The sequence below is a fragment of the Lethenteron reissneri genome, chromosome 16 (assembly GCF_015708825.2).
Source record: "Lethenteron reissneri isolate LAM-NWPU_2019-01 chromosome 16, ASM1570882v1, whole genome shotgun sequence".
Taxonomy (NCBI): domain Eukaryota; kingdom Metazoa; phylum Chordata; class Hyperoartia; order Petromyzontiformes; family Petromyzontidae; genus Lethenteron; species Lethenteron reissneri.
Window position 1 is genome coordinate 6052676 of NC_083794.1, and position 71228 is coordinate 6123903.

General features: G+C 49.6%; 1 protein-coding gene across 2 annotated transcripts; it reads right to left on the bottom strand.

Annotated features, from left to right (window-relative positions):
* Positions 1-5683: 5683 nt before the first annotated feature.
* Positions 5684-57363, bottom strand: LOC133342883 (homeobox protein CDX-1-like). Of its 2 annotated transcripts, none has more exons than XM_061552245.1 (3): positions 56072-57363; positions 7876-8021; positions 5684-7069 (listed from the first exon to the last, which is right to left on the bottom strand). In XM_061552245.1, the coding sequence occupies exons 1-3, from the start codon at positions 56604-56606 to the stop codon at positions 6854-6856; spliced, it is 897 nt and encodes a 298-aa protein (XP_061408229.1). In that variant the 5' UTR covers positions 56607-57363; the 3' UTR covers positions 5684-6853. The 2 variants fall into 2 exon arrangements, with proteins under 2 accessions (XP_061408229.1, XP_061408230.1); XM_061552246.1 differs by having other exon boundaries at positions 6890-7112.
* Positions 57364-71228: the final 13865 nt, after the last annotated feature.

Here is a 71228-nt window from a genome sequence, read left to right on the forward strand (position 1 = left end):
ACACACAGCCCACACACAGCACACACACACAGCACACACACAACACACACAGCCCACACACAGCACACACACACAGCACACACACACAGCACACACGCAGCACACACCACACACACACACAGCACACACACAGCACACACACACAGCACACACACACATCACACACGCACACACACACAGCACACACACACAGCACACACACAGCACACCACACAGCACACACGCAGCACACACACACAGCACACACACACATCACACACGCAGCACACACACACAGCACACACACACAGCACACACACACACACACACAGCACACACACAGCACACACACACACACACACGCAGCACACACACACACCACACCACAGCACACACACACAGCCCACCACAGCATACACACACAGCACACACAGCACACACACACACACACACACACACACACAGCCCACACACAACACACACAGCACACACACAGCACACACACAGCACACACAGCCCCACAGCACACACACACGCACACACACACACACACAGCCCACACACAGCACACACACACAGCACACACACACGCAGCACACACACAGCACACACACACAGCACACACACACACAGCACACACACGCAGCACACACACACACACACACCACACACACCCACACACACATCACACACGCAGCACCACACACACACACCACACACACAGCACACCACACACACACAGCACACACGCACACACACACAGCACACACACACATCACACACCAGCACACACACAGCACATACACACAGCACACACACACACACACACACCACACACACACACACACAGCACACACACACAGCACACACACACAGCACACACACACAGCACACACGCAGCACACACACAGCACACACACACAGCACACACACAGCACAGATTGCGTGTCGCCCTCGTGGCGGGCCAACTTCGTGCACACCGCGGAGTTTTGCGGGAGTCATGAAATGTATCAGCGAGGTAGCAACACGTGCGCTCGAGTTGACGAAGCTCTAATTGGGCGGGGGGGGTGATACATATGAGTTGTATCAGCGAGGATGGAATTAAACGTTTGAAATGAAACGTTTGATGCTGATTGTGTTTTTTTAAGTGTAAGGAGACCCCCCACCACCCAGTGTCAGCTGTCCCTACGCAGCACGGGGGTGTACCTGCCCACGTACGTACGCAGACCGGGCCCTGTCATTGGGCATCTGCCGTCAAGTCGACCCGAAGACTCAGCGTCTCTCCAAATGCCGTGATTATAATATAAATTGGATGTCCCCCCCCCCCCCCAAATATTCAAATGTGCTCAAATATCACCCCCCCCCCACACACACACACAATATATTGCTATAAAATAAATTTCTGTTTATATGATTGTGGTTATGGTTGTACTTTATTAATGCCTAATCTCTGCTATTACATACAATGAAACAAGAAAAGGTAAAAAAGAAAATAACAGCTGTGTAATACCATACACTATTAGACATTATTGCAAAAAATAAAATAAAAGTCAAGCCTATGTGTTAATGAATTATTTTTATATTTTAGGCAGGAAATTCGTTTTCAAATTTTGATTTTTTTTTCTGGGGCGGGGGGGGGAGACCCCCAGACCCCCGTGGAAGATTTGGTCCCCCCCAATGTCAACTCCATTGCTTACTGCCTTGCCACGCACACAGATGACACATGAAGACCTACACACACTCATAGCGATACACGGAGACGCATTGGAGACACGTTAAGATTTTTTTCTAGGGGGGGGGGGGACCACGGACGGACGGACCTCCAGACCCCGTGGAAGATTTGGTCCCCCCCCCAATGTTGACTCCATGGCTAGGGCCTTGCCGTGCGGTGTTGCATCGGACCACTTGGAAGCAGATTCGTGTGTAGCGAGAGGCGAGACACGCGGTCGGGGAACGATGCAATTGTGAACGAAAAAAAATCCCCGCGACGCAATTGTGCATCCTGCACGCGATTCGGTGACACGCGTTCATTTAATTTGTGTCTCGCGAAAGCAACGGCACCACCCACCCAAACCCATGTACGTCTGTATTATGTATAAGACTTGTGTCAGAATACACGCACGCACAATTGCATTGTACACGTTCTAATTCACGATCAAAATTGACGTCCGGATAATTGTCGCGTAAATTATAGACCCAAAGATACACGCACACGCACACGAACGCACCCATACGTACACTCACGTACACGTGAGCATGCATACAAAAAAACCGCAAGTTTGCACATACACAAACAAAGACAAAGATCCTTCGTGTAGCCTTCGCAGACGATTGGGGCAAGTGCTGTTAGCGATCACCTAGGGGGTGGGTGGCCAGCACCACGCCCGGCCGCCTTTGTCTCCCCAGTGGCGATGTTTACACACCGCACCAGGTACTCATTTGAGGCTGATTCGACCTGACCACACGCTCACATACCCCTAAAAAAAAGACGCACATGCACATACGCACACATACATATACAAAACACACACACATGAACATGCATATTAGCCGACCCACAAACACAGTACACAAAAGACACACACACACGCACGCACAATCACATTTACACACATACACGGGCACACACACACACACACAATCACATTTACACACATACACGGACACACACACACGCACAATCACATGTACACACATACACGGGAACACACAGACACACGCACAATCACATTTACACATACACGGACACACACACACACAATCACATTTACACACATACACGGGCACACACACACAATCACATGTACACATACACGGACACACACACACAATCACATGTACACACATACACGGACACACACACACGCACAATCACATTTACACACATACACGGTCACACACACAGATACAATCACATGTACACACATACACGGACACACACACACGCACAATCACATTTACACACATACACACACACACGCACAATCACATGTACACACATACACGGACACACACGCACAATCACATTTACACACATACACGGGCACACACACACAATCACATTTACACACATACACGGACACACACACACACGCACAATCACATGTACACACATACACGGTCACACACACAGACACAATCACATGTACACACATACACGGACACACACACACACACGCACAATCACATTTACACACATACACACACACACGCACAATCACATGTACACACATACATGGACACACACGCACAATCACATGTACACACATACACGGACACACACACACACGCACAATCACATTTACACACATACCACACACACACGCACAATCACATGTACACACATACACGGACACACACGCACAATCACATGTACACACATACACGGGCACACACACACGACACGAAGATCCTTAGCATGGCCTCATAAGTGGTGTAAAGCGTTGTTAGCGAGCACCTATTAGGCCAGAAATATCGCACGGCAGGTGGTGTTGCCAGAACCACGACCGGCCCTCTTTGTCTTCCCGAGGTTGAGTTGAAACGCTGACTAATATCGCTTCAGATACCACTCGGCCGGGAACCGTTCTCTGCGTAATGCGCTAACCGCTGCGCCACCGCTCCCAACACGCACGAAGACAAAGATCCCCCGTGTAGCTTTAACAGACTGTTGGGGCAAGTGCCGTTAGCGAGTAGCACCTGTGAAGGCTACACGTACGAGCACACACACACACACGTAGCTTGCACACCAATTGTGAGTGAAAAGCGATAACATCTGTACGGGAAAATCTATATATATACACAGATATATTCTCTCTGTCATTTGGTGAAATGCGTACACCTACACAAGTAACACATTCGCTAGGGGGTTTTCACATAAGTTAGAGACCAATTCAGCCACCACACCTGCCACCATCATCACAACCACCATCATCACAACCACCATCATCACAACCACAACCACCACAACAACCCATGAACAATGTATACATCGCAAACTAACTCCCATATTTCGTACTTTTTTTTTAGCAAATCTCGACTTGCTGAGCAAACGCCCTAAAGATCCAAAAACTTCAAGCGGTCAGTAACAATCAGCACCGTTGGATTTCTAAGATAGAAGACTTCATATCTCACGAGAGTGCAATACAAGTTCAGCAAGCTCACCTGGTCAGCTCTACCGGAATTAAATTTTGACAATGCAAGGTGAATTTAACGATTCTAAATGAATCACGCAATGTGGAACACGCGAGCCAATGCACAACTGATTAGGTAACATAATTAATGAAGATAACTGTACACAAAATAAAGATAACACATTAGACAATACACAATTAATTCTAGATTTGAAGATTTCGTGACTGCAAGGATTCATACTCTTTGTTTTTTTCGGTAAAGTCACGTAGGTAAAAAAAAATGAAAACAACTCAATTAAATCACGACGTTTCGGGCGCAACAGAAGCGTCCGTCATCAGTTGGGAAAGCATGTTCTGCTGCTGATGCAGACTGTTTAAAACTAAAAAGTATAACACACAATCAATAAAGACAACACGTTACACACACATACTTAATAAAGACAACACGTTACACAAGACACAATGAATAAATAACACGTTAAATAACACACAATCGATAAAGATAACATGTTACACAATACACAAGTAATACAGACAACACGTTACACAACACATAATTAATTCAAGTAAACACGTTACACAATACACAAAGCGGTCGGGCGTGGTGCTGGCCACCCACCCCCTCGTGTACCATTCCGGCCTTCATAGGTGCTATTCGCTAACAGCACTTGCCCCAACAGTCCGTTACAGGCTACACGGGGATCTTTGTCTTTGTATCTACTCAAAGTGTACGAAGCACGCCGAAGCTAAGGGGGCGAAGTTGGGGGGGGGTTCTGAAGACACGCGGTCTCCTTCTCCTCTGGCTGATGTAGAAGATGCAGAGTAGCGCCTGGCCTGGACACACCAGCATCGCCACACAAAGACAAAGATCACCCCCCCCTCGTGTAGCCTGGACAGACTGTTGGGGCAAGTGCTGTTAGCGAGTAGCACCTATGAAGGCCGGCACGGCACATGAGGGGGTGGGTGCCCAGTGGCGATGTTAACTATACATCGCACCGGGTACTTATTTGAGGCCGAGTCGACCTAGGGGAGGCCCAAGACTAGTTCAGATAATCGTCACCGGTGTTGGCCGTGGGCGGGAATCGAACCCGTGTCGTTGGGTTCGTAGCGCAGCGTAGCGCTAACCGCTACACTACCGCTCCCCACTCTGTACACACACAGACACACACAGAGACACACACACAGAGACACACACACAGAGGACACACTCACCAGACACACACAGAGACACACTAACACACACACCCAGACACCACACACACACAGACACACACACACAGATACACACACAGATACACACACACAGACACACCACACACAGAGGACACACACACAGACACACACAGAGACACACACACAGAGACACACACCAGACACACACCAGACGAGTTGGTATCCCCAGTGTTTATGTTTATGCCAGCTCGTAGCAGCAGCAGCAGGTATTAATTTAAGGCCGAGTCGACCTAGAGGAGCCCCAGGGACGAGTTCTGATACCGCTTGCCTCTGTGTACGATGCTATTTGGTTATTTCGGTGAAGTCACGTAAGGTAGAAAAATAATAATAAATCAGGACGTTTCGATCGCCGCACAAGCAAACATCTTCAGGTGGGAAAACGGTGTCTTGTGTGGCCATCGAAACGTCGTGATCGATTCATTCCTGCAGTCACGAAAGCTTCACATCTGTGTACGATGTTAAGGGGGGGATTCAACACAACAACAACAACAACCGCCATTCGCCACTAAGTGGCGGTGACGTCACCACGACGCTCGTGCCAGGCCATGTGCACCTTGAGGCCACGTGAAGTGTCGAACACCCGCTGGCAGGAGGTCACGGGGCAGACCCAGCAGGTGCCACGGATCGACTGACTGAGAAGACCGAGATGACTGGCTGATGCACCACCTGTGCCCCCCTACTGTGTAAACTTGCTGTGCTTTAGCCACCCGGCACACACATATGCACACTGACAAATACATAGCAAGCAAGCATACACCACCACCAGCATAGACATTTACACACGTGGACATGCCCGCGTACACACGATTCCAAAGACAAAGATCCCCCGTTGACTGTAGGGGCAAGTGCTGTTAGCGAGTAGCACCTACGAAGGCTGGCACGGTACACGAGCGGGTGGGGTGGCCAGCTCCACGCTCAGCCGCCTTTGTCTCCCCACTGTCGATGCTCACCACACCGCACCAGATACACATTTGAGGCTGAGTCGACCTAGGGGAGATCCAAGACCAACTCGGGTGGCCGGGTTCGTAGCGCAACGCGGTAACCGCTCTCCCCCCCCCCCACCACCACGCGCACAAACGCGCACGCAGCTCTAACAACAACATCAACAACATCAACAACAACAACAACCGACTTGCAAGCAACGGCAACGTCACCCGCAGCTCCGGTGCCAGGCTAGGTACTGGTAGGAGATCACGGGAAACACAACCCCCCCCCCCCCAGGTGGTTTAAGATCGACTAACCACGCGCACGAAACAACAGCAACAGCAACAAAGACAATCTTGATTTGACACACACACACAGACGCATTGCCGCCCAACTTATACATTACTATTTTTAATATATCACAAAACGCACGACGTAGACGCCACTCACACGTTCACACGCGGACCGCAATGTACACCCCACGCGCACCTAACGGGTGTGGACCAGCGTCGCGCCAACGTTGGCGGGCCAACGTCGCGCCAACGTTGGCGGGCCGACGTTGCGTGTGGGTTGCCCCCCGATGGCTCTCACTGCAGGGAAACCCCTCCCGAGATGAGGCTGCTGCTGCTCACGACGTTTGCGCCGCTGCTATGAGTCGGCATGCCCGACGAGATCTCTGGGGAGGCTGACGATACGCGCGGTTGCTGCTGCTGCTGTTGTTGTTGCTGCTGCTGCTGCTGCTGCTGCATCTTCTTATTCACTTTCCGTTCCTTCGCTCGTCGGTTCTGGAACCAGATCTTCACCTGCGTCGGCACAGCACGCAGACGCGCAGGTGTGCGCGTTAGCCTGTGTGTGTGTGCATACAGAACGCGCGCGTGTGTGCGTGGTGCGTTAGCCTCTGTGTGTGTGCGTGCGCATGCAGAGTGCGCGTGTGCGTGTGTGCGCGTTAGGCTTTGTGTGTGTCACAGCTACGACGGCGCACGGGTGGCACAGTCGGGTTCTTTACAATCGGGTTTCATTGTCTTTTATATTAAACCCGATCATCTGAGATTGGGAGAAATCCGGGTTAATTGGTTCTAATTGCGGCATCCGAGCGGAACTTCTCAACGTTAGTGTACGGTGGGTTTTTTTCTGGAATTTTTTGCTGTTTTTTCCCCCCTAGATTTTCAGTTTGCACATAGTCACATAGTAACTTTAAGATTTTTCTTGTTCGTGTGTTTGTTTGTTGCGGTTGCACCCGATTCAAGAGCCGAATGGCTCACAGTGCTATACCTACTAAATGAACTTAATGGGCTTCATCCATTCCAAGCTAAGGAACTCACTGGCGCCCACGATTGTGGAGGAGAAGCTCGTGTTCATCAAGACCAACCTGCCTGCCGCATTCTACAACTACCTCGTGCCCGATGGCCCCGAGTACGATAGCAGCACCGACGAGGGAAGCAGCCTATGCCTTGGATCAGAGTTTCGCATTCATTAAACCAGGTTTCAATCCCCCGAAATCGGGTTTAATTGTATTAAAGAAAAAACCCGATGCCTGCCGCTGTAAAAAAAAATCGGGTTTGTGTCCACCCTTGTGACATCGATCGAGTTCCTGGCTGGAGGCCCTGACCTGTCTCTCGGAGAGGCCCAGGTGCGATGCGAGCTCGGACTTGCGCCTGATGGTGATGAATCGGTTCGCCTGGAACTCCTTCTCCAGCTCCAGCCGCTGATAGTCCGAGTACACCACGCGGTACTTATCCTTGGTACGCGTTTTGCCTGCGGGGAAGAACGGAGAGTTGTTGTTGTTGTGGTGGTGGTGGAGGGGGTGGGGGTGGGTGGGGAGGTGATGAATTGAAATCAGGGAATTTTTTTGTCGGGGAAATTTTTACAGGATGACGTCACCCTGCTGCTGCTCTATATAAGAACGGGAGACACAGCAGAGCCTCACCATTCTGGCGAATTGCCCGATGATGCTGGATGCAATTACCAGCGAAACGTCGTACTCAAATTGTAAATGTTGTGGTTTCGCGCTTCAACACACCGGTGGGCTAAAGCACTGAACTAATTGTCTTTTGTCAACGTGACACTTTTTTACTGATTGGCCGTGTCGGGTGGTGGAGGGTTACGACACATTTATAAATAACGCGATCTAAACCCAAAAACGTTGATTATGAATAATATTGGTCGCGAAAGCCTGCTACGTGTTAAACTGAGGGTTTTCTGCGTCCTCCCAAACCCCCACCCCCCTGGGCTCCCCTCCCCCCCGCCCCCTTCCCTGCCCCCAATTGGGGGGGGGGGGGGGCACGGAAATATATTCCGGAGCTCAGCCATGGGCAGCTCCAGCTGAAATGAAGGACCGATTTATATATATATTTATATATTTATTTATTTCAAACACCAAATCAAAACTAAATGTACTTGTTAAAGTTACGACGTATATCCGATGAGTGTTCCGGTTGTGTCGCGTGTTGTTCGGCGACATGTCCGACGTTTCGCTTCACCTCCCCGGGCGAGGCCTTGAACGCCGTGCCAAACCATCGCGCGCGTCGCCCCGAACGAATGCACAACAGCAGCATGGGCAGAGGCGTGCAATGAATACGTGAATAACGGTAACAAGTTCTGATTCTGCACAAGCCGCGACTAACCCAACTCAGGAGTGGCGTTACGCTGTTACGCTGGAGCTAATCACGTCTGCACCGAGGCTCTCACAGTAATTCTAGATTTGAAGCTTTCGTGGCTGCAAGGATTCATATTCTTAGGTTTTTTTTTCTCGGTAAATTTACGTAGGTAAAAAAATGAAATTAATAAAAGAAAAAGAAAAGAAAAATCACGACGTTTCGGAGGCAACACAAGCTTCCGTCTTCAGGTGGAACCGTCACAGCACGATAGCTGTATCAAGTAAATGAGAGAAATTCCAAGAAACAGTATTTCTATATATATACTGGTTGAAGGTGGGAGGAGCCAAGGTAGGCACGTGGATATTATTATTGTGAGGTTCGGTGCGGCTGAAGCACGCTGTTAGGAATGAGCCTTTGTTGTGTAAACTAGGTGCGGATGATGTAAAGGTGCGTGTAAAAGGGACTGAGCCTTTTTGTTATGTAGAGATGATGCGGCTGAAATCACTGCGGTCCGAATCCGCGGCCACGTATGGGACAAGTTTTTCGAGGCTGCATGGAGGCGCGTAATGCGAATGCGCACGAGAACAAGGGAGACAAACGCCGTCGACAGAGATCATCACGCAGATGGACAATTGACTGTGTGTGTGGGGGGGGGAGGGTGTCAGTCAGATCGATCGCGTCGTAAACCCTCCGCCACCTGACGCAGGCAGATTATTACTTTCGCCACGTGATGAAACACACGTGGCCTAATTATAGAGGCGGGTTTTGGAGGGGGTGTTAGATGGCGTCAATATATAAATGTGTCGTTAAACCCGCCACCACCCGACACAGCCAATTAGTGAGGGTTGTCACGTAAACAGACACATACCATCTTCTTGGTTCTTTCGGTAAAGTCACGTAGAAGGGAAGTAATAAAATAATAAAAATAAAACATAATAAAATTTCAATTTTATTAATTTTAATTTTATTTTAATTTTATTATGTTTCATTTTTATTATTTTATTACTTCCCTTCTACGTGACTTACCGAAAGAACCAAAAAGATGAATCCCTGCAGTCACGAAAGCTTTAAATCAAGACACATGCCAATCAGTGACTTACTTCAGCACCACAAGGTGCGTTGGAGAGTCAAGCCACAAACAGCACCCACAATTCGAGTGCACGATTTCACGAACCTCGCGAATTTTCACTGCCGGGTGAAGGTGGGTTTTAACGACACATTTACGCGATCTAACACTACACTATACAATCCTATACATTGCACTACTATACATTAGTATACACTACACTATACACTACTATAGACTACTATACACTACACTATACACTACACTATACACTACTATACATTAGTATACACTACACTATACACTACTAGACACAACTATACATTACTATACACTACACTATACACTACACTATACACTACACTATACACTACACTATACACTATACTATACACTACTAGACACAACTATACATTAGTATACACTACACTATACACTACAATACACTATACACTACTATACACTGGACTACTATACATTAGTATACACTACACTATACACTACTATACACTACTATACACTACACTATACACTACACTATACACTACTACATTAGTATTCACTACACTATACGCTACTAGACACAACTATACATTACTATAAACTACACTATACACTACACTATACACTACACTATACACTATACTATACACTACTAGACACAACTATACATTAGTATACACTACACTATACACTACAATACACTATACACTACTATACACTGCACTACTATACATTAGTATACACTGCACTATACACTACTAGACATAACTATACATTACTATACACAACACTATACACTACTATACACTACACTATACACTACACTATACACTACACTATACACTACTAGACACAAATATACATTACTATACACTACACTATACACTACTATACACTACAATATACACTACACTATACACTACTATACACTACACTATACACTACACTATACACTACTATACACTACTATACACTACACTACTATACATTACTATACACTACACTATACCCTACTATACACTACACTATACACTACACTATACACCACTATACATTAGTAGACACTACACTATACACTACTAGACACAACTATACATTACTATACACTACACTATACACTACTATACACTACACTATACACTACACTATACACTACACTACTATGCACTACACTATACACTACTATACATTACTATACACTACACTATACACTACACTATACACTACTATACATTACTATACACTACACTATACACTACTATACACTACACTATACACTACTATACACTACTATACACTACACTATACACTCCTTTACACTACTATACACTACACTATACACTACTCCACTATACACTATTATACACTACTAGACACAACTATACATTACTATACACTACACTATACACTACTATATACTATACACTACACTATACACTACACTATACACTACACTATACACTATACTATACACTACAATACACTATACACTACTATACACTACACTACTATACATTACTATACACTACACTATACACTACTATACACTATACACTACTAAACATTACTATACACTACACAATACACTACTATACACTATACACTATTATACACTACTAGACACAACTATACATTACTATATACTACACTATACACTACTATATACTATACACTACACTATACACTACACTATACACTACACTATACACTACTATACATTACTATACACTACACTATACACTACTATACACTATACACTACAATACACTATACACTACTATACACTATACACTACTATACACTATACACTACTATACACTATACACTACTAAACATTACTATACACTACACTATACACTGCTATATACTATACACCACTATACACTATACACTACTAAACATTACTATACACTATACACTACTATACACTATACACTACTATACACTATACACTACTATACACTACTATACACTATACACTACTATATACTATACACTACTATATACTATACACTACTATATACTATACACTACTATACACTAAACACTACTATACACTATACACTACTATACACTATACACTACAATACACAGACTGTAGCTCTTCCCTGGGACTGCGTGAACAGTTACCGTGACTGTGCTCCCCGCCATGCGTACTCGACTAACGAGTCTATAACACAGATAACAACCCCTGAAGGGGCCATACATTTAGTGCGTACTGTACGCATGGAGGGGGAAGGAGGAGGGGTTAACCCAAATGCGTTCACTTGCGTATGGGGGCGTCTACTGACAATGGGGTGGGTGGTGAAGCCTCGATAATAATTTGTCTACATCAACTGAGTTCGATAGTCCGGCGGTGTGGACTATCTGATTTGCTTCAACACGTGAATATTATTCATAATCCTTGATCATTTCTGCGTGGATTAAATATCGGCCGTTCTATAGGATTCGGGGGTGGTGGTGGTTTTGTAAAAAGTCCGCGTGCGTACAGAGAGGGGTCACGCTTTTGACAGATTGTGTTTGCGTGCGCACTCGATGGACGGCCCCAAACCATTCGCCACGATCCTGTCGCAAATCATTTGATGAAATGACGACGTATCTGCGAAACCACGTGAAACGGGGAAAGGCGTAAATCATCTGGAGGGGAACCCGCTGTGCACGAACATCAGCCCCGCAAGCAGCGAGCGGGTCTGCTGGCGGTGTTAGCGAGCACCGCTTCAGGTCGGCACGAATCACGCCGCGTGACGGAGCGAGGTTGGGCAACATCCGTGCACACACACACACACGTGCGTGTGTTTGTGGCAGAGGTCGCAAACGGGTTTTGATTCCTTACCCGTACCCGGCTGCACCAGTGGTCGCAAATGGATACCCGTACCCGTACCCTACCCGTACCCGGCCGGGTATCGGGTAGGGTACGGGTATCGGGTACCTGATTGCGACCTCTGGGATGAAGCCATGTTGCAGGCGCGGGTGGGTTGATTCTAGGAACTTGAATTGTGAGAAGAGACAAGACGTTGGGGAATGAGTGACAAACAGTTACTCACCAGTGACTCACGGCCTACCCGTACCCGTACCCGGCCGCACCAAGGTCGCAAACGGCTACCCGTACCCGTACCCGGCCGGGTACGGGTAGCCGGGTATCGGGTAGGGTACGGGTATCGGGTACCCGGTTGCGACCTCTGGTGTGTGGGGAGCGGTGGCGGAGTGGTTAGCGCACTGCGAGTTCGATTCCCGCTCAAGGCCGCGAACACCCGGTGGTGATTTTTATGAACCGGTCCTTGGCCTCCACCTAGGTCGACTCAGCCTTAAATGATTAGCTGGTGCCGTGTGCGGTAAACGTCGGGCGAGGCGCTGTCAACCCACCTCCTCGTTTATCGTGCCGTTCGTCATCGGTGCTGCTCGCCGACACGATCGCCTAAGTAGTCGTGTAAGCTGGTTGTGTTGCACAAACTGAACTTTAAAAAAAAATCTCGTGACTGGAAAACATCTTCCACTGGTGATGTTTACAATTTAATTTAGATTTAATTTTTCAATTTTATTCAAATTAAAGGTTTTTTGGGGTTAGTATCAACGTGACACATTCGTTCGCGAATGCCTGCGTACTTTGAAATCGAGGCCTCCCTCCCTTGAGATGTCACTGATGTTAGCCGTGACTGGGTGATCGGTGACACCATAACGAAGCTCCCTCGTGTACGAACCCCAAGCTCTCACTGTGAACCCCTCTCGACGACGACGGAGAACCATTGTCCAAGTCTTCCTCATTGCATACATACAAAGCAACAGACATACATAGCACGGTTGGCTACTACGTACGGTGCGAAAGAAGTTCAACATGCAACTTACACACAAACTGACATTATTATTATTGTGCCGCACAGGGGCAGCTGCCCTTCGTCGAGTCCCCCCCCTATGCCAGGAAGGACCCCGTCTACTGCAGCCGTGCATGGGAATAATTCGGATGAGGTCCGATGTTGAGTCCCTTTCAGAATACGTTCCGAGCATTAAGGCCCCAGAAACAAAACGCAAACGGTGACACCGCCCACACCCCCCCCCCCCCCCCCCATCATCATCATCGTGGCGCTGTCAAACCCAACAATGGTTTCAAATGTGTGGCAGGGCCTGACACTGCTGATGAGGCCTTATCGGCGAAAGTGGCAGGCCCCCTGCTCCTCTGAAAATGAGTGAAGGACGCTGCCTTTGTGCATCAAGGGCTTTAATGCATCAGCAGATTCTGTTGTTTAAAATTTTATATTGTAACCATTTCTTGATTTGTTTACTCACTTTTATTTTCTGAAGTTTTAATTCGCTGAATACTGTAGTCGTAATAGTTAGAATAATTGCTATGAATCGATCTCAGCCATGAATGTGATTGTAAATTAACTATATGGCGTTGTGAGATGCAATAAAGAATGCATTTAAAAAAAACCCGTAAATTATTATGCTCGTCTTGAATGCCACTGCCAATGAGACACATCACTCTTGATCTCGGCCGAGCGATGATGACACAGCCACCGCGAACACTCGAACCCTGAGTCCAACCAAGACAAAGTCTCCGCAGATAGACTCCAACAGACTGTTGGGGCAAGTGCTGCTAGCGAGCAGCGCCTATCAAGGCCGGCCCGGTGCACGAGGGGTGGATGGCCAGCACCACGCCCGGCCGCCTTTGTCTCCCCAGTGACGATGTTTACACACCGCACCTAGGAGAGACCCAGGACCCGTTCAGAAAATCGTCACTGGTGTTGGCCGTGAGCGGGCATCGAACTCGGGTCGCCGGGTTCGTAGCGCGGCGCGCTAACCACAACACTAAAACTCAACTATTTTGTTTAATCTTCTTGGTTCTTTCGGTAAAGTCACGTAGAAGGGAAATAATAAAATAATAAAAATAAAACATAATAAAATAATTCTCACGACGTTTCGGCCACAACGCAAGCAGCCGTCCTCAGGTGAAGAACAGGTCTGTCGGGAAGACAGCGTCATTGTGACTTTAACGAAAGAACCAAGAAGATGAATCCCTGCAGTCACGAAAGCTTTAAATCGAAATTTATTTTGTTTAATGTTACCAGGCTAGGCACACTGCGCTATATAGCTGCTTTTCAGAAGCGACCCCGGGTCACAAAGGATAGCCCGACGAATTGGCTCGACACGTGGAGATGTACAGCGGCCAAATCCTCTAAACGTTGATTCTGAAATGTGGAGGGGGGGGCCGGGAGGACACGGCGAGAAACATCCACGCGACCACGTGGAGAGAGCAGTTATGAGCTACCCGTCGGAGGCCGTCGGACTGCGAGAAGGGCTGCGTGCAGAACGAGAGAGAGCGAGAGAGTGAGCGAGAGAGTGACCGAGAGAGTGAGCGAGAGAGTGAGCGAGATAGTGACCGAGAGAGTGAGCGAGGGAGTGAGCGAGAGAGTGACCGAGTGAGTGAGCGAGAGAGTGACCGCGAGAGTGAGCGAGAGAGTGAGCGAGAGAGTGAGCGAGAGAGTGAGCGAGAGAGTGACCGAGTGAGTGAGCGAGAGAGTGAGCGAGAGAGCGACCGAGAGAGTAAGCGAGAGACTGACCGAGAGAGTGACCGAGAGAGTGAGCGAGTGAGTGAGCGAGAGAGTGACCGAGAGAGTGAGCGAGAGAGTGAGCGAGAGAGTGAGTGAGCGAGAGAGTGAGCGAGAGAGTGACCGCGAGAGTGAGCGAGAGAGTGAGCGAGAGAGTGACCGAGAGAGTGAGCGAGAGAGTGACCGAGAGAGTGAGCGAGAGAGTGACCGAGAGAGTGAGCGAGAGAGTGACCGAGAGAGTGAGCGAGTGAGTGAGCGAGAGAGTGAGTGAGCGAGTGAGTGAGCGAGAGAGTGGGCGAGAGGTGGGGGTTTACATAAAGCAAAGTAAAAAAAAACGAAATGATGAACGAAGCAAAGTGCCGACTACACCGAGCATCTTCTTGTCTCCACTGATCGTAAAACAAAAGAGGGAGAGACGTGAGAGAGACACACACCGCCGACCAAGCGAGGTCGTTAACACCCAGCCAGCAGTGATGCCACAACACTGCCGAGTGACCGCGGTGACCGCGCGCGATTGTGCGATTGTGCAACAGGCGAGGCGGCAGACGGACCACGCGGGAAGACACGGGGGGGGGTGGGTGAAACAGATCCACGGGGGTGAGACAGATCCACGGGGGGGGGGGGGAGAGACACGGCCGGCTGTACGCGTCGTGGGTTTGGGGGGGGGGCGGGAACATAAAACGTCGCTGGCCCCCGCGGTCGTATCAAAGCCGCACGATTTCGCGGGGTTAATCATTCGCCGCTTATAGCGCGCGGGCTCGCGCGGTGCCGTTTACGAGCTCCGGAGGATGAGAGACGCGAGAAGGGCTGCGTGCAGAACGAGAGAGAGCGAGAGAGTGAGCGAGAGAGTGAGCGAGAGAGTGAGCGAGAGAGTGAGCGGGAGAGTGAGTGAGAGAGTGAGCGAGAGAGTGAGCGAGAGAGTGAGCGAGAGAGTGAGCGAGAGAGTGACCGAGAGAGTGAGCGAGAGAGCGAGAGGTGGGGGTTTACATAAAGCAAAGTTGAAAAAAAAATTGACGAAATGATGAACGAAGCAAAGTGCCGACTACACCGAGCATCTTCTTGTTTCCACTGATCGTAAAACAAAAGAGAGACGTCGAAAGACGAATGCGGCGCTCTTTATTTGTTTATTTTTTCGACACGGAGAGGCCCGGGCGACTCCCCTTGTCGCTGCTGGTCATCGGCAGGAGACCGGAGCCGCGGTGTTTGCATAACGCGGGCGGTTGGAGAGACGGGGGGTGCGGTCGTGCTACGATGAAACGACTGCTCGTCCCTGGGAACGTGGAATTTCCACTACCACTACTGACTTCGGAGTCGCCAGCGCGGATGAGAGACGCCACACGCGCACTCCCTCGCCCTCTCGCCCTCTCTCTCGCGCTCGTCACCGTGGCGTGCGCGATGAACACCACCACCACCACCACGTGGCTTTTATTTCGTGTTGTGCGCGGTGCATTTAGCGCCACGGCGCGTGGATTTGTAGCGTTCGTTTTCATTTGTGTTGCTGGTGATTTTGTGCGTTTCGTATCGGAATCGCCTCCAGTGCTGTTGCTGCTGGCGGCAATAAAAGTTGTTTAGAAGTCAAACGTCTCTCTCGTGTTAGGCTTTGATCAAACTTCGCGCCTCCCCACCCCCCTATTTATCTGTCCACCTACCAACCAACTTATCTACAAACCTACTTCGTGCCTTACCGACCCACCTACCTTCTCATATACACAAAGATACCCCCTATAGCCTCAACAGACCGAAGGGGCAAGTGCTGTTAGCGAGCAGCACCTATAACGTCCGGCACGACACACGAGGGGCTGGGTGACCAGGAACCACGCCCGCTCGCCTTTGTCTCCCCAGTGGCGATGTTTACACACCGCACTGGGTACTCATTCGAGGCTGAGTCGACCTAGGGGAGGCCCAGGACCGGTGTCAGATAATCGTCACTGAGTGTTACTGTTGGCCGTGAGCGGGAATCGAACTCGGGTGGCCGGGTTCGTAGCGCAGCGTGGCGCTCACCACTCCCCGTTCACACACACACGCACATGCCTGGCTACCCGACCTACCAACACACATGAGCACTCCCCTATCTACCTCGAGACCAACCGACCTACCTCTGTCTTCTCGACAGACCTGTTCTTCACCTGAGGACGGCTGCTTGCGTGTGGCCGAAACGTCGTGAGAATTATTATTTATTTTTTATTTCCATTCTACGTGGCTTTACCGAAAGAACCAAGAAAACGACTTCCCTCCGTAACAACCTACCCATCTGACGACCCGGCTGCCACATCGTTTATTCAACCAGGCGAAACAACCCCCCCCCCCCCCTTTGAGATGGATGACGAACACATATCGATAGTTTCGATTTAAAGCTTTCGTGACTGCAGGGATTCATCTTCTTGGTTCTTTCGGTAAAATCACGTAGAATGGAAATAATAAAATGATAAAATAAAACATGATAATATAATAAACTAATATAATATAATAATTATGTTTAATTTTTATTATTTTATTATTTCCATTCTACGTGACTTTACCGAAAGAACCAAGAACACACATCGATAGCTGGAGTAACAACTCCAGAAACCCGTAGACGTTAATACTATTCGACGGCGATATACGTGGAAAGTGTACTAGTCCCCGTCATGTGAATGTGGAATTGACAACTGTTGACTCGGGACACCAAACGGGGGGTGACCTCCGTCTCAATGTTCCGTTGGAGGCAGGAAAAAAATCCATTCGGGAGAAAGAGAGAGAGAGAGAGAAAGTGGATTGAACCGAATTTTCAGAGCTCGCTAATTGAATTGCCTCTTTATTGGGCAATAACAGATAACCGCTATTGTTTGCGAGCACCTATTAAGCGGAACGCGTGTAGCGGCTAAACCAAAACAACGACAACAAAAACCCTTTACTAACTTAATTCTAGATTTGAAGCTTTCGTGACTGCAATGATTCATACTCTTAGGTTTTTTAGGTAAAGTCACGTAGGTAAAAAATAAAATTAAAATCAATAAAAGTAAAATAAAAAATCACGACGTTTCGGAGGCAACACAAGCTTCCGTCTGCTTGTGTTGCCTCCGAAACGTCGTGATTTTCTCTTTTACTTTGATTAATTTTTATTTTATTTTTTACCTACGTGACTTTACCGGAAAAACCTAAGAGTATGAACCATTTACCAACGATTGCAACGCGTGGCCGTCTTTGTCTCACCCCCCGTAGCTTCGCGCGTGACGTGGTCTCGATGAATCGATGCAATTCATTGTTGTTAGCGCATCAACGAACGCGCATCGGATTGTGCACGTGACGGATAGATGATGCGAGCTGCCAACGATATCCTGATGATGATGCACTCATGTCCCCTTACGATTCACTCCACAGCGACACGGCCGATGCACGTGAGCCGTGAACCAGCTGCGCCGCACCAGCTACCCGTTTAAGGCCGAGTGGAGCTAGGGGATGGCCACGCCACAGCTCGGATACACACTTGCCATTGGTGGTGACGATGTGCATCGCGGGTAGGACTCGAACCCAGGTCGCCTGGTTCGCCGCGCGGTGCGCAAACTCTAAATCGGCAGAGGACATCCAATTGTCAGCGCGTTGCACGTACGCGCCAATATTAATCACAGAGTCGCTATGCTACTACGAATAATAACAAGCTATAGTTTAGAAAGGGGCCTTTTCATATTGAAGCATCTCAAAGCGCTGTACGTAAAAATTAAACTACACCCACAAGTAGAAATACAATCTCGGAAAAATAGCGAGCTGATAAAAACACATTCCTCCTGCGGAGGGAGCTGGTAGGAACGTTGGGTTGCTCGGTCAATGGCCAGGGTCAACGGCGGCGTGGTGTATTCCGCAAATATGCCCGACTGTGAGGGCGGGCACAAGCCGGCGTGAGTCGGTTAAACGTTGAGTTTTATAAGGGCACCACGGGGTGACCAGCCCCTCCCCACCCAGCCCCACCCTGCCCACCCAGCCCCTCCCTCCCCACCCAGCCCCACCCCACCCACCCCCCACCCACCCCCACCCTCTCCACCCAGCCCCTCCCCACCCTCCCCACCCAGCCCCTCCCCACCCTCCCCTCTCCACCCAGCCCGACCCCTCCCATTTTTGGATGCACGACGGACGGACGGACACAACAATCCCCTGTGGGCTGGTGTAACCAGGAGGTTCCTACCAGAAACAACATCAGTGACTGCTCTCAAAATTCCAATGAAATGAAGGAACTGTGATGACGGCGAAAATAATAATAATTGCAGAGTCACGCAATCAGACAGTAACATTGTAATCATCGTCTTGAGCTACAGGAAAAGCGCTGTTGAAGAAATGCGTGAGTTTTAAGACGGTGATTTTCAAAGTGAGTAAGTCTCCGACATCACCCGACACTGCAATCCCGGGCGCGATGATTTTGTTTGCCCACGTGGGCGGTTTGTTTGATTTTTTTTACCAAATTCGATAAAAAATATATATTTGCCCAATCGTTTTACGCCGCCACGCGGTTAGCCACGTACGGTGCGAAAGAAGTTCGGTTCGGTTCCACACGTGGCCTACTCTACGGGGATCTTGAGCGCCCAACGTGCGAAGCAAACGGCGCGCGGCGTTTATGGCAACAACAACAACAACAGCAGCAACAACAACAAAATACACCAGCGGTATTAACCGGAGCGGCCGCCGGCTGTCGAACCGCGAACTTGGAGGTGCACGCTCTACCCCCCCCCCCCCCCCCAGCCTCTAGGGGTGCGAGATGCCCTGTACTGAGCACCGAAGGCTGCGGTAGGGGGTGAAGAACCACTGCTCACAACGCATCCTACAAATACTCCAAACTCCAGCTCCGTACGCGCTCCGTCTTTCCGCGTTCGCCCATTCGCGCCTCGACATTCAATCAAAAATTAACCCGATCCCGCGCCCGATGATTGTTAAACACGTTCCACGTGACGCGCTCGGCGGTCAACGGTGTCTGGGTCACGTGGGTACACACGCACACGTACACACGCACACGTACACACACACGTGGGAACACACGTACACGCACACACACACGGAACACACGTACACGCACACACACACGTGGGAACACACACACACGTACACACACACACACGTGGGAACACACACACACACACGTACACACACACACGTTGGAACACACACACACGTGGGAACACACACACATACACACGTGGGAACACACACACATACACACACATACACACACACACGTGGGCACACATGTACACACACACGTACACGCACACACACGTGGGAACACACGTGCACACACACGTACACTCACACGTACACACACACGTGGGAACACACGTACACGCACACACGTAACACACGTACGCGTACACACGTGCGAAATTTGACATACAAAAAGCGCAATGATTAGAATTACGATGTAGTTGTTCTCCCTGTGTGTGTATGTGCGTGCACGCGCTAAGCGTAGCGGTGTACGCGCTGCGCTACGAATCCGGCGACCCCGGTTCGATTCCCGCTCACGGCCAACACCAGTGACGATTATCTGAATCGGTCCTGGGCCTCCCATAGGTCGACTCAGCCTCAAATGAGTACCTGGTGCGATGGGTAAGCATCGCCACTGGGGAGACAAAGGCGGCCGGGCATGGTGCTGGCCACCCCACCCCCTCGTGTGCCGTGCCGGCCTTCATTGGTGCCACTCGTTAACAGCACTTGCCCCAACAGTCTGTTAAGGCTACACGAGGCATCTTTGCCTTTGCACGCATGCATTTTTGTGTGTCTCTCGCATGTAGATCGACTCACCCTGAAATTAATACCTGGCTCGGTAAGCAAACATTGGCACCGGGGAGACAAAGGCGGCCGGGCGTGCTTCTTGGCCACACCACATGCCGCCTCAGCCTTCATATTCTTAAGACCCTTAACAGGTTCAACATACACGCACGTCAATAAAACCATTCGAGTAACATAAAACAATTCAATACGAAGATAAAATACCGTGTGTAAAGTCTCTCAATGCACAAGCGTGTTATGTATATATGTACACAAATACACGTGCGGCACTTGCAAGCAAAGATCAAAGATCAAAGATCCCCCGTATAGCCTTAACATAGTGTTGGGGCAAGTGCTGTTAGCGAGCACCTATGAAGGCCGGAACGGTACACGAGGGGGTGGGTGGCCAGCACCACGCCCGACCGCCTTTGTCTCCCCGGTGGCGATGTTTACACACCGCACCTGCTCCTTATTTAAGGCTGAGTCGACCTAGGGGAGGCCCAGGACCGGTTCAGATAATCGACACTGGTGTTAGCCGTGAGCGGAAATCGAACCCGGGTCGCCGGGTTCATAGCGCAGCGCGCTAACCGCTACACTACCGCTCCCCACACTTGCAAGCACAAAGACAAAGATCCCCCGTATAGCCTGAACAGACTGTAGGGGCAAGTGCTGTTAGCGAGCACACACACACATGCACACACGTGCACACGTGTGCGCACGTAACAACACTGCACATGGCACGCAAGCGATGGGTGCACGTTAGTCGAGGACGCTCCACGCGACGCGGCGGAGATTCGTTTGAGCCGCTCGGATTCACTTTTTTTGGGTCGCTTTTTATCGGCTTCGGCGTCGCACTCCGCGGGCCTCGGAATCACCCGTGGCACCGATTCGACGAAAGTTCCCGCAGGAGGAATCGATGCGCTGTGCCCGGATCTCTCCCCGTTCACCAGCGCCGAGCAAGTGGGGTGGGCAAATCATTGTCCGCGTTCCTCTGACGAGGGCGAGTCCATCCGCGGGAGAACGGATGTCGACTTGGTCAATATGCATAATCAACGTTTTTGGGTTTAGATCGCGTTATTTATAAATTTGTCGTAACCCTCCACCACCCGACACGGCCAATCAGTAAAAAAGTGTCACGTTGACAAAAGACAAATAGTTCACTGCTTTAGCCCACCGGTGTGTTGAAGCCACAACATTTACAATTTGAGTACGACGTTTCGCTGGTAATTGCATCCAGCATCATCGGGCAATTCTGGCGAATTGCCCGATGATGCTGGAAACGTCGTACTCAAATTGTAAATGTTGTGGCTTCAACACACCGGTGGGCTAAAGCAGTGAACTATTTGTCTTTTGTCAACGTGACACTTTTTTACTGATTGGCCGTGTCGGGTGGTGGAGGGTTACGACACATTTATAAATAACGCGATCTAAACCCAAAAACGTTGATTATGAATAACATTGGTCGCGAAAGCCTACGTGTTAAATTGGTCAATATGGTAAAACATTAAAATTAATAATAACAGCTGTCGTGGCTGTGACGGTTACAGCTGAAGACGGAAGCTTGTGTTGCCTCCGAAACGTCGTGATTTTTATTTTATTTTACTTTTATTAATTTTAATGTTTTACTTACGTGACTTACCGAAAAAAACTAAGAATATGAATCCTTGCAGTCACGAAAGCTTCAAATCGAGAATTGGTCAATATGGTTTCTTGCGGAAGTGCAGAGTTGGCCTGATAACTTTAATCTAAATTGTCTTGTGGTTGTGATTTTAAGCTTTCGCGATGATGTTGCAGTCGAAACGTGGTGAGAATTGTATTATTTAAAATTTTTGTTCTTTTATTTTTCCCTTCTACGTGACTTTACCGAAAGAACCAAGAATAAGAATGCGTCTTATGGTTGTTATTGTTTGACTTGCATCACACTGGGATTTTGAAAACACAGCCTTGTAATACGGGTGGGGTTTGTTTGCTTTTCTGGAAGATTCGCTGGTTTATCCCAGGATGTTTCTGTTGCGCCTCGTCGCTTGTTAAGATGTTTATCCGTTTATGTGTTTTGTCAAGAGCCGCATGGCTTATACAGAACTACATCTAATAAATGAAAATTTAAAACTTGAACTTGACTTTCCCGCAAAGCGGCACTCGTTGTTTGTGTGTTTGTACCTCTGCCGAGCCGTGGGGCGTTTTGCAGTGGAGATTGACAAGAGGTCACGTGGCCTCAAACGTGCACCTAGCCTGGCACAAAGCGCCGCGTGGCGACACGTCCACTGCCACTTGAGAATCGGCATTTTTATTTCGCCCGGAGGAATCCGATGGGCAGTGAAGCTCTTTTATCAGTTTCATTCATTAGGTACGAGGGGGTGGGTGACAGCACCACGCCCGGCCGCCTTTGTCTCCCCACAGCAGTTACTCGTTTGAGGCCGAGTCGACCTAGGGGATGCCCAGGAGCGGTTGAAATAATCGTCACCGGTGGTGGCCGTGAGCGCGAATCGAACTCGGGTCGCCGGGTTCGTAGCGCAGCGCGCTACCCGCTACACTACAATGCGTTACACTTCCACGTGCGCGGGTCACGTGACAGATGTGACGTCACAGCTCACTTGCCGTGCAAAAAACATATGCATTATTGAGCTCCCCCCCCTTAAAAAATACCTAAGTCTATTTTTATCATTTTTGCATGGTGTACATTCTGGAAAGTACCCACATGGCAAATTTCAAGTTTGTTGCATGTCGGGAAGTATGCTAAACATTTTGAACAGACACACATTCACAACTTTGCCTTATATATATGGAGATAACCCTGTGAGCCATGCGGCTCTTGACTCGGGTGCAACCGCAACAAACAAAAACATGAACAAGAAAACATCTTAAAGTGACTGCACGCAACAGAAAAATCCAGGAAAAAAACAGCAACGTCTTCCAGGGAAAAAAACACCGTATTTTTAACTTAGTGGCGAATGGTGATTATTGTTGTTAATTCTAGACTTGAAGCTTTCGTGACTGCATGATTCATATTCTTAGGTTTTTTCGGTAAAGTCGCGTAGGTAAAAAAATTAAAATTAATAAAAGTAAAATAAAAATAAAAATCACGACGTTATTTATTTTTATTTTACTTTTATTAATTTTAATTTTTTTACCTACGTGACTTTACCGAAAAAACCTAAGAAAAATGTTGTTGTTGTTGTTGCAGTGTCGAACTTTACGCTGATCCGAAAGCTGTCATCAATCAACTTTTTAAGCCGTAATGTCTTGCGACCAATTGTAAGTCCACCAGTAATCGTACAGACGTGGAGATATCCCAGCCTTCAAGGAGGTCACTGCGTTCGACCCACGACCACCCTGTCTACCGAAACGAGGTGCACACTCAGTCTGACACGCGCTAGGGCCTTTGGGGACCAATATTCTTCACGATAAAAGTTTTTTTTTTCTTTTGTTTGTTTTGGGTCAAAACGCGTCAAGTATAATTGTGTCCATCTTCTTGGTTCTTTCGGTAAAGTCACGTAGAATGGAAATAATAAAATAATAAAAATAAAACATAATAAAATTATTCTCACGACGTTTCGGCCACAACGCAAGCAGCCGTCCTCAGGTGGAGAACAGGTCTGTCCTCAGGTGGAGAACAGGTCTGTCTTCTCGACAGACCTGTTCTCCACCTGAGGACGGAACCAAGAAGATGAATCCCTGCAGCCACAAAAGCTTTAAATCGAAATGTAATTGCGTCGTTAACCCGCCACCAACCGACACAGCCAACCAGTAAGGTGTGTCACCGTAAACGAAAAGGTGCCAATTCATGAGTTCCTACTACTCCAACCCAGCGGTGTGTTGGTGAGTGAGCCCCGCAACATTGAACACATTCCTCCTGCGGAGGGAGCTGGTAGGAACGTCGGGTTGCTCGGTCAATGGCCTGCAGGGTCAACGGCGGCGTGGTGTATTCCGCAAATATGTCCGACTGTGAGGGCGGGCACAAGCCGGCGTGAGTAGGTTAACGTTGAGATTTTATAAGGGCACCACGGGATGACCAGCCCCTCCCCACCCAGCCCCTCCCCACCCTCACCACCCAGCCCCTCCCCACCCCAGCCCCTCCCCATCCAGCCCCACCCAGCCCCTCCCCACCCTCCCCACCCAGCCCCTCCCCACCCTCCCCACCCAGCTCCTCCCTGCACGACGGACGGACACAATAATCCCCTGTGGGCTGGTGTAACCAGGAGGTTCCTACCAGTATAATTTGTGTGCCGTGATGTTCCGTTGGTAATTAACATCCAGCATCATCATCGGGAGATTTTTTTTGCCAGAAACGAAACCCGAACGCCTTTATTCTGAATGTCCACACATTGACACAATTCACACGCGGTAAACACACGTTTAGCACGCGGTAAACACACGTTTAGTGGGCTACCGTAGCCCCTGCACCCCCCAACTTGTTGTTGAATGTTGATTTAATCGAGTGTACCCCCCCCCCCCCTCGACACCGCCGCCCCTTGGCTGACCCCAACGTGATTCTGGGAAATCAACGTGAATGAATTCGCAAGCGTCAATATTGTAATCGATTTTGGCCATTTCGTGAGGTGTGGTTACTCTCGTAAATCGCGTTGTTAACGATCAATGCGTTTAGAAATAGTATTATTTTATAACGTGCTATGCTATTGCGTGGATAAACACTTTAATAGCAGTTATTTTATATTGGCAGCTTCATACCTGCTTAGTCCCCAATGACTCTCATGTAAGATATAATTTAAAAAGTTTATACATAACCCCACGTATCACCACCCCCCCCCCCCCCCCCCCCTCTTAGGATATTGCCACGTAGCCCCAGCGGGTCTGCGTATCGCCGGTTTGAGATCCACTGTTAATGTAGTGTATAGTGTAGTGTATAATGTAGTGTATAGTGTAGTGTATAGTGTAGTGTATAGTGTAGTGTGTAGTAGTGTAGTGTATAGTGTAGTGTATAGTGTAGTGTATAGTGTAGTGTATAGTGTAGTGTATAGTGTAGTGTATAGTAGTGTAGTGTATAGTGTAGTGTAGTGTATAGTGTATAGTGTAGTGTATAGTGTAGTGTAGTGTATAGTGTAGTGTATAGTGTAGTATATAGTGTAGTCTAATGTGTAGTGTATAGTGTAGTGTATAGTGTAGTGTATAGTAGTGTAGTGTATAGTGTAGTCTATAGGTTAGTGTATAATGTAGTGTGTAGTGTAGTCTAATGTGTAGTGTATAGTGTAGTGTATAGTGTAGTTAAATGTGTAGTGTATAGTGTAGTGTATAGTAGTGTAGTGTATAGTGTAGTGTATAATGTAGTGTTTAGTGTATATTGTAGTGTATAGTGTATGTTATAGTGTATAGTGTAGTGTATATTGTAGTGTACAGTGTATGGTGTGTAACACCCGTTACAGCTGTTGCAGGAAGAAGGCAGCCAGACTCGGCGCCAGCAATTGCCCAAGCTCTGCGCTCCTATATTTGGATGGTTGCCCAACTCCACACATATATATAATATATGCACATATGCACAGTATATAGATGCAGACTGGTAACCGATGATCAACAGTTATCGTGGGACCTATTTGCCAGTATCAAAGGATGAAAAATAAGAATAGATTTGACACTTTTTCTGGAACGTTTGTTCGTGTGGATGTCCGCCACAAGTGCCATGCGTGGTTAGTGCAGACTCGGTTTCTCGCAAAATTTGTTTTTATCTATTTGGTGTTGGAACACCGTAACACCTCCTGTTTTATTTCCAGACGGGATAAACACCTATTCTCGTTTTGTTCGGACTGCTTTTAAATCCACTCCCGCATGCACACACGACGCACACAACGGGAAGGCGCGCGCACGTACACGCGCACACGCACCCAGCACTCCTATGGGAGAGCACAAAGATAAAGATCCCCCGTATAGCCTTCACAGACTGTTGGGGCAAGTGCTGTAGCACCTATGGAGGCCGGCACGGCACACGAGGGGGTGGGTGGCCAACACCACGCCCGGCCGCCTTTGTCTCCCCAATGGCGATGTTTACTACGCACCGCGCCAGGTACTCATTTGAGGCTGAGTCGACCTAGGGGAGACCCGGGATCGGTTCAGATTATCGTCGCCGGTGTTGGCCGTGAGCGGGAATCGAACTCGGATGGGCGGGTTCGTAGCGCAGCGTAGCGCTAACCGCTACACCACCGCTCCCCTACAAACATCTGTACACACACACACACAATCCCGCACCTTAACACGGTTGGCTACGTACGGTGAGAAAGAAGTCATACATACATAAGACCACACACATTGTACAGATATAATACTCGCAATGCGCCGGAACTCGTCAGATCTTTAGGCCGCTCGTATTTTTCTCGCGTTGCTTTCAACGTAGCTTTTTTTTAGCAACAATAATAACAATTGTACAATTGTAAGGTTGGCGCATTTCATCCGTGGATCCCACCAATGCGCCACGAGCGGGTAGGGGAAGTAAGCATAAGATGAACAGAACCTACAGGGTACAGGGCCAGCACTAGGGCGGATAGGGGGTACAGGACATTTTAAAGAGGCGAGCTTTCAAGACAGGACTCAAGCAATAGCGCTCACGACTCGGGTTGTCTTATTAGCGACGGCAAAGTGAGGTTCATAGTCTGGGAGCTGCCCGCTGTTGCAACAGCCCCATCACTCACCTACTCACTCACAAACTCACTAACTAACTCACAAACTCACTCACCTACTCACTCACCCACTCACCCATCTACTCACTCACCCACTCACCTGCTCACTCACCCACTCACTAACTCACAAACTCACCTACTCACTCACTCACTCACAAACTCACTAACTAACTCACAAACTCACCTACTCACTCACACACTCACTAACTCACTCACACACTCACTAACTCACTCACAAACTCACTAAGTCACTTACCCACTCACTCGCCTACTCACTCACACACTCACTAAGTCACCCACCTACTCACTCACTCACCCACTCACTAACTCACTCACCTACTCACTCACCTACTCACTCACCCACTCACTAAGTCACCAACTCACTCACCCACTCACTCACTCACCTATTCACTCACACACCCACCTACTCACTCACAAACTCACTAACTAACTCACAAACTCACCTACTCACTCACACACTCACTAACTCACTCACACACTCACTCACTAACTCACACACTCACTAAGTCACTTACCCACTCACTCGCCTACTCACTCACACACTCACTAAGTCACCCACCTACTCACTCACCCACTCACTAACTCACTCACCTACTCACTCACCTACTCACTCACCCACTCACTAAGTCACCAACTCACTCATCCACTCACTCACTCACCTACTCACTCACACACCCACCTACTCACTCACCCACTCACTAACTCACTCACCTACTCACTCACCTACTCACTCACCCACTCATTGACTCACTCACCCACCCACCAACTCACTCACTCACCCACTCACTCACCCACCTACTCACCCACTAACTCACCCACCTACTCACTCACACACCCACCTACTCACTCACCTACTCACTCACACACCCACCTACTCACTCACCCACTCACTAACTCACCAACCTACTCACTCACACACCCACCTACTCACTCATCCACTTACTCACTCACTCACCCACTGACTCATTCACCCACTCACTCAAACACCCACCTACTCAATCACCCACTTACTTACTCATTTACCCACCTACTCACTCACCCACTCACTCACTTACCCACTCACTCACCCACTCACTCAGCCACTCATCTACCCACTCACTCACCCACTCACTCACCCACCTACTCATCCACTTACTCCCCACTCACCCACTTGCTCACCACCTACTCACTCACCCACTCACTGAGTTACCCGCCCACTCACCCACCCACCCACCCACCCACCAACTCACTCACTCACCCACTCACTCACCCACATACTCACCCACTCACTCACCCACTCGCTCACCACCTACTCACTCACCCACTCACTGAGTTACCCGCCCACTCACTTACTCACCCACTCACTGACTCACTCACTCACTCACCCACCCACCCACCCACCCACCCACCCACCAACTCACTCACTCACTCACCCACTCACTCACCCACATACTCACCCACTCACTCACCCACTCGCTCACCACCTACTCACTCACCCACTCACTGAGTTACCCGCCCACTCACTCACTCACCCACTCACTGACTCACTCACCCACCCACCAACTCACTCACTCACCTACTCACCAACTCACTCACCCACCTACTCACCCACTCACTCACCCACCTACTCACCCACTCACTCCCCACTCACCCACTCACTCACTCACCCACTCACTGACTCACTCACCCACCCACCAACTCACTCACTCACCCACTCACCCACTCACTCACCCACCTACTCACCCACTCACTCACTCACCCACCACCTACTCACTCCCCACTCACCCGCAAGCAGACTCACTCACCCACTCACCCACCTACTCACCCACCCACACACCCGCAAGCAGACTTAGCTCTGACCACTCCGATTGTCTCATTAGCGAAGGCAAAGCGCAGTTCCACAGTCTGCCAGCTGCGCCGTGCAGGCAAACAGCGCCGTCACCACAGGGACGGGGCCTTGACCTCGGAGTGCCGAGACGAAGTCGATCCGAAGTTCTCAGGGACCTCCGGGGATCAGTGCCTGTGAATCCCGCGGGGCCTAACTTACCGAGTCCTCTATGGGTCAGCAAGCAGAGTCTCATAGTCCACTCAATGGTCGACCGGCAGCAAGTGCGGACACGGGAGAGAGATAGAGAGAGCAGGTGTGATTATGTTTAACACGGTGGCTTTCGCGTGCAACGTTATCCTTACGGATGAGGTAATCATCATATTCGCCACTCGGGTCCATGTCTTAATAGGCAGCTTCGTTTCCTCCCAAATATCCTGCGGCCAATTTCGATTTAAAGCTTTCGTGACTGCAGGGATTCATCTTCTTGGTTCTTTCGGTAAAGTCACGTAGAAGGGAAGTAATAAAATAATAAAAATAAAACATAATAAAATAATTCTCACGACGTTTCGGCCACAACGCAAGCAGCCGTCCTCGGCTCGACGGACCTGGTTTCACCTGAGGACGGCTGCTTGCGTTGTGGCCGAAACGTCGTGAGAATTATTTTATTGTGTTATATTTTTATTATTTTATTATTTCCCTTCTACGTGACTTTACCGACAGAACCAAGAAGATGTATCCTGCGGCCGATCGAGCAAAGCCCTCTGACTCAGCCGATGAGAGGCACCTGCGTGTCAGAACGTCCGCACAGTTTCGCTTTTGTGCCGAATGAATGATGTTGAGACGATGCATTCCCAGAAGGCCGTGGGATGGTGGTGGGGGGGTATGAAACACTCTTGTTGTTGTTATTGTTGCTATTGTTGTTGTTGTTCTAGCTCAGGGGCGGGGAAACCCTTTTTTCTGCCAAGGGCCATTTGGATATTTATAACATCATGCGCGGGCCAAACAACATTATCAACTTAAACATTAGCCTGTTGTTATATTTGGTCAAATATTTCATTAACTCACCCCTAAAGCGATGGGCTGTAACTGCTTCTCTTTGGCGAGGCGTGTGATGTTAGCTGGTGTTGATGATGTTGCTGCTGCTACTCGCAACTGCTTTTCCAGATTTGCTCCTAGATGTATTGAATTTCGAGTCCCGCCTGCAGTTGCCTTGGCAGGGCCAGAGACCAAATGATTTCGGGGGCCTCATACGGCCCGCGGGCCGGACGTCCCCCACCACCCCTGTGAATCTAGCTGGAGAGAGACGGAGATGCGAATGAAGCGTTTCGTTTGCCGCCTCTGAGCGTCTTTGCGAATCGTCCGCAGAGGAGAAAAGGAGGAGCAGCCTCCAGCCCGCACTTGAAGACATCGACAAGAATGAATGAGTAGGCTACCCTCATGTTTTTTTCTTTTTTTACCTTTTCTTGTTTCATTGTATGTAACGGCAGAGATTATGGATTAATAAAGTACAACCATAACCACAATCATATAAACAGAAATCTATTTTATAGCAATATATTGGGGGGGGGGGGCATTTTGAGAATATTTAAATAATGGGGGGGGGGGGGGGGATGTGGGGGGGGGTGATGTGCCCGCCCCCCAAATCTATTATAATGACGGCCTCGCTCCGTGGGTTTACTCTGTGGCCCGTGGTCTGAGTTGCGTGGCCACGATCGCAATGCTCTGGCGCGCGTGTGTTTCATTTCCTTCTCGCGAAGGGGATGTGCACATGGGCCTCTTGGTGAACGTCAAAGCCAAAGGCTGTGCGGTGTCTGGGGTCTCCAATTCGATCTTCTTTTTTTCTGGAAATTCGCGTTGTTCCGCTCTGCTCGCCAGGCAGGAGAGAGCGTGGATGGGAGTGGAGTGAGATGATGAGAGGGGAGAGGTAGGAGAATGCGTGGATGGGAGTGGAGTGAGATAATGAGAGGGGAGAGGTAGGAGAATGCGTGGATGGGAGTGAGATGAGAGGGGAGAGGTAGGAGAGTGTGTGGAGGGGAGTGGAGTGAGATGAGAGGGGAGAGGCAGGAGACTGCGTGGAGGGGAGTAAAGTGAGATGAGAGGGGAGAGGCAGGAGAGTGCGTGGAGGGGAGTGGAGTGAGATGAGAGGGGAATGGTAGGAGAGTGCGTGGAGGGGAGTAGAGTGAGATGAGAGGGGAGAGGCAGGAGACTGCGTGGAGGGGAGTGGAGTGAGATGAGAGGGGAGAGGCAGGAGAGTGTGTGGAAGGTAGTGGAGTGAGATGAGAGGAGAGAGGTAGGAGATTGTGTGGAGGGGAGTGGAGTGAGATGAGAGGGGAGAGGCAGGAGACTGCGTGGAGGGGAGTGGAGTGAGATGAGAAGGGAGAGGCAGGAGAGTGTGTGGAAGGTAGTGGAGTGAGATGAGAGGAGAGAGGTAGGAGATTGTGTGGAGGGGAGTGGAGTGAGATGAGAGGGGAGAGGCAGGAGACTGCGTAGAGGGGAGTGGAGTGAGATGAGAAGGGAGAGGCAGGAGAGTGTGTGGAAGGTAGTGGAGTGAGATGAGAGGAGAGAGGTAGGAGACTGCGTGGAGGGGAGTGGAGTGAGATGAGAGGGGAGAGGTAGGAGACTGCGTGGAGGGGAGTGGAGTGAGATGAGAGGGGAGAGGCAGGAGAGTGCGTGGAGGGGAGTGGAGTGAGATGAGAGGGGAGAGGTAGGAGAATGCGTGGATGGGAGTGGAGTGAGATGATGAGAGGGGAGAGGTAGGAGAATGCGTGGATGGGAGTGAGATGAGAGGGGAGAGGTAGGAGAGTGCCTGGAGGGGAGTAGAGTAAGATGAGAGGGGAGAAGTAGGAGAGTGCGTGGAGAGGAGGGGAGTGAGATGAGAGGGGAGAGGCAGGAGAGTGCGTGGAGGGGAGTAGAGTGAGATGAGAGGGGAGAGGTAGGGGAGTGCGTGGAGGGGAGTAGAGTGAGATGAGAGGGGAGAGGCAGGAGAGTGCGTGGAGGGGAGTAGAGTGAGATGAGAGGGGAGAGGCAGGAGAGTGCGTGGAGGGGGGTGGAGTGAGATGAGAGGGGAGAGGCAGGAGAGTGCGTGGAGGGGAGTGGAGTGAGATGAGAGGGGAGAGGTAGGGGAGTGCGTGGAGGGGAGTGGAGTGAGATGAGAGGCAGGAGAGTGTGTAGAGGGGGGTGGAGTGAGATGAGAGGCAGGCAGAACAAGGCCACGGGGAGTCTTTACTTGTCTCTCTTAAAACGTGTAACTTTCACATCTTCCCCTACTTTATTGACCCACCAATTGCATCCTCCCCTCCCCTCTCTCATCGCGAGCCCTAATTGCCCAAACATTTATAACCGAGCTCGTTTCGCCGACCATTTATATCGCCATTCACGTAACTGCCCAGGGAAATCTTCAGCCAGACCCTCCGCAAACTCCACAGCCCGTCACGTGACCTGTGCATGCTGTAACATTGACTGCGCCGCAAACGTTAAGACCACTAACGCCGCTGATGCATAATTACAGACCGTGCGTGTGTACACACGGCAGCTGTTAAGCGTCTTATGCACTTGCACTACTTGCCTGTGAGTCGGACGTCGTCAGATTTCACGAGCTAAGCAAGGGTTGAGCCTGGGGAAAGTGTATTCTTGGTTCTTTCGGTAAAGTCACGTGGAAGGGAAACAATAAAATAAGAATAAAAATGTATATATAAAACAATCAAATTGCAACCCTCTTCGTCCCATCAGCAGTCAGCCTTTGCGATACAAATGTCGCCCTTCTGAGCATCCTACCACCGCTTCGAGGGGAAAGTGCTTCAATTGGGTGACCCCAACAATTAGGTTTTTTCGGTAAAGTCAAGTAGGTAAAAAATAATTAAAAAGAATAAAATAAAAAATGAAAATAAATCGATTATTATTTTATTTGTATTATTTTTTACCTACGTGACTTTACCGAGTATGAATCCTTGCAGTCACGGAAACTTCAAATCTAGAATTGACCCCGACAATCTGAACACACAGAAGTTGCCGTAAGGCTGCCCGCAACGCGCGCGCTGTGCTGGGAAGTCAACAGTGAGCATTCCCTGCGTCGTAGTAGTAGTCGCAGTTAGTGGTGGCGGTATTCAATTAAAATAAACACTCTCCAATGCGCGGCTGTGGATGGCTCTGGTCCTAACGACGCAACGCCCCGATCCGCAACTACGAGCTATGATGATGATGATGCAACTCCGTTGACTGCTGGCGCGGTCGTCTTGGCTTGAGCACCGCCTCAATGTGACATCGCAGTTGCAACTCTGCATCAGAAGTCGAAGCGTTGGTAGTATGATCAGAACGACGACGTGTGTTTCGCAAAGGCTGACACTGCTGATGAGACCGAGAAGGTTGAAACCGGCCCAGAGTTTTGCCTTGCCGAGACAAATGCTGCTGGTGGGTAATATTGGTCTGGAAAGCCGCTACGCCGATGGACTGAGATGTTAACTACCTCGCCTGGTATACAGGAGGTCGTGGGTTCGATCCCGACCCTGACGCCTGCTGCTGTATATTTGGATATAAGAATAGGTGTTACCCTTTCTGGCAAAAAAAAACAGATGCTAAGATATTAAAACACCAAACAGAAACCGGAGGATGCCCTTTGGCTGTTTGAGACGAGGCTATAAAAAAAGTTATCTCTGGTGTGGACCAATCAGTTTCAAAGACAACGCATCATTTCCTGCCAGATCATGTTTTTTGTTTGCATATTCACCGCAAGTATGTGTGGCTATTGCAGACACGATTCCTTGCAAAAAAAGTTTTCTGTTTGGTGTCTAAACGTCTTAACGCAACAGTTTTATTGCCAGAACGGGTAAAACCTATTCTTTTTTCGATTTAAAGCTTTCGTGACTGCAGGGATTCATCTTCTTGGTTCTTTCGGTAAAGTCAAGTAGAAGGGAAATAATAAAATAATAAAAATAAAACATAATAAAATAATTCTCACGACGTTTCGGTCACAACGCAAGCAGCCGTCCTCAGGTGAAGAAGAGGTCTGTCGGAAAGACATTCAGACGCTGTCTTTCCGACAGACCTGTTCTTCACCTGAGGACGGCTGCTTGCGTTGTGGCCGAAACGTCGTGAGAATTATTTTATTATGTAAAAATTTGTATTATTTTATTATTTCCCTTCTACATGACTTTACCGAAAGAACCAAGAAGACCTATTCTTATATTTTGATACTGGCATTTGAGGTCCCGTGATGGACATTTGGAGTTTGCGTGTCTGGTCTCTCACCGAGGTCGCGTGGATTTTTATCGGGGTCCTCCGGTTTTTCCATCCACATTTAGAATCGACGTCGCGCGTTTAGTTTGGCTGCTATGAATGTCCACACGTGCTGGTAAGAAACTTCGTGTGCCGTGGCCAGCTCGCTTCTGAAAGAAGAGCCCACTACAGTCAAAACAAATGTTTTGCTGTGGTTGTCCCCACCTGATGACGGAAGCTTGTGTTGCCTCGTGATTGAGTTATTTTCATTTTATTTTCACCTACGCGACTTTACCGAAAGAACCAAAGAGTCAAGAGCTATATAGTTCAGTGGGGCTTTACCTGGTAATATTAAAAAGTCAATTAGTAAATAGTATTCTTAGCTCGGTAGACGGAACGGAGTTCATGCAACTTGTAAACATCCAAGTATAATAATTGTTTTTTTACCCTTCTATCTGGCAACAAAACTGACACCTTTTTACAAGGAGTCATGTTTACATAGACCACAATACCTGTAGTCATAATGCAAACAAAAAACACATAACTCTGATAATGTATGCACTGTCCTTGAAGTTGATTGGTCCACACCCGAGACAGCTTTCCTTAGAGCCTAGTCTCACATGGGTTGGACCAGATCTGTCTCGGGTGTGGACCAATCAACTTCAAGGACAGTGCACATTATCAGAGTTATGTTTTTTGTTTGCATTATGACTGCAGGTATTGTGGTCTATGTAAACATGACTCCTTGTAAAAAGGTGTCAGTTTTGTTGCCAGATAGAAGGGTAAAAAAACAATTATCATATTTTTACTGGCAAATGAGGTTCCAATGGCATCCAAGTATAGTTACAGGCGCAGCCCTGCAAGTGCTCCTTCACGCCTCTGCTGGCCGAAGTGCTTCCACTCTACCAGGGTACTTGGCCTGCTCTTCCACGCGTGAGTTCAGGCGTCGTGGAGGTGGTGAGAGATGCCCACAATTCACCCTACCCAATGGGATTCACTATATCACTTTGCTGGACACGTTTTTACTGCTGGGGAGACAAAGGCTGAGTGAGGGTGAGCGTGGGGGGGGCGATGCGCTTGGGCAGGATTTCAATTGCTACGTCGAGAGCTCGAACCGAGCTTGCGCCCTCTGGAGTTTTAAATCCAGGCCGTGTTCATCATCATCATCATGGTCGTGCCCACCACGATGACAATCCAATCCCTCCCAGCGTCTTGATATTCAGTGCGCAATTGACTGGACACGCATGTAAGAAAAGAGCTTCGTAGCTCATCGGATTCCTCCGTGGATAAATACAGATTCTGATTCTCAATGCGATCCACGCTTCTGATGTACAAGACGTATAGAAGTCATTGTGTGCGCGCGTGTGTGTGTGTGTGTCTCTCTCTGGGTGCCGTGCTAATATCCGCACGCGTGTGTGCGCGTGTGTGTATGTGCGCGTGTGCGTGTGTGTGCGTGCTCGAGTTGACTGGCGTGTTTGCTCGGAAAAAGTCCAAGGTTGAAAGAGGTTCAATTTTACGACCGGCGGAGTCTAACCACCCACCCGCCCGCCTACCCAGCCACGTCGCACCCCTCCTACCCTTCCCCCCCCACTCTCCTTCTTCCTACCGGCCACCTCCTCTGTTATTCCCAGGTCTCCATTCAAAGGGAACGCGGGTGACGGTGGCGGGAGACAACGAGTCATTGGGATCCGAACGTTTCTTGACACGGGAGGAATCCGATGAGCTATGAAGCGCTTTGTTGATCGACGTTCAGTCGGGGCACGGGGTCAGAACGTTGCCACAACAACAACAGCAACAACAACAGCAGCAACAACACAACAACAGCAGCAAACAACACAACAACAGCAGCAAACAACACAACGACACGATGGGAGAGCGAGGTATAGGGAATGAAAAGAAACAACTTAACAAAATAAAATCTACAGATGAAACTAAACTTTTTGTTTGTACACTCCCAGGCATTAACTTATTTTTCAGAAGCGACTGGGCCACGAATTAAAGCTCCACAAAGCGGCTCATCGCGTGGAGATTCAAAGCGGCAGACTAATCTCGATGCACGTTTGTAAACGTGGAGGGAGAAAACACCCCGAGGACTCTGAGAATTAAACATGCACGCGATCCACGGGGTGAGAGAGAGACGAAAACTTCCAATATGAGCTGAACGACGCATGGATGAATGTTGCGTAGCCATGCGCCGATGTTGTGGGGCAGTTCCCGTTTGTCGTGTCTCTCTCTCTGTCTGTCTCTCTATCTGTCTCTGTGTCTCTCTCTGTGTCTCTCTGTTTCTCTCTGTCTCTCTCTGTGTCTCTATCTATCTCTGTGTCTCTATCTGTCTCTGTCTCTCTCTGTGTCTATGTCTCTCTCTGTGTCTCTGTCTCTCTCTGTGTCTCTGTCTGTGTCTCTCTGTATCTCTCTCTGTCTCTCTATGTGTCTCTGTCTCTCTCTGTGTCTCTGTCTCTCTCTCTCTGTGTCTCTGTCTGTGTTTCTCTGTATCTCTCTCTCTGTCTCTCTCTGTGTCTCTGTCTCAATCTCTGTCTCTCTCTGTGTCTCTGTCTCTCTCTCTGTGTCTCTCTGTCTCTCTGTCTGTGTCTCTCTCTGTGTCTCTGTGTCTCTCTGTCTCAATCTCTGTCTCGCTATCTCTCTGTCTCTCTCTGTCTTCTTCTATCTGTCTCTGTCTCTCTCTGGATTTGTAGTGTCTCTCTGCTCTGTGCTTCCAGTGTTCAGGGGCCTGCTCAAGGCGCGGCTCCGGCTGGAGCACGCCATGTACCACACACATGTCGGTGATGTGCAGCGCGTCTTTTTCGAACGCTGGGGAGCCGGACAAGCCCCTCTCTGTAGCAGCGTGGACGGCACCCTCGTGGTGTTCACCTTCTGAAGCGCTCGCTCGTCACCGTGGCGTGCGCGATGACCACCACCACCACAACCACCACAACCACTACCACCACCACAACCACCACCACCACAACCACCACCGCCACCACAACCACCACCACCACAACTACCACCACAACCACCACCACAACCACCACCACAACAACCCACCACCACAACCATCACCACCACCACCACAACCACCACCACAACCACCACCACCACAACCACTACCACCACCACAACCACCACCACCACAACCACCACCACCACAACCACTACCACCACCACAACCACCACCACAACCACCACAACCACCACCGCCACCACAATCACCACCACCACAACTACCACCACAACCACCACCACAACAACCACCATCGTCACCACAACCACCACCACAACCACCACCACAACCACCATCGCCACCACAACCACCACTACCACCACAACCACCATCGTCACCACAACCACCATCGCCACCACAACCACCACTACCACCGCCACCGCCACAACCACCACCACCACCACGTGACTTTTATTTCGTGTTGTGCGCAGTCCATTTAGCGCCACAGCGCGTGGATTTGTAGCGTTTGTTTTCATTTGTGTTGCTGGTGACTTTGTGTGTTTCATATCGAAATCGCCTCCAGTGCTGTTGCTGCTGGCGGCAATAAAAGTTGTTTAAAAGTTAAAAGTTTCTGTCTCTCTGTATCTGTCCCTCTCTGCGTCTCAATCTCTGTCTCTCGATCTCTCTCTGTGTCTCTGTGTTTCTCGGTCTCTCTTTATACTACACTAGTACGGGAAACAATACACTACATACACTCTACTATACACACTACAATACTGTTTACGCTACTACACACTACACTATACACACTACAATACTGTCTACTACACTACTATACACTACACTATACACACTAGACGACTGTACACACTGCACTATACACTACACTATACACTACACTATACACTACATACACTACACTATACACTACACTACATACATTACACTATACACACTAGACGACTGTACACACTACACTATACACTACATACACTATACACACTACAACACTGTTTACTATACTACACTACTATACACTACATACACTACACTATACACTACACTACATACACTACACTATACACACTACAATACTGTTTACTATACTACACTACTATACACTACATACACTACACTATACACTACACTATACACTACACTACATACACTACACTATACACACTACAATGCTGTTTACTATACTACACTACTACACTATACACAGCACTACTACACTACTATACACTACACTATACACTACAATTCAGTTTACTATACTACACTACTACACTATGCACAGCACTAGTACACAACTATACACTACACTATACACTACACTACATACACACTACAATACTGTTTACTATACTACACTACTACACTACATACACTACACTATACATTACATACACTACACTATACATACTAGACGACTGTACACACTGCACTATACACTACACTATACACTACATTATACACTACACTATACACACTATAATGCTGTTTACTATACTACACTACTACACTATACACAGCACTACTACACAACTATACACTACACTATACACTACAATTCAGTTTACTATACTACACTACACTACTACACTATACACAGCACTAGTACACAACTATACACTGCACTATACACTGCACTACACACTCCACTACATACACTATACACACTACAATACTGTCTACTACACTACTATACACTACACTATACACACTAGACGACTGTACACACTGCACTATACACTACACTACATACACTACACTATACACTACACCACATACACTACACTATACACTACACTACATACACTATACACACTACAATGCTATTGACTATACTACACTACTATACACTACATACACTACACTATACACACTAAACGACTGTACACACTGCACTATACACTACATACACTACACTATACACACTACAAAACTGTTGACTATACTACACTACTATACACTACATACACTACACTATACACACTAGACGACTGTACACACTACACTATACACGACTTCACACTACAACACCCTACTGACATTGACAACTCATTTAGAACTGCTCGCGTTTAGTTTTGTCGTCCACGTTTGTCGAGGTACGGTGCGACAGAAGTTCAACACGCTCAGTGTATCGATTCGCGACCTACGCACATCGTCATCAACATCATCGTCATCGTCGTCATCGAGATACAACAATTCTGGGTTGGGGGCTGGCGGTGTGCGTGCAGGTGCGAACCGCGGTGACCTCGACTCGCATCGCCGCCCACGGCCCCACAGCCGCCGATCGAACACTCCTGAGCCGGTCCTGGTACTCCCCTAGGTCGACTCAGCCTCAAATGAGTAGCTGGTGCGGTGTGCAAACATCGCCACCGGTGGAGACAAAGGCGGCCGAGCGTGGTGCTGGCCACCCATTCATCCCTCGTCTGCCGTGCCCGCCTTCATAGGTGGTGCTTCGCGAACAGCACTTGCCCAAATAAGCTGTTAAAGGCTATAGGGGTGATCTTTGTCTGTGTGTGTCGGTGTGTGCGTGTAGCAGGTAGGGGAGCGGTGGTGTAGCGGTTAGCGCTACGCTGCGCTATGAACCCGGCGACCCGGGTTCGATTCCCGTTCACGGCCAACAACAATGACGATTATCTGAACCGGTCCTGGGCCTCCCCTAGGTCAACTCAGCCTCAAATGAGTGCGGTGTAAACATCGCCACCGGGGAGACAAAGGCGGCCGGGCGTGGTTCTGGCCACCCACCCCCTCGTGTTCCGTGCCGGCCTTCATAGGTGCTGCTCGCTAACAGCACTTGCCACTCAAACTGCGTTCAAAGCTCCACGGGGGGATCTGTGTCCGTGGCTTGTTGTTGCGTGCAAGCGAGACGGGTCGTGTTCACGTGTTCACGTGGAGTAGACGGGGCTGAGTAGGAGTTGACACGCCGACTGCGACGTGAAGAGAAATAACGGCGGTGAACAGGAATCGTTTACTGGGGGGCGGGATTTAGATCGCGTAAATGTGTCGTGGAACCCACCTCCACACGACGCCGGCAATGAGCAAGGCTCGCCACGTCTCGATTTAAAGCTTTCGTGACTGCAGGGATTCATCTTCTTGGTTCTTTCGGTAAAGTCACGTAGAATGGAAGTAATAAAATAATAAAAATAAAACATATTAAAATAATTCTCACGACGTTTCGGCTTCAACGCAAGCAGCCGTCTTCTGAAGACGGCTGCTTGCGTTGTAGCCAAAACGTCGTGAAAATTATTGTATTATGTTTCATTTGTATTATTTTATTATTTCCCTTCTACGTGACTTTACCGAAAGAACCAAGAAGAGGCTTGTCACGTCTTTAACTCGATTTGTCAATGTTCTCGTGGGTCTACTCTCTCCAACGCACCGGTGGTGCTGAAGCAGTGACTAATTGGCACGTTTTGTTAACGAAGACGATGTGTTCACTACCTCGCCGTGTATACAGGAGGTCGTGGGTTCAATCCCGACCGTGACGATGCCTGCTGTGTATATATCGAGTTTGCGTGTCTCTCTCTCTCTCTCTCCCCGTGGTCGCGTGGATTTTTCTCCGGGTCCTCCGGTTTTTCCCTCCACATTTCGAATCGACATCACCATGCGTTCAGAGAAGTTGGCTGCTTTAAATGTCAACGTGATAAGCCACTTCGTTGAGCTATCATTTGTGGCCAGGTGGCTTCTGAAACTGGTCAAATAAAAATTGTTAAAAAATAACTTGTCTCTATCTTTCTCTCTTTTACACATATATATGACTTTACCGAAAAACCTAAGAATATCAATCATTGCAGTCACGAAAGCTTCAAATCTAGAAATATATGAGATATTTCAAATGTTGATCCAGTTTCTCCCTTGGCTTAGAATTTTTTTGTGTGTGCGTTCGACAACGTGTGGACAATGCAAGCCGTGCGTGTGTACGCTTACAATTAAACAGCACGCACGCAATCTGAGACTATCTCGACCACAACAAGAGCCGGCCTCTACTGAACGCGACTACAACCCGCTCTGCACAGATGCGGTGTGAAAGCCGCCACGTACGTACGTACGTACAGGGACTCCTCTACTTACGAACGAGTTCGGTTCCCGAGGTCTGTTCGTAAGTCGATGTGTTCGTAAGTCCAACTTTACTCCTGTCGATTCCGAACATGTTGTACGGCATGTACACTAAACACGGGGAATGGCTTAAACAGGTGTATCATCTCCTGTATGTGTAGATGCCACCAGTTCTTCATTAGATGCCACTGGTTCTTCACGTTCTGTAGATGTAGATGCCACTGGTTCTTCACTTTCTGAAGATGTAGATACCACTGGTTCTTCACGTTCTGTGGATGCAGATGCCACTGGTTCTTCACTTTCTGCAGATGTAGATGCCACTGGATTTTCGTGTTCTGTAGATGTAGATGCCACTGGTTCTTCACGTTCTACAGATGTAGATTCCACTGTTTTTTCACGTTCTGTAGATGTCACTGGTTCTTCATGTTCTGTAGATGTAGATGCCACTGGTTCTTCACGTTCTTCAGATGTAGATGCCACTGGTTCTTCGTGTTCTGTAGATGTAGATGCCACTGGTTCTTCGCGTTCTGCAGATCTAGATGCCACTGGTTCTTCGTGTTCTGCAGATGTAGATGCAACTGGTTCTTCACGTTCTGTAGATGTAGATGCCACTGGTTCTTCGTGTTCTGCAGATGTAGATGCCAGTGGTTCTTTACGTTCTTCAGATGTACATGCCACTGGTTCTTCGTGTTCTGTAGATGTAGATGCCACTGGTTCTTCACGTTCTTCAGATGTAGATGCCACTGGTTCTTCACGTTCTGCAGATGTAGATGCCACTGGTTCTTCACGTTCTGCAGATGTAGTTGCCACTGGTTCTTCGTGTTCTGCAGATGTAGATGCCACTGGTTCTTCGTGTTCTGCAGATGTAGATGCCACTGGTTCTTCGTGTTCTGCAGATGTAGATGCCACTGGTTCTTCGTGTTCTACAGATGTAGATGCCACTGGTTTTTCATGTTCTGCAGATGTAGATGCCACTGGTTCTTCACGTTCTGCAGATGTAGATGCCACTGGTTCTTCACGTTCTTCAGATGTAGATGCCACTGGTTCTTCGTGTTCTGTAGATGTAGATGCAACTGGTTCTTCACGTTCTGTAGATGTAGATGCCACTGGTTCTTCACGTTCTTCAGATGTAGATGCCACTGGTTCTTCGTGTTCTGTAGATGTAGATGCAACTGGTTCTTCACGTTCTGTAGATGTAGATGCCACTGGTTCTTCGTGTTCTGCAGATGTAGATGCCACTGGTTCTTCACGTTCTGCGGATCTAGATGCCACTGGTTCTTCGTGTTCTGCAGATGTAGATGCAACTGGTTCTTCACGTTCTGTAGATGTAGATGCCACTGGTTCTTCACGTTCTTCAGATGTAGATGCCACTGGTTCTTCACGTTCTGAAGATGTAGATTCCACTGGTTATTCACGTTCTGCAGATGTAGATGCCACTGGTTCTTCACGTTCTGCAGATGTAGATGCCACTGGTTCTTCACGTTCTGCAGATATAGATGCCACTGGTTCTTCGTGTTCTGCAGATGTAGATGCCACTGGTTCTTCACGTTCTGCAGCTGTAGATGCCACTGGTTCTTCACGTTCTGTAGATGTAGATGCCACTGGTTCTTCACGTTCTTCAGATGTAGATGCCACTGGTTCTTCACGTTCTTCAGATGTAGATGCCACTGGTTCTTCGCGTTCTGCAGATCTAGATGCAACTGGTTCTTCACGTTTTTCAGATGTAGATGCCACTGGCTCTTCGTGTTCTGTAGATGTAGATGCCACTGGTTCTTCGCGTTCTGCAGATCTAGATGCCACTGGTTCTTCGTGTTCTGCAGATGTAGATGCAACTGGTTCTTCACGTTCTGTAGATGTAGATGCCACCACCGCCATCCATCGCGCGGCGGTTGAACTTACGACTCTCGGTCCGAACAGGCAACTGGACATACGGACAGATTTGTTCGTATCTCTGAAAGTTATTAAGCCGAATGTTCCTAAGTAGAGGGGTCCCTGTATCTTGATTTGAAGCTTTCGTGACTGCAGGAATCCATACGCTTTGGTTCTTTTGGTAAAGTCACGTAGGTAGAAAAAAGAATAGATCACGACGTTTCGATCGCAACACAAACAATCGTCATCAGGTTGTTGTTGTTGTAGTTTTTTCTTGCTGTGGTTGCCCCACCTGATGACGATTTCTTGTGTTGCGATCGAAACGTCGTGATCTATTCTTTTTTCTACCTACGTGACTTTACCGAAAGAACCAATGAGGAAGTATACGTGTAAGAGGAAGTACAGCAAGTAGGTCGATGACCTTTCTGGGTTTTATCTGTTCTCTCCTCGGCACGAAAGATGTCGTCGTTGTTGTTGTTGTAGTAAAAAAGACCCTCATGAAAAACGAATCTTGAGACTCAGCCAGACTGTCCTAAGGCCCTACGTAAAATGTTATTACGAATGTTGTTATGGATACGTGCCGTTATGCCACCGCAGTTTCTTTAACATTATTTAACCTCCCAATTATGGACAAGGGAGCCTTCTTGAATGACCCGAGGGAGAAACAGCCTCTGGCTGGTCTCTCTGTTACCACGACGAGCATACTGCACTCAGCTACCCCGATACATCCACACGTACTGTGACTGCTCCACTCAGCTACCCTGATACAACCACGTGTACTCTGGTGGAACAAGTGGACTGTTTCACTCAGCTACCCCGATACAACCACGTGTACCCTGGTGTAGCGAGTGGACTACTGCACTCAGCTACCCCGATACAACCACGTGTACTCTGGTGGAGAGAGTGGACTGCTCCACTCAGCTACCCCGATACATCCACACGTACCCTGGTGTAGCGAGTGGACTACTGCACTCAGCTACCCCGATACATCTACACGTACTGGGACTGCTCCACTCAGCTACCCCAACACAACCACGTGTACTCTGGTGTAGCAAGTGGACTACTGCACTCAGCTACCCCGATACATCCACACGTACTCTGGTGGAGCGAGTGCACTGCTCCACTCAGCTACCCCGATACAACCACGTGGTGCTCTGGTGGAGCGAGTGGACTACTGCACTCAGCTACCCCAATACAACCACGTGCACTCTGGTGGAGCAAGTGGACTGCTCCACTCAGCTACCCCAACACAACCACGTGTACTCTGGTGGAGAGAGTGGACTGCTCCACTCAGCTACCCCGATACAACCACACGTACTAGTGTAGTATATAGTAGTGTAGTATGTATGTGTGTAGTGTATGTAGTGTAGTGTATACCGTACTAGTGCAGTATTGAGTAGTGTAGTATGTATGTGTGTATGTTGAACTTATGTCGCACCGTACGTTGCTAACAGTGGCACATCGTAGCTGCTGGGGGAAGGGCAACAAACTAAACACTCAAAGCAGTTCTAAATAAATTCGTTTTGAGTCCAGTTTTTAAAGTGCAAAGCTTCAGTCTCTTCCGAATATCGGAAGACAGAGCGCTCCAGACGGCCGCTGAAGCGAACGTCTTTGTTCGATGTTGAACTTCTGTTAGATTACTGTGCAGTCAATGTAGGCCCCTTTCTCAATCTACTGCTGGATAGTGACATTTTCACACCGTGCCGGAAAGGGGGGGGGGGTTGTTGTTTGACCATACTTCACCACGCTGGTCAATGCAGATTGGTGAAATACACGAACAAGATTGTATTTTAGTTGATAACAACCACCACGTTCTTGAGTAATGGAGCTCAACCACTAGAATGTGGATTCGATTCTCTCACCCGGTGAGACCGATCATCGCATTCCAATGGATCAATTTTTTGTAATTTTTCGATGTAAAGCTTTCGTGACTGCAGGGATTCATCTTCTTGGTTCTTTCGGTAAAGTCACGTAGAAGGGAAGTAATAAAATAAAAAAAATAAAAAATAAAACATAATTAAAAAAAATAGTGTAGTAGTGTATAGTAGTGTAGTATAGTAAACAGTAGTGTAGTGTGTATAGTGTAGTGTATGTAGTGTAGTGTATACCGTACTACTTCAGTATTGAGTAGTGTAGTATGTATGTGTGTATGTTGAACTTCTGTCGCACGTGACTTTACCGAAAGAACCAAGAAGATGTTTAGTTATTGTTTAAAAAACTGACAATTATTTGTACGCGCAACATTAAACCTCGTAGCCACACGAGCAGTCGCGCAGCCTGTTACACGGAGTGTGTTTGATTGTCATCATCATCAGCAGCGGCGGCAGCCAGAATCACTCTACTGCTGGATAAAGCAATAATCGCAGTGGACGGAATAACGGGTTTCTCGCTCTCTTTTTTTTTAGATCAGTGGAAACAAGAAGATGCTCGGTGTAGTCGGCACTTTGCTTCGTTTATCATTTCGTAATTTTTTTTTTACATTTTAAACTTAGCTTTATGTAAAACCCCCACCTCTCGCTCACTCTCTCGCTCACTCTCTCGCTCACTCTCTCGCTCACTCTCTCGCTCACTCTCTCGCTCACTCTCTGGCTCACTCTCTCGCTCACTCTCTCGCTCACTCTCTCGCTCACTCTCTCGCTCACTCTCTCGTTCACTCTCTCGCTCACTCTCTCGGTCACTCTATCGCTCACTTTCTCGCTCACTCTCTGGCTCACTCTCTCGCTCACTCTCTCGATCACTCTCTGGCTCACTCTCTCGCTCACTCTCTCGCTCACTCTCTCGTTCCCTCTCTCGCTCACTCTCTCGCTCACTCTCTCTCGCTCACTCTCTCTCGCTCACTCTCTCGTTCTGCATGCAGCCCTTCTCGCAGTCCAACGGCCTCCGACGGGTAACTCATCTCTGTCCCGTCGACCAGATTAAAATATCCCGGAGCGGTTTAAACATTACTAAGTTCGATGATGCCTTAAAATAGCCCAGATGCAATGCAAACGTTGCTGGGATTATTGATCTCCGTGTCAGCAAAAAAGAAAAAAGCGAGTTCCGTCGTGAGCGACGCTCGCACGCAAAGGACGTTTGGACTCCAGCGAAGGGAGCGGTGGCGCCGCGGTTAGCGCACCGCGCACAGCCAACATCGTTGGCGGATATCTGAACCAGTCCTGGCTCCTGCCCCCCCCACCACCTCGCCCACTAGGTCGACTCAGCCTTAAATGAGTACCCGGTGCGGAGCGTAAGCAGCAACGCTGGGAAGACAAAGGCGGCTGGGAGAGGTTCTTGCCATGGCACCCCTAGTGCGCCCTGCCGGCCTGGATAGGTGCTCGCGAACAGAACTTGCGCCAAGAGTTTGTTCGAGGCTACCTGGGGGAGCTTTGCCTATGTCTCTGACGTGCATTGTGTGTGAACCTGTCACAATGCAGAGTGAGCGAGTGATCGATGCTGTGGCTGGACATGCGTTACGCATTCAAAACAACACAATCCTCAATACTAATCTCAAGTTGTTGTTGTCATGATCACACTCATGATTAACATTATTACTACACGACGCAACGTGATGTTACGTTCACGCTCTGATTAATTATTTGAAATGTATGTAAATGCCGAATCGCAGTTGTTATTTTCCGATGAATATGATATAAAACATATCGTTTTAAATCATTATTAATTGTGTTGTTATTTTAACTTCAGCTCGAACGTGAGTATCATGCGCGCTTGAGTGCTGGGTGTGTTTAGATTTGCTCCTCGGATGCTGATCCTGTGTAGCCAGTTGCCCGGCAATGCTCCAAGTCCGTGGTGCTACTTAGACAGCAGCAGCGGCAGCAGCGGCAGCATCAACAACATGCACACACGGCAACACTGCAGACAACGAGTACGGCAGGCTCCCCAAGTAATATGGCACAACTAATAAACTGTACGACTGGCACTAACAGGCTTTATTTTATTTAACCAGGTAAGCCCCCCCCCCCCCCCCCCCCCCCCCCCCCACTGAGCTGTCTGGATTTTATTTCAGAAGCGACCTGGTCACCACAAATGATGTGGACACTAATAGCAGCAGCCAAATCCTCTAAACGCGTGGTGATGTTGATTCTAAACGTGGAGGGGGAAACTTGGAGGAACCCAGAGAAAAATCCACGCGACCACAGGAAGAGAGAGAGACGCAAACTCCAAATACACAGCAGGCGTCAGGGTCAGGGTCAGGATGGAACCCACGACCTCCTGTACACCAGGCGAGATAGTTAACATCTCCTAGCCACCGTGATGATGATGATGAGAGAGACGCAAACTCCAAATACACAGCAGGCGTCAGGGTCGGGATGGAACCCACGACCTCCTGTACACCAGGCGAGGTAGTTAACATCTCCTAGCCACCGTGATGATGATGAGAAAGAGAGACGCAAACTCCAAATACACAGCAACAGGCGTCAGGGTCAGGGTCGGGATCGAACCCACGACCTCCTGTATACCAGGCGAGATAGTTAACATCTCCTAGCCACCGTGATGATGATGATGAGAGAGACGCAAACTCCAAATACACAGCAGGCGTCAGGGTCGGGATCGAACCCACGACCTCCTGTACACCAGGCGAGGTAGTTAACATCTTTTAGCCACCGTGATGATGATGAGAAAGAGACGCAAACTCCAAATACACAGCAGGCGTCAGAGTCGGGATGGAACCCACGACCTCCTGTACACCAGGCAAGGTAGTTAACATCTCCTAGCCACCGTGATGATGATGAGAAAGAGAGACGCAAACTCCAAATACACAGCAGGCGTCAGGGTCGGGATGGAACCCACGACCTCCTGTACACCAGGCGAGATAGTTAACATCTCCTAGCCACCGTGATGATGATGATGAGAGAGACGCAAACTCCAAATACACAGCAGGCGTCAGGGTCGGGATGGAACCCACGACCTCCTGTACACCAGGCGAGGTAGTTAACATCTCCTAGCCACCGTGATGATGATGAGAAAGAGAGACGCAAACTCCAAATACACAGCAGGCGTCAGGGTCGGGATCGAACCCACGACCTCCTGTATACCAGGCGAGGTAGTTAACATCTCTTAGCCACCGTGATGATGATGAGAAAGAGAGACGCAAACTCCAAATACACAGCAGGCGTCAGGGTCGGGATCGAACCCACGACCTCCTGTACACCAGGCGAGGTAGTTAACATCTCCTAGCCACCGTGATGATGATGATGAGAGAGACGCAAACTCCAAATACAGCAGCAGGCGTCAGGGTCGGGATCGAACCCACGACCTCCTGTATACCAGGCGAGGTAGTTAACATCTTTTAGCCACCGTGATGATGATGAGAAAGAGACGCAAACTCCAAATACACAGCAGGCGTCAGGGTCGGGATGGAACCCACGACCTCCTGTATACCAGGCGAGGTAGTTAACATCTTTTAGCCACCGTGATGATGATGAGAAAGAGACGCAAACTCCAAATACACAGCAGGCGTCAGAGTCGGGATGGAACCCACGACCTCCTGTACACCAGGCAAGGTAGTTAACATCTCCTAGCCACCGTGGCCACCCCTGTGTGGTTTAACGATGTGTTGAACGGTCGCTCACGAGACAACCTCATCAGTATGAGAACAAGAAGCTCCAGATGAACCTGGCGACCCGGGTTCGATTCGCGTTCATGGCCAACACCAGTGACGATTATGTGAACCGGTCCTGGGCCTCCCCTAGGTCGACTCAGCCTCAAATGAGTATTTGGTGTGGTGTGTAGTAAACATCGTCACTGGGGGAGACAAAGGCGGTCGGGCGTGGTGCTGGCAACCCACCCCCTCGTGTGCCGTGCCGGCCTTCATCGGTGCTACTCGCTAACAGCACTTGCCCCAACAGTCTACAGGTTATACAGGGGTGGGGGGGTCTTTGTCTTTGTAGATTGTCTAGTCTAACAGTGGCATAAAACACATGACGCGCATCGAAAACGACGGCGCAAGACGTTTCGGGTGGGGTGAGGGGGGGGCAAGAGGCGCCAAAAACACACAAAGGCGGTGGGATACGGATACAAAGTCAGCGCTCTGATTTTTAACGGAGCGATGTTGAATTCAACTCGTGGGCAGGCGCCACGATGGATCAGTCGCTTCGCGAGTCTGAGACGGGCTAGCGACGGATATTGAAGTCTGGGGGGGGGGGGGAGGATTCCATCCAGCAGTGGATATATCACGGCTGATCACAGTATTCTCACATGAACTATTATTACATTCACGCGATAATAAAAAAAGATGTTAGATTATATTCTAGGGGACACAAAAAAACAAGGAACACCAATCAGTCACTGGGCTTGTGCCAGGCTAGGTGCACCCTGGTGACCGTCACGTGGAGCGTGAAAAGTCTCGCGGATGGCATGGAGGTCACGGGACAGACTCACTGAGATGCACCACCGACAGATGTTGCCACCTGTGCCACCTCCCCCCCCCCCCCGCTCTCGACTGTGCCAACCGAAGCAGACCCACAGTCCATCACCTTTACAAAGGTGACACGCGCACACAACATATTGGGTGGTACGCGCAAGCCCCTGCCGTGTTGAACACGCGCAAACGTTCCACCCGTTACTTAACGCATGCGTGTATGCATGCCTACGCCTCTAGCACGGTTGGCGACGTACGGCGCGAAGGAAGTTCAACACACACACACACGTACAGTCTGCAGTGGTGGGGTCGGGGGTTAGCGCACATCGCGCCGTGAAAGCCGGGCCACACGAGTTCGATTCCAGGCCACGTCTGACCATCAGTGGCGCGAGTGACGTTGATTCCCGGCCCTCCCGCTCACCTGCCACAGCCCGCTTTGCTCTCCCTTCGCCAGACCGCATTGACCAGCGCGGTGAAGTATGGTCAAACAGTCCACCGTGACTGGCGAGGCCATCATCTCGACGTGTTGGGTTGGCGAGGGGCTGTATACCGTGAACTGTTCTAAAGATGATGCGCTCCGAACACGCGTGGAACAACGCGTGGACACACGGGATAATTGTTAGTGAGCCGTGTAAGCTGCAAATTCGGCGCAATTTTAGCGGCGTCTATCCTAATAGCGTCGCCATGTATTTGTTTCCCACCATATAAGTATATATATAAAACACACAAAAATCACCGAATTTAATGACTCGTTTACCCCCCCCCCCCCCCCCTAACGTTGCGCTCTCGTGGATGTCGAATTCACTCACAGGGGCATGACGAGGCCACAGACCACGGCTCGATACTGTAGGTGGTTGTTGTTTTATTCTCTGTGCCAGATGCCCTTTTAGTCTGAGCCGCCAACGGGGGGGGGGGGCTTGTCGGCTGCAGCGAACACTGAAGTTGCGAACCGCGTTGTGGAATCCCGCTACGCGCCCGCGAGACGCGTCACTCGCCTCCCCGTGGCGAGTGCGACGCCGAGGCCCACGGAAAGCCGCACGAAACGTCGGTCCCTAAAGCGGCGGCGGGCGGCGGCATGGGTTTAACGCGTTGCGCGCGCGCAATACAAGTGGCGCATAGACGCGAAATAATCGCAAGCCTGATTACGCATTCTAGATTTGAAGCTTTCGTGACTGCAAGGATTCATATTCTTAGGTTTTTTTCACGGTAAAGTCACGTAGGTAAAAAATTCAAATTAATAAAAATAAAAAAAATAAAAAAAATCACGACGTTTCGAAGGCAACACAAGCTTCCGTCTTCAGGTGGAACAGTCACCTGATTACACACACACACTATATATATTCCGATGCGTATACAACACTCGCATTTATCATCCTCATAATCATAAAACCCGGGACGCGTTGATTTTAACACATACTCACATATATATATAGATACTAACACACATACATACATACAAAGATACCTCGTGTAGCCTTAACAGACTGTTGGGGAAAGTGCTGTTAGCGAGCAACTATGAATGCCGGCACGGAACACCTGGGGGTGGGTGGCCAACACCACGCCCGGCCGCCTTTGTCTCCCCGGTGGTGATGTTTATACGAGGCAATTATTTTGAGGCTGAGTCGACCTAGGAGATGCCCATGGCCGTGAGCGGCAATCGAACTCGGGTTTGCCGGGTTTTTTATCCCAGCGCGCACCGCTACACCACACGTATCGGAATCCATACACGCACACACACACATATATATATATACACCCCCAGCACATACATTCAACGCGACAAATATCTTCTGTGTTGAACTAAACTCGTGCGAGAAGCGCTGTTAGCGAGCACCTATTAAGGCCGGGCTGGTGGGTTTTTTTGTTTGTTTGCTGGGACCGCCTTTGTCTCTCTCGTGCAGACGCTCATCATCACACCGCACCAGTCACCTATTTTAGGCCCAGTCTACCTGGGCGACGGCCAGGTCAGGGCCAATTTCCTCGTGGGTGTCCACTTTGGGTTCCACGCGGCCTGGAATCGAACTCAGGTTCGTGGCGTGGTGCGCCAACCACCGGTACGATATTCTAGGACAGTAGTTGCGTTTGTGACTGCGTCTTTATGAGATTGTATTGACAATGCCGTAATAAAATCACACGCTCAAACATTACAATATAATGCGTACTGAAGTGGTGATTAATTGGCATGTTTTTGTTATTATTTTCACGCGACAAATCCTTACTAATTGGCTGTGCCGGGTGGTGGCGGGTTTAACGACACGTTTTATCTTCATTGCGATCTAACCCCCCAAAAAAACACCTTTGGTGCGTGGATGATATTGGTCGCAGAAGCCGACTGCTTGCTGACGTTTACATCAACAAAAATTGTGGATTCATCTTCTTGGTTCTTTCGGTAAAGTCACGTAGAAGGGAGATAATAAAATAATAATAAAACATAATAAAATACAATTCTCACGACGTTTCGACCACAAAGCAAGCAGCCGTCCTCAGGTGAAGAACAGGTCACCTGAGTACGGCTGCTTGCGTTGTGGCCGAAACGTCGTGAGAATTGTATTATTTTATTATGCTTTATTTTTATTATTTTATTATCTCCCTTCTACGTGACTTTACCGAAAGAACCAAGAAGATGAATCCCTGCAATTTCGATTTAAAGCTTTCGTGACTGCAGGGATTCCTCTTCTTGGTTCTTGGTCGTGAGAATGATTTTAATATGTTATTTTTATTATTTTATTATCTTCCCTTCTACGTGACTTTACCGAAAGAACCAATAAGATGAATCCCTGCAGTCACGAAAGCTTTACATCGAAACTTTGTGGAGTTTGTTTTTGACTCTTCCATCTCCTCGCAAACCCATCCACTCCTTCCCTGACGCTCCCCGACCCCTCCGTGACCCCCCGAGATGCCCTCGATCGCGGTCACACATTCCTCTATCCGTGCACTCTCCACCGTAATCTCTGTCAAGCGTCTTGAGTGAAGGCGCTCTCAAACGAATATGAAATTATATACAAGCTAAACGCCAATTAGTTACTACTTCAGAACGGAAGCAGGTGGATTGCTTCACTGCGGTGTTTTTTTATTTTCTCGAAGATTTGCTGGTTTATCCCAGGATGTTTCTGTTGTGCGTCGTCGCTTTAAGATGTTTCTGTGTTCATAGTTTTGTTTGTTGCGGTTGCACCCGACTCAAGAGACGCATGGCTCACAGGGCCGTACCTAATAAATGAAACTTGAACTGTTCCCGTAAATCGCCCGATGATGCTGCTTGATGTAATCACCAGCGAAACGTCGTACTGCTCAAATTGTAAATGCTGTGAATTTACTCTCCAACACAGCGGTGGTGCTGAAGTGGTAACTAATTGGCGTTTTGTTCACGTGACAAATCCCTGACTAATTGGCTGCGTCGGGTGGCGGAGGGTTACGACACATTTATACTTACGCGATCTAACCCCCCCCCCCCCCCCCCCCCCCAAAAAAAAACCTTTATTCTTCTTGGTTCTTTCGGTAAAGTCACGTAGAAGGGAAATAATAAAATAATAAAAATAAAACATAATAAAATACAATTCTCACGACGTTTCAGCCACAACGCAAGCAGCCGTCCCCAGGCGAAGAACAGGTCTGTCGGGAAGACAGCGTCTGAAGATGAACCCCTGCAGTCACGAAAGCTTTAAATCGAAATAAACCCTTTATTGTAATAGTATTGGTCGCGAAAGCCTGCGGCGTGTTAAACTGAGGTTACACTACCCGAATCAGCACCACGGTCGTGTGGGAGCACGTAAATTAACTCAACTAACTTTCATTTCGCCGGGTAGAGCCCGCTGAACTGTGATCAATTCTCCACAGGCGACCTGGCCACACATGTTGATAGCTCATGGTCCAAGTGGATTATATCATTATCATCATCATCACGGTGATCATCGCGTGGGAGTTTATAGTAGCGACCAAATCATCTGGACGCGAGTTTATTCTAAATGTGGAACGTGGGGGGGGGGGGGCGACCCAGAGAACAATCCACACAACCACCACGTGGAGACACACAGGGAGAGAGAAAAGAACACGTGGAGACACAGACAGAGAGAGAGAGAGAGAAAAACACGTGAAGGCAGAGACACAGAGAGAGAGAGAGAGAAACACGTGAAGGCAGAGACACAGAGAGAGAGAGAGAGAAAAACACGTGAAGGCAGAGACACAGACAGAGAGAGAGAGAAAGACACACGTGGAGAACTCCAAATATACAACATCAGGCGTCGTCAGGGTCCGGGATCGAACCCACAGTTTCCCCTGCGTATCCGGCGAGGGAGTTAACATCTCCTCGCCACGGCAGCATTGACGCAGTATAACCAAAACTCTGCAGAGGTTTCGAGACGCAGTGCATCGTCAACGAGAGCGAGGCTTGTTTAAATCGATGTTACTGGACGTCTGTTTAAAAAAGGAGCTTTATGGCTCATCGGATTCCTCCAGAACAGATGAAGATAATTGATTCTGATTCTGAATGCCGGTGCACGACCAGATGTGATCATCTTCGGAACTCAGAAGGCCGGGGAAAGACAGTCGAATGGGAGCTTCAGGGTTACTCTTGTTCAGTTTTTAGCCACTTAAAGGGATAACTGTTTAACAAAGACAAAGCTCCCCCGTATAGCCTTAACAGACTGTAGAGGCAAGTGCTGTTAGCGAGCACCTACGAAGGCCGGCACGGGCACACGAGGGGGTAGGTGGCCAACACTACACCCGGCCGCCTTTTTCTCCCGAGTGGCGATGTTTACACATCGCACTAGGTACTCATTTGAGGCTGAGTAGACCTAGGGGAAGCCCCGGGACCGGTTACAAACAATCGTCAGTGGCGTTTGGCGTTAGTTGGAATCGAACTCGGGTCGCCAGGTTCGTAGTGCAACGCGCTCACCGTTACGCTATCGTTTCCGCACGCACACACGGACACACGGACATCTTCGATTAGCCAAACATAATGTTGGGGCTATCGCTGTTAGCGAGCACCTATTAAGGGTGCCACCAATGATAACAAAACATCACCTAAAGTATCGTCTTAAGATTCAGTTGCACTCAGACGCAATGTCGGCCCTTGTGCCAGGCTAGGTGCGCTTTGAGGCCACGTGAAATGTTCGAGATTTCGCTGACAGGAGGTCACGGGACAGACCCCGACGTGGTCTGTGTCGAACACAGCTTCCACTCGAATCGCAGTGCTGGTGTTCGTGCCAGGCTAGGTGCAGTTGTCATCACGTTTGTGTTCCACACACACACATAGGCTAGTGTACATCTAGCGAGCACGACCGCCTTTGTATCGCGAGTGCTGACATTGATACCGAATCCGAATCTGTATTTAGACTGGAGGAATCCGATGAGCTATGAAGCTCTTTATCAACGGGGCCTGCGCGTGCCAGCGAGTTACAAGCAGACAGCGCACAAGCAACAACACTCATCCAAGTCTGATTCTCCCCAAGGGAACATTCGGCCCGCGGGCCGTATAAGGCCCGCAAATGAATTAGGTCTGTTCCAGCCATCACATTAGGGGGTGAGTTAATTAAACGTTTGACCAAATATAACGGGCTAATTGTTAAGTTGATCATTTTTCATGGCCCGCGAATGGATGTTATAAATATCCAAATGGATTTTATTTTTCGATGTAAAGCTTTCGTGACTGCAGGGATTCATCTTCTTGGTTCTTTCGGTAAAGACATCACGTAGAAGGGAAGTAATAAAATAATAAAAAATTAAACATAATAAAATAATTCTCACGACGTTTCGGCCACAACGCAAGCAGCCCTTGGCAGGACAAAAAGGTTCCCCATCCCTGCGCCTAAGGAAAGGAAAACTCCGAACGGGAATTGACACCACTCCCCACCGATGGCGTGCCCGTGGCCGGGAATCGAACTCAAGCAACACACACACACAGACACACACCTGAGCGCGCGCGCGCGTGCGCGTGCTCAGGTGTGTGTCGACAGCATAGACGCGTTCGCACCTCCATTTGCCGGTTGTGCCGCCTTCTTGACCCACTCGAATCCACCTCCTTTCTGGAGACCAACTCCAAGATGCCCGATTCCTACACCACCAACACCGCCGCCGCCACCTCCACCGCCTCCACCACCTCCACCGCCACCACCACCGCCAGGTCCGCCTGGCCCCAGGGAGGGCATCACGGAGCCACCGGCAGTCTGCACGGGCCCGAAGTCTGCCGACGGCGAGTAGAACACTTGACCAGAGTGCAGCGACGTGGGGATGGTGCCCGGCGGTGCCAGCGCGAATCCGTGCCAGTCGTCGCGCGGCTGAGCCACGTAGGGGTGAGGCCACGAGGTGGACTGCAGGCCGTGGTGGTCGCCGGGAGCTGTGTGGTAGCCGGGCGGATAGTCCGGGTGGTGGTGGTGCGGGTGGTACTGTGGTGGCACCGCGAAGTTGGTCGGTGGGCCCAGGTTGATGTTGGGTGGACGCGAGCTCGCGAACATTGGCGGCGTGGAACCGTTCGGGTCCTTCTCCTGCAGCCGGTAGTTGATGTACATTGTCACTTTTGTTTGTTGTTGGTGGTGGTGGTTGGTTGTTGGTTGTTGTTGGTTGTTGTTGTTGGTTGTTTTTGTTGTTGTTGTAAAAATGGCTTTTTTGCAAAGTTGGTGTGAGATTGGTTGAAAGTGCTGCTGCTGCTGCTGCTAAACCAAGCAACTTTGGGAAATAAGCTTATATCAGACTGGTTGTTGTTGTTGATTGTTGTTGACTGTTGTTGATTGTTGTCTAAACAAAAACGACAGTTTAGTTGTGCAGAACTGTATCTCGCACTTGACGCCGATGGTGCTCAGTGTCGATCGTCTCGTATCAGACGCCGGAAAGTTGCACCGCAGTTAGCGTCACACTCGGAACAGCCTAAGCTGCGTGTTGCCGTGTCAACCACGCGTTGTTGTGGTTGTTGTTGTTGTTGTTGTAGCCGTTGTTGTTGTTGAATACAATGTTCCCGTCCAAGCCTTGGCAATAGGCAGCGGTGGTTGCAGTCGATGTGTAGACACAAACAACAGTCGCCGTTTAGGAATTGTTGTTGTTGATGATGATGATTATTATTTACGAAAGCGTTCCCACGTCAAGGCGTCCACCACGTCTACCCGCCACGCTAAATCTTGTGTATCTCCCACAGGGTGAGGGTGGTGGTGGTGGTGGGGGGGGGGGGGTTGTACCGTGGGTATCTGTCCCACGTTGGTCTGTAGCAGAACCTCCTCCTTGATGCCGCAGCGAACCACGACGCACCGACCCGACCAGCCGCACTGCTCGCGACAACTGTCAAGAATGTCTCAGCGTATTGAGCTGTTATGACAAACGCACGCACACGCACGCACACACGCACGCACACAGGCGTCTCAACGGTGCAATACACCCGTGTGCGTGTGTGTGTGTACGTGTTTGTGCGTGCGTGCGTGCGCGCGTGTTTGCGTGCGCGTGTGTGTGTATATATATAAAAAGAAGTCAAGATTACAGAGTGCCGGCCCAATAACGTCGCCCCCCTCCCCTTTCGACGTGACTTTAAAACGAACCTGTTGGCGATCGGGCGCGAGATAAGGCGATGCAATCATTAACGGAGCTTTACGACCCGGCAGCGGGCAATGATCGAGAGCTCGGCTTGCACGGATAGGTGCGACGTGACGTGGGCTGTTGGGGCGTGGGGGGGCTGTTAGAGAAACGATATTGCCACGTGGGGGTGTGGGGGGGGGTGGTGGCGAGGGGGGGGGGGGTCTTGGGGAGGGAGGGAGGGAGGTGGACCGCGCGGTTTTCTTCACAGGAGATGCGACGGGCGGCCCAAGCGTCTGAAACTCCAGCCGACAGCGACCTGGGGTTCAACTCCGTTGCGTGGGTGTGTGTGTCTGTGTGTGTGTGTATGTGTGTGTCTGTGTGTGTCTGTGTTTCTGTGTGTGTCTGTGTGTGTGTGTCTGTGTGTGTCTGTGTCTGTGTGTCTCTGTGTGTGTGTGTCTGTGTGTGTGTCTGTGTGTGTGTGTCCGTTTGGTTTGGTACAGATATAATGGGAGGCTGATCGACGCCCGGGTGCGATCAAGGGATGGCTCCCTATTGGTCAACCACGTTATGTATGGCGATGATTTGGTAATAGCTGCTCATTCAGAAGAGGAGTTGGAGGCGCTGCTGCTGAGACTGGAGCGTGCCACTAAGAGGTGGGGCCTTACCATCAGCCCCACCAAAACCAAGCACCTGCCTGGGTATTTTGTACCATCGGACACTCCACCCCCACAACTCCCAATTGGTGATGGGGCAGTTGTGGAGAGAGTGGAGAGTTTCCCATACCTGGGCAGTATGCTTATGACCGGCTCCAGTCTATCAGCAGAGGTCTCACTCCGAATCAGTCGAGCGGCAATATCTTTTCATCGGTTGCGTAACGCTGTGTGGAAGCTACCTGGTCTGTCGCTCCGCACGAAGCTTCAGGTCTTCTCGGCCACGGTCATTCCCTCCCTTCTCTACGCTTGCGAGACGTGGACCCCCCTGGTGGAGCATCTTCGCCGGTTGGAAACATTTAGGCTGGCCTGCCTACGATCCATCCTGGGTTTAACCAGGCTGGATTGTGTGAGGAGCTCACAAATCCTTGAAAGATCTGGGCAAAGTCCCATCAGTGAGCCCCTCCGGCAGGCAAGGCTGCGTTGGCTGGGTCATGTAGCCCGCATGCCCAGCCACCGCATGCCTAAACAGCTTTTGTTCGGCCGGATCGAGGGGGCTAGACGGGCGCGGCACGGGCTGGAGAAGAGATGGAGTGATGTGGTACAGGAGGACGTGGAGCTGAGTGGACTTGCCGATGACTGGTACCAGCGGTGTCAAGATCGGCCTCAGTGGAGGAGGCTCGTGAAGGACGCTACTGGGCAGTTGGAGGCAGTCGCCCTCCAACAACAACGGAGGGCGGAGGAGCGACGCTCACAACAACGAGCGGAGCGCCGGGTGGCTAAAGCACAGCAAGTTGGCACAGTAGGGGGCACAGGTGGTGCATCAGCCAGTCATCTCGGTCATCTCGGTCAGTCGACCAGTGGCACCTGGGTCTGCCCCGTGACCTCCTGCCAGCGGGCTTTCGACACTTCACGTGGCCTCAAGGTGCACTTGGCCTGGCACAAGCATCGTGGTGACGTCACCGCCACTTAGTGGCGAATGGCGGTTGTTGTTGTTGTTGTCTGTGTGTGTGTCTGTGTGTCTGTGTGTGTCTGTGTGAGTGTGTCTGTGTGTGTCTGTCTGTCTGTGTGTGTCTGTGTGTGTGTGTCTCTGTGTGTGTCTGTGTGTGTGTGTATCTGTGTGTGTGTCTGTGTGTGTGTCTTTGTGTGTGTGTCTGTGTGTGTGTCTGTGTGTGTGTCTGTGTGTGTATGTGTCTGTGTGAGTGTCTGTGTGTGTGTGTCTGTCTGTGTGTGTGTGTCTCTGTGTGTGTCTGTGTGTGTGTCTGTGTGTGTCTGTGTGTGTCTTTGAGTCGAGCAACTACGAAGGCCACCGCTGTGGCACACGGGGGGGGGGGGGGGTGGTGAGTTGGTCGCTCGCTAACAGCACTTGCCCCTACAGTCTGTTAAGGCTATACGGGGGATCTTTGTCTTTGTGTAGGTGTCTTGTGTAGGTGTGTGCCATGAACCATTCGACCCGAGTTTGATTCCCCGCCCACGACCACCAACACCCAGTGACGATTATTATCTGAACCGGTCCTGTGCCTCCCCTAGGTCGACTCGGCCTCAAATGAGTATCTGCTACGATGTGTAAGCGTTGCCACGAGGAAGACAAAGGTGGCCGGGCGTGTTGCTGGCCACGCACTCGCTCGCGTGCTGTGCCAATCTTCGCAGATGTTCGCTAACAATCCTTGCCCAACAATCTTTAAAGGCTATACCGGGGGGTGGGGGGAGATGAATCTTTATCTTTGCCAGTGAGTCTTTGTCTTGTGAAAGGTGGTTCTAGATTAGGTTTTTTTCGGTAAAGTCAAGTAGGTAAAAAATTTTAAATTTAAATTACACCTGGCTTGTGTTGCCTCCGAAACGTCGTGATTTTTATTTTATTTTTTATTTTACTTCTAGTAATTTTCATTTAAATTTTTTACCTACGTGACTTTACCGAAACAACCTAAGAACTTGTGAAAGGTGCTCGCTCAGAGCACTTGTCCACACCGTCTCTCTGGCTGCACGGGGGACCTTTGTCTTATTTGTTGTGAGCGTGCGTGTGCGTGCGCGTGCGTGGCATAGTCTCAAAGTGCACCTGGCCTGGCACAGGCGGCTAAAGGCGTTGGCTTAGTCGATAGTCAGCTGGTGCATGTGCCAGGTAAGCTGATTCCACACGGTGACTTCCTGCCTCAAAAGTGCACCTAGCCTGGCACGCCCCATGCCCCCCCCCCCCCCCCACCGCCGGTGTTGGGTGAGAGGAGAGGGGGGGGGCGAATTTCGTGCAGCGCCTCCAACTCGGAGTCGTTTTTGTTGAGTTTTTGGCCACCAGAATTCGAACCGAGGCTTTAAACCTTTGCGCGTTTTGGGGCCGTCCATAAATGACGTCACGCATCTAGGGGGGGGGGGGTTCAGACATTTGTGACGATGTGTGACGAGGCGGGGGGGGGGGAGAAATGTGACGTCACATCAAAATGCGCAACTTTAAATCAATATAGACAACACGTTCTACTTAATTAAATAGACGTTCTAATAAATGTTTTCTCCTACAACATCAGAGTGCAGCGCCACATTAAATACGCACTTCAATGACAATAGTTTAAAGCGATTTGAAGCACGTTTTTTTTGTGTGGGGGGGGGGGCAGAGCTTTGTGACGTCATATTTGAAGGGGGGGGGGTCAAAAATCGTCCAAAATCGCGTGACGTCATTTATGGACGGCCCCTTTGCCCAATGTCTCTTGCACGGCTGTCTGGAACGCTCTCGCCTTTCGATCTGTGGAAGCCACTGCGAGCTGGGCACTTTGAAATCATCTCGATTGAAACTCAATTTCTACTTTTTGTGTTTAGTTTCTTGTCCCCCCCCCCCCCCCACGTGCCACCTGCCCGCACCTACTACTAACGCGGTTGGTGGCGTACGGTGCGAAAGAAAGTTCAACATAAGTAACTAAGTTTTCTTGTGGTTGTGGTTGTTGTTGTTGTTTGACTTGCATCCCACTGGGATTTTTGCACACAGCGTTGGTGTGCGGTGCTTTATCTGCAATATTTTGCTGCCTTTTCTTGGATTTTCTGTTTGCACAAAGTCACATATTCACTTTAAGATGTTTTCTTGTTCATGTTTTGTTTTTGTTTGTTGCGCTTGCACCCGATTCAAGAGCCGAATTGCTCACAGGGCTATACCTAATCAATGAACTTGAACTAAGCAACACTATACAATAATAGGATTGCCCCCCCCCCCCCATTTTTCTAGCAAAAAACTGAAACCTTTTGCTAGGGATCATGTTGACACTGACCACAATTCTTGCAGTCAGAACGCAAACAAAAAAAACAACACTCTCATAATTGATGCATTGTCCTTGAAACTGATTGATCCACACCAATCAGTGCCACTAACATTAAACAATAATCCTGAGCGCACCCAGCCACCACCAACCCCCGTCCTGTGGTGCACCTCGGCCGCACAGGCGGCAACTCGCGTCAATCCGCTGCTGGATCAAAGCCCATGCCGACACTGACGGTTAAGTGTACAGGGGGGGCGTGGGATGTTTGACCATACTTCACCACGCCGGTCAACGCGGGTTGGTGAAGGGAGGGTGCGGTTGGAGGGTCGGGGTGTGTGTGTGTCTCTGTGTGTCTGTGTGTGTGTCTGTGTGTGTGTGTCTGTGTGTGTCTCTGTGTGTGTGTCTCTGTGTGCCTGTGTGTGTGTCTCTGTGTGTGTGTGTCTCTGTGTGTGTGTTTGTGTGTGTGTCTCTGTGTGTCTGTGTGTGTGCCTCTGTGTGTGTGTGTTTCTGTGTGTGTGTGTCTCTGTGTGTGTCTCTGTGTGTGTGTGTCTGTGTGTGTGTGTGTCTGTGTGTGTGTCTGTGTGTGTGTCTGTGTGTGTGTGTTCTGTTGTGTGTGTCTCTGTGTGTGTCTCTGTGTGTCTGTGTGTGTGTGTCTCTGTGTGTGAGTTTCTGTGTGTGTGTGTCTCTGTGTGTCTGTGTGTGTGTGTCTGTGTGTGTGTGTGTGTCTCTGTGTGTGTGTCTCTGTGTGTGTCTCTGTGTGTGTGTCTCTGTGTGTGTGTGTCTCTGTGTGTCTCTGTGTGTGTGTCTCTGTGTGTGTGTTTGTGTGTGTGTCCGTGTGTTTGAGTCGACCCGTGGCACCTGCTGTGTCTGCCCCGTGCCCTCCGGCCAGCGCGCGTTCGACACTTCACGTGGCCTCAAGGTGCACATAGCCTGGCACGAAGCCCCGTCGACACGTCACCGCCACTTAGTGGCGAATGACGGTTGCTGTTGTTGGAGTGGAGGGTGACGCGGTGCGCTAACCACTGCGCCACCGCTCCCCCCCTACCACCACGCCTCGCGAGAGCTGTGTACATACACAATGTATATGACAGTAATGGGTCACCTAGCAATGGTTGTGAGTGTCTGCTTCGGCCGTGTGAAAGCTCGCGAGTACCATCGGCGGCGACAATCAGAGCCCGCGACCATAATAGGTGCTCGCTAACAGCACTGCTCCAACGGTTTAAACCACCCCCTCCCCCCACACACACACAAAGACAAAGGACAAATATTCCCCGTGTAGCCTCAGCAGACTGTTGGGGCAAGTGCTGTTAGCGAGTAGCACCTATTGAAGGCCGACACGGCACACGATGTGGGTGTGAGTGGCCAGGCACCACGCCCGGCCGCCTTTGTCTCCCCGGTGGCGATCTTTACTACACACCGCACCGGGTACTCATTTGAGGCTGAGTCGACCTAGGGGAGGCCCAGGACCGCGGTTCAGATAATCGTCACTGGTGGTGTTGGCCGTGAGCGGCAATCGAACTCGGCTCGCCGGGAGTCAAGATCCCACGCCCGTCCGCCTTTGTCTCTCTCTCTATCTCTCCAGTGCACACGTGTTGTGTTGCTGCTGCTGCTGCTGTTGCTGTCCAGGTGATGTGGTAGCATCTCGCGGACGTTGAGCACGCGACCTGGAACCCAACGACGTGGGCGGAGTTCACAGCGCGACGCCGCCTGGACAGCCAACAACCAACAGGCACCGCGAAGGCCACGCTACAGCAAACTGCGCACGTTCCCACGCGACTGTGTCTGTGTGTGTGTGTCTGTGTGTGTCTTGTGTGTGTGTCTGTGTGTGTCTGTGTGTGTGTGTGTCTGTGTGTGTCTGTGTGTGTGTCTGTGTGTGTGTGTGTGGGTGTCAGTGTGTGTGTGTGTGGGTGAGTGTGTATGTGGTGTGTCTGTGTGTGTGTCTGTGTGTGTGTGTGGGTGAGTGTGTATGTGTGTGTGTCTGTGTGTGTCTGTGTGTGTGTCTGTGTGTCAGTGTGTGTGTGTGTGTCTGTGTGTGTGTGTCTGTGTGTGTGTGTGTTAGTGTGTGTGTGTCTGTGTGTGTGTGTGTCAGTGTGTGTGTGTGTCTGTGTGTGTATGTGTGTCTGTGTGTGTGTGTCAGTGTGTGTGTGTCTGTGTGTGTGTCTGTGTGTGTGTGTGTCTGTGTGTGTGTCTATGTGTGTGTTGTGTGTGTGTGACTGTGTGTGTGTGTTAGTGTGTGTGTGTCTGTGTGTGTGTGTGTCAGTGTGTGTGTGTGTCTGTGTGTGTATGTGTGTCTGTGTGTGTGTGTCTGTGTGTGTCTGTGTGTGTCTGTGTGTGTGTGTGTGGCTGTGTGTGTGTGTGTTGTGTGTGTGGTGTGTTGTGTGTGTCTGTCTGTGTGTGTCTGTGTGTGTGTGTCTGTGTGTCTCTGTGTGTGTGTCTGTGTCTGTGTGTGTGTCTGTGTGTCTGAGTAACCGGTGCGGTGCGTAAACATCGCCACCGGGGAGACAAAGGCGGTCGGGCGTGGTGCTGACCACCCACCCCCTCGTGTACCGTTCCGGCCTTCATAGGTGCTCGCTAACAGCACTTGCCCCAACAGCCTGTTAAGGCTATGCGGGTGATCTTTGTCTTTGTTTGACGGTGATACCCTCTAACTGGTTCAACACTGAAACAAACCAACATCTCAGAGGCTCCCTCGGCCTCGCCCTCCCAGCAGACCCTCGGAGTTCCCAGCATCGCACCCACATGGTCGTCCGCCGGCATCGATTGAAGACGCGCAAGCCTCGCTCCGCCGATGAGACCCCGCGTGTGGAAGCCGCTCCACAGATCCGCGTGCGAACTCGATCAACGCTGCCGACAGGAATAACGCATTTGCATGCGGAGTGGCGTTTTGGTCGAACGCTGTTTTTAAATCCTTTATATTAAGTTCGCTTGCGTGCTTGCGTGCTTGCGTGCTTGCTTGCTTACGACCGTGCAAATCTTTCGGTCGTTTTTTAACCCACTTCCCGTGATCCAATCGAGCTGACATTTTGCACACAGACTCGTTGTGCGAGACAAGTAATGTTCGTGAAAATTTTTTTCCAAAATTTTCTACTCTTTAGGGAAAATACATTAAATATTTAATTACCAATTGCTTAATACTGGCAGACAATCATCTGACCCATAGGTGGCAGCCATCTCAAGCCAGAGGACGAGAGGACTCTAGCCGCCACGCGTATGAAGGATTTAGAGTGAAAAACTTTGTTTTTACGGGTTATACTTGTTCTTCGCTAATTTTCAGAGGGTGGTGGCGGGTGGTGGGGGGTGGGGTGGGGTGGGGGTGGGGTGGGGGTGGGGTGGGGTGGGGTGGGGGTGGGGGTGGTGGGGGTGGGGGGGGTGGGAGTGGGGGGGTGAGGGGTGAGGGGTGGGGGTGGGGGTGGGGGTGAGGTGGGAGTGGGGGGTGAGGGGTGAGGGGTGGGGGGTGGGGGTGGGGGTGGGGGTGGGGTGGTGGCGGGTGGTGGGGGGTGGGTGGGGTGGGGGTGGTGGTCACCTTCGCCGATAAGACATCATCAGCAGTGTCAGGCCCCGCCACACATTTGAAATCATTGTTGGGGTTGACAGCGCCGCGATGATGATGATGGGGGTGTGGGGGGTGTCACCTTTTGCGTTTTGTTTCTGGGGCCCGCACTAAAGGCCACCAGGTAGCCGCGGGACTTGCAACGAAGAAGACCGCTCGGAACGCATTCGGAAAGGGCCTCAACATCGGACCCCATCAGAATTATCCCCATGCACGGCTGCAGTTGACGGGGTCCTTCCTGGCATAGGGGTGGGGACTCGCCGAAGGGCAGCTGCCCCTGTGCGGCACAATAATAATAATGTCAGTTTGTGTGTAAGTTGCATGTTGAACTTCTTTCGCACCGCACGTAGCCAACCGTGTTAATCGGAGATGTGGGGTAAGGACCACGAACTAAACGCAAAAAGCAGTTAAAAAAATGCAACCTGTGCCCCCTACTGCGCCAACTCGCTGCGTTTTATCCGTCCGGCGCTCCGCTCGTTGTTGTGAGCGTCGCTCCTCTGCCCTCCATCGTTGCTGGAGGGCGACTGCCTCCAACTGCCCATGAGCAGCAGCGTCCTTCACGAGCCTCCTCCTTCTCAACAGAGGTCGATCTTGACCACCGCTGGTACCGGTCATGCTGCAGAGTCTACTCAGCTCCCCGTCCTCCTCCTGTACTGCATCGGCTCCATCTCTTCTCTCAAGCAAAGCAGCAGCAACAGGAGCAGAAATCATCGCCGCCTGGTGGCAGAGGAATGCCCCCAGGATCATCCCCCATGCCGGCACTCTTGTCAAGTACTCACAATAACAACAACACAATTGAACGCGATCGGATGCATTCGGCTAACACATATTGTGGGGGTACCCTTTGTAAAGTAATAAATACAAACGGTGTGTGTGTGTGACGCTGTCGTCCACAGACAGAGGGCCGATCCAACTCCGACCTGGAGACATCCGTGAACTGCTGGGCATCTGTGGAAAAGAGCTTTGCCGCTCATCGGATTCTTCCAGCATAAATAAATATTCTTATTCTGAGTTACCAAGAGGTGAGGTTAAAGGGGCAGGCCCCGCAATATCTCGCCGTAGGCAACTCTGGAGAGGGCCTCGAGGGGGTACTTTGGTCTACTCTTCCTCGCCGGCCAGGCGTCATGCCATTGGTGGGAGTACTCACACTTTTCCCCACCATACACCGACCAGCCCTCTCCGGCTGTAGTGTTAACAAACCGTAGGGGCAAGTCCTGTTAGCGAGCAGCACCTATTGAGGCCGGCACGGCACACGAGGGGGTGGGTGGCCAGCACCACGCCCGGCCGCCTTTGTCTCCCCAGCGCTAACGTTAACACACCGCACCAAGGTACTCATTTAAGGCTGAGTCGACCTAGGGGAGGCCCAGGACCGGTTCAGATAATTCGTCACAGGGTGTTGGACGTGTGCGGGAATCGAACCCGGGTCGCCGGGTTCGTAGCGTAGCGCTTACCGCTGACCCAGTGCTCCCCGCAATATCACCCTGATACACAAAGACAAAGATCCCCCGTGTAGCCTGTAACAGACTGTAGGGGCAAGTGCTGTTAGCGAGTAGCACCTATGAAGGCCGGCACGACACACGAAGGAGTGGGTGGCCAGCACCACGCCCGGCCGCCTTTGTCTCCCCGATGACGATGTTTACACACCGCACCAGGTACTCATTTGAGGCTGAGTCGACCTAGGGGAGGCCCAAGCCAGGCTGACGTCATCGTCACTGTGGTGTTGGCCGTGAGCGAGAATCGAACCCGGGTCGCCGGGTTCATAGCGCGGCGCTAACCGCTGCACCATTGACACACAATGTGTGTGTTAAGCCTTTATAATCAAGATACATTCCCTCTGTGATATGGCCATAACACCGCTGTATCGCAATTGCTTTTACGGGCTCAGACGGAGAGAGAGACGAGGGTGGGGGGGGGGGGAAGGCGGACGTTACTCTAGACGTGAGTTCACGTCGCAGAAAATGTATGATCTCTGTTGTCTCTGTCGCTCTATCTCCGGAGGTAGCAGTTAACCTGAGACACGTGGGAGTTTACACTGAGTGCAGAGCATAAAGAATTTACGGCTGCACAATAAATGCATTCAGCCACACAATTATGGGCAATTAGCTACGGGATTGAGAAGAAAATAGAAATTAAAATAACTTTGCTTCTTCAAACGCCGCGTGGACGTGTTGACAGATGTCAGACGACGTCTCGACCTCGCTACATCTGTGCCTGCCCGCGTGAACAAACAGCAGGCCGTTCTCCCGGTGGTAGTTTGCGTTCCTGAAGAACGCCGCGTTATGGGAAAAAAATCGCGTTGTAGTAAACGATGTAGGGGGGTGCAAAGCACAGGCCGCGATAACAAACAGGCAGGCTCAACATCGACTCGAGGCGCGTGGGTATAATCTAGAAGCATCCAGCAGTATCCCCGCCTTGTGTGATGCTGCCCCAAGGCAGCCGTAGTAGGAGCGCTCGTTCCTACTCCCTCGAATTGCGTTACATCCCAGTCGCCATACGCGTTGTTAAACAAACAAACAAAAACAACGCAATTGTTCGCTAATGCGTTCATCGCGTTATCTCCAATTCGCGTGATGAAAACCACGGGCGTGAGAGAGGAACAGAGCACAAAGGAGGAGTTTTTAAGCAACCCGTGGGCCTCACAAACATTTGGGTGGTGAATATAATTTCAGCACGCCTTTGTGGTGGCCACCCATTCAAAGTAATCGCTATTGTTACACCGCCTACGCAATCACTGTGGTAAGCGCCTCGAATCAAAGGCGATCCGTAAATAAAAAAAAAATTAACCCGTAAAAACAAAGTTTTTCACTATAAATCCTTTATATGCGTGGCGGCTAGAGTCCTCTCGTCCTCTGGCTTGAGATGGCTGCCACCTATGGGTCAGATGATTGTCTACAGTATTAAACAATTGGTAATCAAATATTTAATTTGTTTTCCCTAAACAGTGTAAAATTTAGGAAAAAAATTTTCACGAACATTAATTGTCTCGCACAACGAGTCTGTGTGCAAAATGTCAGCTCGATTGGATCACGGGAAGTGGGTTAAAAAACGACTGAAAGGTTTGCACGGTCGTAAGCAAGCAAGCAAGCACGCAAGCAAGCAAGCACGCAAGCAAGCGAACTTAATATAAAGGATTTAATGAGATATCATCAGAAGGCAAGCGTCGCGTAGAAGAACGCAAGGCTCGGGTTAACGCAGATGCCCATTTCAGGACCCCACCGTTTTACCACAAATCACTCCAGCAGACGACCGCGATTCGATTTCCCGGCGCGGCAGTTCATAGAAACGTTGGGCACCCGTTTCTTAAACGCCGCGTGCCTCCTCTGATCCACCCAGCAGCCGTCTGAGTGGGTCCAGTCACAGTCGGTTGATGGGCACGTGGCGTGCGATGGAGAGATGTGGTCACTCGCACCAACACCCCGAACCCAACACGTGGACAGCATGGGAAATGTGTTATTTTTTAATTCTAGATAGTTGAAGCTTTCGTGACTGCAAGGATTCATACTCTTAGTTCTTTCGGTGAAGTCACGTACGTAGTAATCATTGGAAAGATGTTATTAACCATGCAAAAAATATTTAACTTTTTTGGACCATCTTATCTGACAGGCACTATTTTACTTTACCGAGTGTTATACACTGGTGTAAACATGGGCATTTTCGTTCTTTTCTATCATGTGCACCAACAGGTGCTTGTGCACAGGCATGTCCACGTACACTTGTACCACGTGCTCTCTTTTAGCCCCGCTCCCCCTCCCGATACGTTCCATTCATTGGCTACCACATTCTGATAAGCTCCTCCCCCCCCTCCCGATACGTTCCATTCATTGGCTACCACATTCTGATAAGCTCCTCCCCCCCTCCCGATACGTTCCATTCATTGGCTACCACATTCTGATAAGCTCCTCCCCCCCTCCCGATACGTTCCATTCATTGGCTACCACATTCTGATAAGCCCCCCCCCCCCCTCTCCCTTAACTTGTATTTAAGAGCTTGCATCTTGAATCCTTGCCTCACTTGATGCAGCAAATCTGGCTGTGACGGTCCCACCTGATAACGGAGACTTGTGTTGCCTCCGAAACGTCGTGATTTTTATTATTATTTTTTTTTATTGATTTCCTCGCCTGGTTTCAGTTTTCAGTTTCATTTCTTAGGGATAAGGGGCCGTCCATAAATGACGTCACGCACCTAGGGGGGGGAGGGGGGCGCTGGTCAGACATTTGTGACCATGTGTGACGTGACTTTACCGAAGGTCCTTTTCCCAGGCTGTGTCGTGATTTATTATTTTACTTTATTTCCATTATTACTTTTATTAACTTTTAATTTTATTTTTTACCTACGTGACTTTACCGAAAAAACCTAAGAGTATGGTTACCAAGGTCCCCTCATGCAAAAGGGATAATAAATTTCACTTGGTGATATAAATGACATTGAATTTGAATGTGTCAGTGACACGAGCGGTTCCACTCACGTTCACCGTGGCCAGGTTAATCCGAATCCGGTCGTCAACTTCGCGATGCCGGGCGCCTTTGGGGCCGTCCATAAATGACGTCACGCACCTAGGGGGGGGGGTCAGACATTTGTGACGATGTGTGACGAGGGGGGGGGTTGAGTAATGTGACGTCACATCAAAATGCGCAACTTTAAATAAATATAGACAACACGTTCTACTTAATTAAATAGACTTTTTAATAAATGTTTTCTCCTATAACATCAGAGTGCAGCGCCGAATTAAATACGCACTACAATGACAATAGTTTAAAGCGATTTAAAGCATGTTTTATATTTTTAGGGGGGGGGGGGCAGAGCTTTGTGACCTCATATTTGAGGGGGGGAGTCTGACTGTTTGTGACGCCGTGTGACGAAGGGGGGGGGGGGGTCAAAAATCATCCAAAATCGCGTGACGTCATTTATGGACGACCCCTAACCCTGTGAGCCATACAGCAACAAAACAAAAACGTGAACAAGAAACATCTTCAAGTGACTATGACACGCAAACAGAAAAATCCAGAAATAAACAGCAAAGTCTTCCAGAAAAAAGACACCGCATTTCAACGCTGTGTGCAAAAAATCCTAGTGGGATGTAAGTCAAACAATAACAACTATACGACAATGCAGATTAACGTTTTCAGGCGAACTATGTACTACAACAAACAAACATGGCTAAACCGAAACGTTTTCAAAATCACCAAAATAAAGCGATGAAAACAATGTAACAGTGATCAGTGGTATGCAGGAGGTCGTGGGTTCGATCCTGACCCTGATCGCTGCTGTATATTTGTAGTTTACGCGTCTCTCTCGCCGGGATTTTTCCTCCGGATCTTCCGGTTTTCCCCTCCACATGTCGAATGAACACGTGTCTAGAATATGTGTCTGCTGCTGTGCATGGCCACGTGATAAGCCACTACGTTGAGCTATCATTTGTGATGGCCAGCTGGTTTCTGAAAAAAAGACATCGATAGCTCAGTGGGCTTTACCTGGTGAAATAAAATTTAAATTGTTCAGTTCCGTATTTCAGCAGCATTGATTCAGCACAAGCAAAACTCTGGGCCGGTTTCGACACGCGGTGTCCCATCAGCAGGGTCAGATTCGTGCTCAGAATGCATGCCGGTGGTCAGCCAGATGTTTCGAGGCAAGGACCTTCTCTCTGTCTCTCTTTTTTTTACGATCAGTGGAAACAAGAAGATGCTCGGTGTAGTCGGCACTTTGCTTCGTTCATCATTTCGTATTTTTTTATTATTTAAACTTTTCTTTATGTAAACCCTCACCTCTCGCTCACTCACTCTCTCTCTCTCTCTGTTCGGGATTTGGGTCTCAGTTCTACGCAAGCTCATGCGGTGAGACGCCGCAGAAAATGACCACCACGCCGTTGAGCGCGTTGGTTTCCTGCGGGGAGCGGTGGCGCAGCGGTTAGCGCGCAACGCTACGAATCCCGGCGACCCGAGTTCGATTCCCGCCCAGGGCCAAGGCCAGTACCGGTCATCTGAAACAGGTCCTGGGCCTCCCCTAGCACGACTCAGCCTCAAATGACTACCCCTGGTGCGGCGTGGAGAAACATCGCCACTGGGGAGACAAAGGCGGTCGGGCGTGATGCTGTCCAACCGTCTCCTCCGTGTGCCGTTCCGGCCTTCATAGGTGCTCGCTAACAGCACTTGCCCCCAGCAGTCTGTTAAGGCTACACGGGGGATCTTTGTCTTTGGT

Bases quoted from the DNA above. Each gene is read 5' to 3' on its own strand.
- LOC133342883 (XM_061552245.1), bottom strand. From the start codon at position 56,606: ATGTACATCAACTACCGGCTGCAGGAGAAGGACCCGAACGGTTCCACG. The intron at 8,022-56,071 runs GTGCGAACGCGT...TCTTCCCCGCAG, and splicing joins GGCACAACCGGCAAATGGAG to GCAAAACGCGTACCAAGGAT. The intron at 7,070-7,875 runs GTCAGGGCCTCC...GTGCCGACGCAG, and splicing joins TGGGCCTCTCCGAGAGACAG to GTGAAGATCTGGTTCCAGAA.